Source organism: Symphodus melops (assembly GCF_947650265.1).
Source record: "Symphodus melops genome assembly, chromosome: 23".
Taxonomy (NCBI): domain Eukaryota; kingdom Metazoa; phylum Chordata; class Actinopteri; order Labriformes; family Labridae; genus Symphodus; species Symphodus melops.
In genome coordinates this window covers 7,063,319-7,132,893 of record NC_136713.1, presented here as the reverse complement: position 1 = coordinate 7,132,893, position 69,575 = coordinate 7,063,319, and the positions used below count along the sequence as shown (strand labels likewise).

At 44.0% G+C, this 69,575-nt stretch overlaps 1 protein-coding gene across 1 annotated transcript; it reads left to right on the top strand.

Annotated features, from left to right (window-relative positions):
• Positions 1-13,038: 13,038 nt before the first annotated feature.
• Positions 13,039-41,455, top strand: LOC306818549 (fidgetin-like; the record flags this gene model as incomplete). Its single annotated transcript, XM_079336200.1, is given in 6 exon segments — positions 13,039-13,317; positions 13,776-13,853; positions 13,855-13,989; positions 13,992-14,018; positions 14,904-14,934; positions 39,180-41,455. Coding segments are annotated over 5 exon segments (2,544 nt in total). The 5' UTR covers positions 13,039-13,317; positions 13,776-13,778.
• Positions 41,456-69,575: the final 28,120 nt, after the last annotated feature.

Here is a 69,575-nt window from a genome sequence, read left to right as displayed (position 1 = left end):
CAATGGTGCACTCCTCCCCTCCTTCGTGCGGCGTTGATTGGGCGGCAAATTGCTCCCATCACCTGGCATTAGTCCAAGTCTCACCAGTCAAAGCTTTTAATCTGATCATTATCCTGGTGCTAAGCGGCGGCACCACAGCTTCTGTTTGCTGGAGCAAGATATTGTGGCTGATTGAGCGAGGCAGACGACTATAGAATTTCAGTCCCGACGCCGTCGAAGCGTTTAAAAGTGTGGATTATCAGAACTGGAGCAGGATATTGTGACCTCAGGGAGCTCCTCTCTCTCTGTCTCTCTTGCCCTTTCCCTCTTCGACTCCTCTTTTAAATCAAGTTGTTTCCCCTCCCAAGGTTACCACTGCAGATAGCTGTGTCCACACACCCTTAGAGAACACAATGGAAGCAAATGGCAAAACTATTATTGCATGAAGGACAATTATTGTTCGTCCATTTCATCTTCAACTATCCTGAAGACACGTCCTTCAATGGGATAACATATTCCTTTTTTTCTTGCCTCTCTTCGTTCACAAATGGAACAAGGCCTTATTCTGCATGAAGCGTGCACATGAAGATTGGCGCAGCCGCTCCGACTTAACAAGGTGAGGGTACCATTTGTCCTGAAAGACGAAGACGGAGACAAAGAGAAGACAAAGCAACAATACTAAGGCGCATACTTTCTCTGAGTTGTCCACTTCAAACCCTTCAGGAGCGCACTCAGCGAATTTCAGTACACATGTCATGGTTCGTTCACCTTGCCAAGCACAAAAAAAAAAAGTTAAGTCCACTCGGCAAAAAGTGTTTTCCTTTTTTGTTTGGTGTAAAGTGCATTGAAACACCTATAAAATAGCATCCTCTGATAAGACTTTCCATTGCATGTTTAGCACAACAGAGTCTAGCACATGAATACCAGCCAACCGCTTCCAAGTGCTCCCTTTCAATTACCTTCTATTCGAAATTCCGGCATCTCCTGGCCCTCGCAGAGAACCCACTCCTGCTGCCCACCCACTCACCTACACGCACTCAAATCCAACGCCCGAACAGGCCCAGAAGAGCCCGCAAAACATGCCAGCAGGCGAAACAATGCGCGATGTGAGTTTGGAGAGCGTCGAGAGGCACTTCATGCGAGAGAATCAGGCCGCACCGTCTCTCGAGATGGAAGGGTGGGTGGGCGGGGAAGACGCGGAAACAAAAATGACTGTTTTTAGAAGATCCACTTCTTCCTGATAAAGCAAAACCATTCCCCCTCCATCCAGTGGGAAAAAAAGGCTCTTGTGGATATAGAGGATAACTAACACTAGAGAGGGGTAGTTATTGTTCGAGTGGCGTTCTCTAACTTGCAAATAGCCCCTCAAATCTGTGTGGAGGGCTTTTCCTTAATATGAACACCGGAGTGTTCCCGCAAAGCAAATGAAGTAAGGAAACGAGAAGCAGTATTAGATAAAAGAGGCGTTTGCTGGATGTGAGAAGTTAATCCAACACAAGCAGGGAGCACAAACAAAGAGTAACAACTATTTTTGTATTATTATAATTGAGGTATAGCTTGTGGGCTTTGGTGGAAAAACCTTCAAAAGAAGGAGAGGACGAACAGAAATCAGCTCATCCAGGAGGGAGATCCGAACACGCACGGAGCGCTGCACGCTTTCCACTTCCATTTCATTCGGTTGACTGGCTTCACTGCTCGAGCAAGATCTTTGGTGTCATCATTTGTCTTTCATTGTCTGTCTTATCTTACCGTGTCTTTATGGAAGCTGAAACGATTCACAGACACAAGTTCGGAATCTTTTAAATGAGCCGCTGCAACGTTGGGCATTTCAGGCCACAACAGTCACAGAAGAAGCCACAAAGAAAACGGACCCCCACCACCACCACCCCCCCACCACCACCTTGTAATGTGTGACATCGGTCTTCACTAACGCCTGACTGTCAGTCTATTTCACGTGACACGAGACAACCCTCCCTGTTCTTTCACCTGACAATTCCGAGGACGTGATGTCGGGCGTTGACGGTCGTTGTCGTTCCCATGGCAAACAGGAGGCAAGGGAACCAATTAGTTGCAACAGCTTTTAACATTATAACATTAACCCCGGTGAACCAGAAGGAGATGTCGAGTCTATTACTGGCTTTATATTCAAAAAGAATATGTTTTCTTTAGGCCAGCGCATGCAGATGTATGACTAATTCAATCTTCTCGCATTGATAGAGAACGAGACTCCACAGAGTTTTGTATGAACTGTGCTGCTCTGTTTCATATTCACGTTGACCGCCTTTTTAAAACGCGATGGAAGACGGACCCTGATGAGGACAATTAGCTGACGTTACAAAACCTGAACAACATTCACGTGAAAGTCTTCCCTGGCTGCATGAGTGTCCTGCCGTTTTGGAGACATCCAGCACTTAGATTCCCTCCCTTCATGATTCAGAATTTGAAAACATAATGAGATGACTTTACCTGGCATACAAATTGGCCAACATTGCTACTGGAAGTGCGGCGGCACTTGCTGACTTTCTAACACTGATGAAGTTTTTTCGTGGTGGATGTTTATTTCTTTCTTCTCCGAACAAATCATCTGCCGGGCTGCAGCTGACTTGTTGGACTTCACCGTGTAAATGGTTCAGCACATACGGCAGCTGCTATCTATCGGGCCAACTTGTTGAACTTGATGGAAAGTGAAAAGGCCTTCGGGCTGCATGTGTTGGCCGTCCAGACCCCCATGCTTTCTTTCCGTCTCCGCTGCTTCCTCTCTTCGCCTATTGATTATCAGAACTTCCTCTCAACACTCGGCTACATTACCTCCTCTCCTCAGCGTGTCTTCGGCGCTCTGTCTGTTGGAGGTTCTCCAGCACTCTCCAAACAGGTCTGATCCGTAGCAAAGGTGAGGGTGGGGGCGGGGATGGGGGGGGCTTCAGCTCGATGTGTTCCAGCACAGCAGAGGTGAACGGAGAGAGGTCTGTGTTCCTGGCACACGCTTCCCTCAGCACGCTGTCACGTCTCTTCAACTCTCCCCCTCTCTGATGTTACCTGACAGGTGAGGGTGTGTGGAGGTGTGTGTGTGTATGTTGTTTCATGCATTCTGCAGCACAGGGTGGGGGGGGGGTGAGGAGAAAGGTGAGAGAGGGGGACGACCAACAGGATAGGGATAGGGTTGGATTGGGAAGGATGCTGGGAAGAAAAAAAAGAGACGGTAGATAGGTAAGAATGAGACAAGGGGAGCAGGTTGGTTGTGTGCATTGTGGATTTATTGTGTGTCTGGAAGAATGTGGGTGTGTGTGTGTGTGTGTGCACCTATCGATTTGTGTATTTCTGTGTGTGTGTGCCATGGACAAGAAGGGTGTGTGATGGCAGTGCCTTCAGGCTCCTCCAGGCGTAAGAATCAGTGAGCAGGTGGAGCGCACCGGCATTGCTGTCTTCTGACGAGTCCCCGCCGTCTCCTGTTTTGTCAGGACCCCTGGAGCGAAGACTGGGGAGTGTGTGTGTGTGTGTGTGTGTGTGTGTGTGTGTGTGTGTGTGTTTTGACTGGTTGGGATGCACTGTGATCATTAGGATTCACAATGGCTTTGACAGCAGGGCTCTGGAGCAGTGGACAGAGCATATGCCCAGAGAGATAACTGGTTGGCTGACTGGTTATCTTACTGGCTGGCTGCTACGCTAACTGCGCCCACTCTGCTAATAAATTCACATCCATTAATTCAAACAGACTTTGCAGGCCCGCTCTGTGCAGCAGACTTGTCTGTATTGCATCAGGCAGTCTGAATTATTTGTTTGCTCTCAAAGTTGGGATGAATGTTGCAGCAGTCTTGCTTCTATTCATGTGAATTCAAAGCGTCAGAGAGAACATGTTGTTGATTTTGTAATGTACAAGACGAGGAATTTTTAACTGTAATGATACTGGGGAATAACGAGGCTGCTATTTCACAGAGGCTCTTTGGAGGAAGAGTTGAATGTGTGTGTGTGTGACTATCCTAAGTGTGTAAGTGGCTCAGGTGGTAAAGAAAGGACGTCCTAATAATAGCCCCCTGTCTCCACACTGGTCCACAGGCTGTAGCCGTATCGATTCTGCCTCTGCATCTCCGGCGTTGCCCGGCATCGTTATAGAGCACATAGCGAGGGGTTTTTCAGTTTGGAATCTTGTGCAGCGATTTTCTCCGACCTGAGCTGGATAAAGCCGAGCGCGCTGGGGGAAGGCAGCAGCGCTTTTTTAATTGTTTGTAGTGTTAGTTGGTCACGCTGGAGGCAAGCTCTCCAGAGACTGGCCTCCAGCCGGGGTCCTGACCTCGCTACATGCACACAAACACCAATGACAAAATGAACGAGGTGATGTACACAGGCTTGCAAGGGTAAACTCGAGCCACGGTGCCTGAATGCACACAACTATATGCATACTAATTGTAGTTTGCTTTACTTTATAGTAGAAACCAAATTTATAAACCACTTTATGCTGCATGCGGCCACTACCCGCAACACAAACCAGTTTGTGACCTTTTTAAACTTTAAAATGTGGCGCTTTATTTTCTGCATATAACCAAAATCTCACAACCTTGAAAAATGTTTAATGAGGTTTTTTTTATATTTGCATTTCATTTGGTATCCATTATACTGCATTCTGTTTTCACTTTTACAAAATGTATGAAGTAAGTTGGTCGTAAATGTGCTGCGAGTTTTGCTTAAGTGCCTTTTAATCGTTCGCGAGACGGTAATCATTCGTAACCGTGAGAACCCAAATGGACTCCACATAAAGGAAAAAAAAATTGAACATCTTCTTTGCTCTCTCTTCTTCTGCAGGAGAGGTTGTTTTATCCTTTGATCTACAGTACATTAATGTAATACTGTGGGTTTGAAAAACCATTAGATGGCCTTTTGTAGGGCAGCAGGTCTCCTTTTAAAAGCACAATGAACCTCTATACAGATCAGGTTAGAAACTTAGTTAAAGGCACAATAACACATAGTCTCAAATTAGTCTTAAATGGTGTTAGCCCTCAAATAAGACCGTTGACTTCTGACCTGCGCTGCTGCAGTCCAATTACACCTACAGATTTTTCCTGTTTTCAGCAGTTTGGAGCGAGACGGAGAGTTCTCAGATTCAGCCGAGAGTTAAAATATTCACATGCTGTGTCTTTTGTCTTTTCAGCCCGCCGGTCTTACTGTCCGTCATGCTCTGGGTCTGTCTTTCTGTCAGGGTGGCAGGTCTTGTTGAATAGAGAGTGGGTCATCTCCCTGACAGAGCTCAACTGGTAGTTATGGCAGCCTCGCCACGGCTGGTTGGCTCCACACAGTCACCGGGAGACAGGGGGATGATCAAGTCTGTCTTCCTGCTCCGGCACACACACACAAACAAATCCCCTCTGCACACGATAATATGCTCACTTTCACAGACACACAACATGCACCTCTAAGAATAATGGCCGGATACACTTGTAAGATCGTTACGACAGACAAAGACGTATTAGTCCATTTCCTCACCCTTGTTGTAGCTTACAAATGGTCAAACTGTCAATGTAGTTTGGAGGAAAAACTCAAGTAGACAAGCGTTTAAATCAAATTGTTTTGAATCAACAACTTACATGTTGGTGGTCAAAATGATTATAAGCAGAGAGGATCCTATTTAACACCCTATGCATTTGCATTTGTGGTCCTCGAGTTTTGTGACGTGGCTGAGTGTATTTTATTTTGACTGGTTTAATAAAGCGGTTCAGAATACATTATCAGTACAAAGGTTAAATACTAATGCTAGCAGAGGGCTGGTGTTGTAACATGTTTCCTGATTGATCTCCGTGGTGAATGCCCATTTTGTTGGATTAGCTTTGACAGCTTCATCAAAACCAAGAGGGATAGCCTAAAACAGCATCGATGCATGTCAACTTGGGGCTTCCGGCTGAATTTCCCAAATCACTTAGAAATACGTTACTCGGTGTGCAGTGATCTGCCAACAACTGCTGAGTTAAAGGTGTTTTAAAAGTCATGTTAGCAAGTTCGACCGATTTAGTTTTTCCCCAAGCAGTCCGACTGCTTCATCTGAAATATGGTCTTTAAAAGAACACGGAGAGCCATAAAATGTATTGTAGGCCAAACAGAATGATGTTTGCGCACTGCTGCAACTGGCTCGAAACATTTGTCCCAACACAGTTTCATCCTCCTTTTGAAAAATGCACAATATGCACCATAGCTCAAGTATTACAATCTGTGTTTACTTACACATACAGTGAAGTCAATTACAGTTTCGGTAATACTTTGATGCAAATCCGAACACTCTGGTTATCAGTGGGGGAAAAAAAAAAAAAAGGCATTATACCCCGTCGAGTGAATGTCCCAGTTATTCCACAGAGCCAACAGTGTTTTAATCTTCTACGCCACTTAATGTCCCATTTAAATGTTCTGCAGCCTTCAAATATAAATCATGAATATCTGCACCCAGGGGCTGGCCAGCACAGTCTATTAGAATACATCACTACTGTACCAGGGGACCACTTTGTGCATCCCGCTAAAATGTATCACATCTCCAGTGTAGAGAGGGAGACATGACTTCATGTGTCTTGTGATGTAAGTATTATTACAATTCATGAAATTCAAACACTTATGGCAGGGCCATTAATTTGAACTATAAGCCATTGGGGAGAGATTTACAGTGAAGTTAAGGGCGATCACACCATTAAGGACTTGGGGAGGAAGATAACTGGTGGGCGCTGCAGCTACAGCAGCCACCGTTTGAATGTCTTCAAGCAATTCATATTTCTGTTTCACCCTCTCAGGCCGAAGTCACGAACATTTCCGTTTGTATTAGAGAGGGAATAGTCGAGTTCTGAAGGTTCACCAGTTAAAACACAACCCCTGCCTCTTGGCGTGGCTCCGTCTCAGCCTAACATACAAAGTGCTGAATTTTGCATGAGCGCCTGAGCGTATAGCAACTGGAACCCCTATAGCGTTGTTTACTGATACTTCCTCGAGGCGTCTCGCTCTGCGCAGCCCATTCTGAGAGGAGCGCGAGCAGCTGAGACCTGTCTCCCGTCGGTGCTGTGTGATGGTCTTGTTATACAGCAGAGCGTGAGGAAACAACGGGCAAAGGGTCAGGACATGCAGACGTACTTCTCTGCTTCAAAATGACCAATCAGGAAGTCTGCTCCCAGACGATGTTCGTTTCTCACATAGAGCTGCTACAAATTGACATGTGACTCACAGCAGAAATAGTCTGGCTTGCCCCTCATGTTGTAAGTGCAACAAAAGTTATTACCCTATTTGGAGGAAAATCAATATCAAGATTTTACTGTTTGACCGATACTGTCTTCATAATGTATTTAGTAAAATGCTACATCGCTCATGACTTGTCATACTTACACTTACAGTAAATCTCTTCTAATCTTCTGCCTCATAAATATTAGCATAAAACCAGCAGACCATTAGCTTTAAAGGCAGAAGCAGGGCTGGCGTATTTCTGTTCAACCACTGATATTTTAAATGTAAGACAAACATGTCAACTCCATTTGTGAGCTTTTGACGTTTACCTCGATTTTTGAAAAATTCCAGATACGTTTCAGGCAGACTGCCTCTGAAATCCCTCTGAGTTGCTTGTTCTTACCTGAACCTTTAAAGACAAAACATATTGTATTCGGATGGGGGGGAGCCGGGGAGGGCTCTGGGGCAAGGCAGGACGTGAAAAGAAAATGTTAGAATGGGATTAGTGACTTCTGATTTACACTTCACATCACAGCCTAAATGTGTGTGAAGGTGTGTCATGCGTGTGTGAAAGAGCTTTGAGAAGTCAGTTTCAGAAGTTTTTGTGTGAAAGTGTAAAAGCACAATATAAGTCATTAGGCTAAATCAGGTACGGTTTCCAAACTTTACCTTCTACCTACCTTTAGATGAAACACGCCTTGAAACAAGCCACATGCAATTTATGAGCTTTGAAGGTGCTGGTGGAAGTATGTTTCTCTTTGTTGACAGCCAACCTAGCAAAATGCTGTTTTTGCAGAGATACAAATGTAGATACATGTCAACTGAACTGGGTTTGATAATGTCTGCAACAGTAAAGTGAACAGTACCTCAAACCAGGAGAAAATACACCTCTTTGGAGTTTTACTTTGAACTCAGCCAGCTATAATCTTCTCAGAGTGGCCCAGGCTCTGTGTTTGCTATCATTTGTCACATGGCCACCGTGTTATGGGTTCAAACAGAAATGTGCAATGGCTCAGTGCACTCCAACAGCACACTTTTCCATCTCCGCTCTCCCCTGGCCCAGTTTCATTATCCTCAAGGTATTCAAGGAGTAATGGCTTCTAGGGCCAGACACCCTGTTGGCCATTTCAAGTTCTTTCCTCAGACTTTCATAGTTATTTTTCAGGAGCTGCGTGTAAGTGTTTAGGGAGACGGGCGAATTTTCTTTTTGCACAGCTGTAACTGCCTCCATGCCTCCAAACCTTTTTCAGCATCTGTACATCTCTAAATCGGATTTTCAGATAAGAAACTGATGTGATCTCCTGCGCTACGCCTTTGATGATTTAAATACACGTTTGAATCATCTTGCTTTCCAATTGGTCTGACACTTGGAAAAGTAGAGGGAAAAAAAGCTGAGGAGGATTTATTTTAAGTGTGGCCCTGAATCCCACATGCTCCTACCAGGCAGTAAGCAAACTATGTAAAGTAGTATTCTGGACAGGAAGTATGTTTCCACGCCAGTGACAAAAAAAATAAAAATAACATAGTGTCAACAAGTCAAAATGGCTTTGTTTCCGAATTTAAAAATCCGTTCCACGTGGTTTCTACAGGGGTGAAGCGTCTATACGTGTAAACATTGTCTCAACCTGGTCGTCATTTCTCCGAGGAGCTGCTGTGGTGTAACTTCGGCTCCATTGAGCATCACCCTTCACTGGGTTTGAGGTATCTGATTGAGTCCATCCATGTGGAGTGCTATTGAATCAAAAGAGTAAACCTCAAGGACATGGTCCACCACACACACATCTACAGAGCGGGAGCTGAGGAAAATGCTTGCACGTACAGAATACATGGAATCAGGGCTTGATGTGGGTGGAACAAGTGTGCAGTATATGTGAAGATAAAGGATTGTAACCGCTTTGAAAGGACATTAAAAAATCTGCTCTTTTGAAATATATCCATTCCGAAAAGTTGAATCAAACAAAACGTGCTGGATTTGAGTCAGGCGCTGCAACGCAGCAGCGCGAGCGAGTGATTTATCGTTTACTTCCAGCGTGTGTAATCTGTTCCTCCACAACCCTGGTGTGATGTTTTTCCTCATAATTATATTGTTCCTGGTTGTCAGACGTCAGGTTTACATTAGTGGTAGAAAGGAAAACTCTAGCACAGAGGGAGATTTGTCTCATTTCAAAAAGCCAACAGAGAGAGCTGCTGCGAGATGGACTGGTCAGCAACAATAAGCCGGCTCTCTCCACTGCAGGAGACAACGCTGCGCTACTGTAGACTCGGCTACACCTCTCAAGTGGTTAATTAAATGAGTCCAAGCATAGAGCTGGAACACAACGCTTGGTTTACCATAAACAATATGATTAAAGCAACCATGGGCCAGCCAGAATGTAGAGTAGGAAAAAAGAGAAGCCCAGATCACCATGGAGATGTGTGAGAAAAGGAGGTCTGAATACAGACAGGGATGTCATTATTACTTTTTTATTCATTATTTTCATAATGACTGTCATTATGCACACTCTCTGATTGAATTCCATTTTGCTCGTCAGGTTTGTGACGGGCAGAATAATTATCACTTAAGTGATACTGTATTAAGATTCATACTAAACATTTTCATGGTCAGAGCCTCGACGTGTTTGGCAAAAAAAAAAAAAAAAGGACGTTGATTATATAAAAGGAAAGAAAAAGAATGAGTTGAATGTGTGTTCCCTTTAAAAAAAAACACAAAAAACTAGTTCACACTGATAAGAAAAGGGACTGTTATATAGCAGAGTACTTTGAATACTTTGAAACAGCCAACACATGGTCAATCTCTGCAAATCAGAGTGTTAATCCAACATGCAGGTTTCCATTTAACACACACATTTAAATACATTACATGGTGATGTTTTAGCAGATTTTACAGAACCGGTATTTATTCTGCATGGACAATGTGTGTATCAGCGCTCCTTTAAAAGTGATGAAGCTGGATTATCACATCCTGGGAAGTGTGATTTGCTCATATCGAGTAAAATATATGAATTAAAGAAATCCGCACAGTCATCATAAATCTTTTTAGTGAGTCTGCTGAACGGAGAGCACTCATGTTGAATCTAATCAAATTTCAATACCATTTTTAGCTTTAAAAAAAATAATAAAAAAAACCCTGATTAAGACTTTTGAAGACAACTTCTGTGTTGGGGTCTAAAGGTCGACCTTCCTTTGGTCTAAATAGTCCTAAATATAAGAAACCGAATAGTGGACTTGTTTGTTTTAAGAAGGTCTATTTAGCACACTAAAGTAAGATGCATTGATAAAATGTTCTCTCTATGGTGTAGTAACAGTGTTTTATTTTTACTCATTCATTTCATTATGCATGTTTGTATATATTAATAAGGTCAGAACAAAAAAAAAAGCAGTATTTAAAGGGAGAGATATTGATTTTTTTCCCATGTTGAGGTGAACTTTGCTATTTGAACTGTGGCTGACTTGATGTAGATACAAACATGCACTCACACAGAGCCACCATGTTTCTCATCCTGCTGTCTTTTCCTCGCTGTGTCTCTCTCTGCCTCACACAGCAGCGGCAGCAGCAGAAGCTGGCGGGCCTGCAGCCTACCAATGCGTTCAGCGAGGGGGGATTTGGCCGGCCTCTAATCAATCACTGACAGATTACCTCCAAAGCCACTTCCACAGCCATTAAAGCAGGACAAATGCAGAATTGCAACTGAACAAGTTGGAGTTTTTAAGCCAACACCAGGACTTCCTGGTTATTTGTCAAAGTCACTGCCGCTGAGCCGCATGAGTGGCTGCACGAGTATGCCGGGCTCAGAGGCAAGCCGGCCGGGTGTCGCAGTGTGTGTGTGTGTGTGTGTGTGTGTGTGTGTCAGGGAGAATGAGGGAGAGAGCAGGAGACAGTAACAGAGTGAGTGAGTTATTGTTAGTGTGTGTTTTCATGCTCTCAGGTGTGTGTGTGTGTGCATGGACGCGCGCCGGCGGCCGTGTTGCTCTCTGCCCAGTGGAGCTTACAGTAAATCACATTCCCTTTATTGCCAAATTTAGCAGCTTATGCTCAATAGGCTCTGCTCAAATCCACGCCGTGTCCCATCAGGGCGTTAGTCTGGGCTCATAAAAGTGGATTGGCCACACACACTCGCCTCTGAGCAAAGACGACTCATCCCCTCTTCTTTTTTTCCCCCCTGCTCTTCTTTATCTGAGCGACTGGAAACACTGTCTGGGCTGCTCTAATCTCTCCTCTTTTCTCCCTCTGGATTTCCTGCTTTGAGATTGTCCCCCATTCACTGGGGCTTTGTTTATATCACAGTATATTTGATAGAGGACTCTAAGAAATTGGATATCATCATTTTCATAGCCTGTATTACCAGGGGAACGTTCTACTCTAAATGTATTGTACACTTTATAAAGAGTGGACATTTTATCCTATAAGCTTTCTTCTTCATCCAAATTGATTTTGACGTGTTCACGCCGCCGCAGACACGGAGGGTTAAGTGCTGATAATTATTTGGTTGAGATGAAAAAAGTATGAAATGTGTCTGGAAGAGGTGGCATCAAAGCAGCCGCTTTTTGTTGCATGTTCTTCCTCTTATACTGCGAATATGGAACATTTGGAGTCTGGGTTTGATTAGTGTGACATTCAGTGGGTGCTTTGATTAGGCCCTCGTGTGAAAAAGCCTTTTGTACTTCATTTAGATAACATTGCATCTGTTTTGTATGTCCTCCTTTTTCTTATTTTTTAAAAAAAAAAAGCATTATGGGGAGAAAGGCACAAAAAGTGTAGCGGTGAAGTGATGAGGGCCGACACTGAAGTCCGCAGGCACTGGAGTTGAAATTTAGCTGGTCATGTGACTATGACTACTCCCCCCCCCCCCCCCCCCCCCATCCTCATGACCCTGGAGAGAGAAAGGAGGAAAAAAACACCCCATACCAACACAGGAGGCGGGATTGCATTTGTAGTTGTGTGTGGATGTGTCTTTGTGCGTACATCCTTTTGTGCATGTGGGCGTCCATGCTGTGTATACTTGCATGGTTGTGTGTGTCTGTGCTTGTGGGTGTGTGTGTGTGGGTGTGTGTGTTGCTCTACCCCCCTCCTATTCAATTAAGAGCTTAAGCTCATTAGTGGCAGACTTACATCATTACCTCTCCAATGGCTAATGAGTTAAAATCTATTTAGATTTATGTTGCCGTTAAATCTCTGCACACACACAAATGCGGTGAGTGTCCGTCACAAATCTAAAAAAAATGTTGTAAAATTAAAGCCTGTGTCGCCACATAACATTTTCCACATAAGCAGGGATCCTTTTATAGCAACACTGCATATTCAACGCACTTGAATTATACCTTTTGTCTTCAGTATGTAAATCAGATGGAGAAAGAGCATGTGTGCTAATGCATCTACATACACTGTGATGCTACTACAAAGCCCCTGGTTTCATCACTTAAACGTTAAAGGGGCCATTATACAGTAAGGCTATTTCTAACTACTATTAATTAACATTGTGTAACACAAAAGCAACAACCCCTCTTCACTTAGCTATTACAAAGTGAATCAGTTATGATTACAACACATACCTGCTTGCACTGCAGGATTAATCCAATGAAATAATTGCTTAAAGAAAGACGATGTAGAATGAAAGGTGTATAGCTCTGAACCTTCAAACAAACAAAACATTGCTGCAAGAGGAGGTGGGGAAATAAAACAGTCCACCGTTCTACGTGCTACTCAAGGGCATCATATCTGACTCTCCACGCGCGTGCACACCGGGTACAGGATGACCCTCTGGACGCGCGCGACCACCTGCATTCCAGCTTTTTTTTGTTTACATATCAATTAGCCGCACCTGTAATTTGATCTACGGGCACGCGCTTTATCAAGTCGTGTAGGGGTGATTAGGAACAATGAACTGACAGTTCCTCCATCTTTGATGTCTTGTTTAAATGTGCTCCCCCCGCTGATGCTTTGATAACTCGCTAACTGGGACATTTTCCCTTCTAATTAGAGCTTCAATTGCTAATTCCATATTGCTGCTATAATTATCACTGGGAGATACACGGACTCCGTCGGTGCGTTCGCTGTGAGGTTTCGGGCAAACTCAGATGGGCGGGGTGCAATTCCCGAACTGTGGCTTCTTCTGTGGGGCCTCCGGTGTGTTTTGAATAAAACTCCAAAGGCTACAAGTGAGAGCACATTCCTCATTCTGTTAAAAAAAAAAAGCCTATTTTATTTAGTCTGCTAAACTAGCTTACATTGTTTGCTAAAAAAATATTGTCAACTTTTAAGCCACTTCCTTTGGACATGACGCATTAACCACTTGTAAATAACTTTGTAAAAGAAACAATGAGTACATATATTTGTAAATAGGTCTGAATGAGTATCTTACTGCGAACATTAATGACTCTGGTGTTTCAGAAATGCTTAAATTGAAGTGTATCAAAGGAAAATAATATGTTAGTTTGAGCAACATTAGGCACAACTGACTCGTAAAAGTGAGTAAAAAGGTCTCTTCCCATTGTGTGTCAACATTTAGACTCACTGTGCTAACCTCACCACAAAAAACTATACGCCCATAATAACCTTATGGGCAATAATTGGAATTGAGGATTTTTTTTTCTCTCTCCTTCTTTCCCCTTTTGAGCGCATGCGCAGTGGAGAGCGTACTGGTCAGTGTGAGAAGCAGCTGTTCAGGGCTGGTGAAATTCCAACATGGCAGTGGCTTGTGGTCAGTGTTTCCTGCGCTAACTTGGGATGGTGTCAGCTCGCGCGCAACCCGGCTTAACCTCGGCACCCCGTTCATCAGCAGAACCCCTCCTCGGGATCGATGCGACCCTAACACCACCCCCTCTAACCGTGAGAGGTCGACCTGTCGCGAAAAAAGCAGGTAAGAAAGGGTAGTCCGCTGCGTCTGCAGTTAGGCGGAGTGGTCAGAGGAGACGGCGCGTCTGTGCAGGGCTCGAGAAGCTCGTGCGCGCTGTTTATCTCGGAATAATGCACGTGCACTTTGCGATTAAACAAGTTGCCTGAATTGTAAACGATACCTTTGCGTGAATTGTTGGAGCAATTATTATTTTATTAATTGGGATTTTCAAGTCGCGCACCTGCGCCACGGTTAAACCGCACAGGCTCGGCTGCACTAAGCTGTCTGTTTCATGTCTCGGCTGTGCGGCAATCGCTAAATAAAAAAGGCACAACTTGCATGCACGAGGACGCTTCTCCAGCCTGCATCGGGCTCCTGCGACTTCTGTTACAACAAGTTGCCGTATGCATGCGTGCAGAAAGCGGATACAATGTCACCGCAGCATGTTTTTTTTTTTTTTTTGAACAAGCTTGGACATTTTAGGGCGTTCGCACCAGATTTTAACTTGACTTCGTCTCCGGGCGTCATTTCCCAAACTATCCGAGCTGCACCAGTTGATTTCCCTCTCCCCCTCTCTCTCTCTCTCTCTCTCTCTCTCTCTCTCTCTCTCTCTTTCACTCCCTCTCTCTCGATCTGTCTCTCTCTCCCCGCCTGTCATCCACTTTCTAATGACATGCATGTAGGTTAGCTGCTTCTCCTGTTCAGTTGCTCCTCGCCCACCTTTCACACGGTTTGAAATCCGAGCTGCAACAAGCTTTTAAAAAAAGTGTGTAATCTAAAGCTTTTGCCCCTTTTTGCTTTTTTTGGAATCATTTTTTCCTTCTTTTTTTTTTTCTTCTCTCGTCTCTTCACACATTAATCCCAATGCTCTCATCTCCTCTTCCTCTCCCTCTTCCTCCTCTGTTCCAGCACGAGATGATCAGCAGCAGCAGCGTCTATGGTGAGTCAAATTTGACATCAACTCATGCACTTTTATTGTGTGACTATGGCAGAAGGTGTAAAAAAACCCAGACAGGATCAAATGCAGTATCAGGTGGAGGTGATGGGCTCCTTTATCAGGAAACAAGGATGCATTTGACTGAAACTGATCGCCTTGTGTGTGTATGTTTGTGTGGATGTGTGCATTCAAATCTTTAGCTTTGATTACAATTTAAATTATTTGTCAGTTTGTTATTATTATTAATTTGTTACTTTAAATTGTAGCTGTCATCTTTGACTGTATTTCTATCGTCCATTCTTGGAATATTAGGCTTCATTTGCAGCAGCTCTTTGAATTTTAACACATTAATATCAGCTACAAATTCTCACCAAACTAATAATTAATAATTGTCAAACCTGCAGAGAAATCCTACACATATGAGTTATGAGATATAGAGTGTTCTTTGGATTTATAATATAAATACACAAGGATACGTCACTGATAAACAAGTGGCACTCTTTTAAAAAGCCCAAGTCACTGCAATGTCAAATTGCATATATATTTTTGGGATTATTTGCTCTTTATTGTTATTTTTACACTGTATTACATCTGAGTGGAGCAAGCTTTCTAGAATTGACATGATCATAATACGGTGGGATTTAGCAGTGATTAATAATCAGCGTGAATGACAGCTTAGGAGCACAACTTCCTGTCAAAAAAAAACAGCTAAATGAAAACTTATGGAAATTCTAAATATAAACAAAAAAAGCTGATTTATGAGGTGTGAGTGTCCACCGCTGCAGGAAACAACATTCACGCAGAACAATGGTGGATTGTTAGAAGTGAAAACATCCATCCCACCCTGATGTGAGCCGGGCTAGGACAAGCAAGCGGATCCATTTGCAATGAGTTATCACATTTTAGAGAAAAATGCACTTTTCCTTTCATGTGCTCATTGCACATTCTTGTTTTTTCTTGCAGTTATTAGTGAGGACTTAACCTTTCACCTTTGAGCTCTCTCTCTCTCTCTCTCTCTCTCTCGCTCTCTCTCTCACACACTGTTTTCCTGTTGATATACTGTGTGTGTTTTACTCAGGCCGCCGCTGCATTTAATGCTCGTATTATCGCGAGTGTCCACGCTGTCATGACAGCGATGCTTCCTTTATACTGACATGGCACATTCCAGATGCACTCATTTAAAGAAAACAGCATTTTGGTTCATAAGTCAAATTTCTTCAACTTTTGTTACTCACTTTTAATCAACACATAGGAGGTCACTGCAGAAGCTCATTCACATTTTTGCAGATTCTTATTTTTTCATCTTATGGGATTGATGGGGTGCACGAGTATTTAAATGTGTGTTTGTGTGTGTTGGAGGAAACCCAGACGCAGCTGCTCAAAGCGTTGTCGTGTGTGTGTGTGTGTGTGCAATGTAAATAATGTCGACACGCAGCGGTTTGTGCGTTCCTCTAAGTGTGTTTGTTCGCGACAGTCCTCGGCTTAAGATCCGTCCCCGTGCATCGTCTGTGCGCGCGTGTGTTTGCACTGACAGTAGCAATAATCCCCCTCATTATACACATAACATATTGCCTCACATCTCCGGCGGCCCCCCGATACAGCTAATAGGGACAGAGAGAAGAGAGATAATAGGAATAGAAGAAAAAGTGCTTTACGAACAGGCTCCCCTTTTACTCTGCTTTTATTTATCCAAATACGGACTTCTCCCTCAAATGAATAGAGAGAGCTGGTGCGCGGCGAGGGTGGCTGAGCGACTCCCAGTGGGACCGTATAAATAAATTATCCTGACACTTTCTATCAGTCTGTAATGTTTACCATTAAAAAGCTGTTTTACCGTCCCAGAGTCACCGGCGTGCGATCCAGCCCGCCCCCCCCGTGGGACTTCTGCCAGATGTAAGACGATGTGGGGAAATATTGTGCTTTTCAGACACACACACACACACACGCACGCACACACACACACCAGAGACAGAGAGGAAGAGAGAGAGACATTTGTTCTTCTCGGCTGCATCCATATCAGTGGATTTCTCCTGTCTGCACGTCCTGACAAAGGGCCTCTTCAAACGAGATCCAGCCAGGGTTGTCATCTTTTAGCAAATATGTTAAGTGTTATCTTTTGTGCTCTCGGCTCGCCGAGCGGAGCTGGACCCCATGGGAGCCCAGCGCATGCAAATAGAACAAATCCCTCTCGGACCTGTCTGTCTGTTTCACTCTCTCCATCTCTCTCTGTCTTCTCATCTTTCTCTCCCCCTCCCTCGCTTTCTTTTCTCCACGTTTGCTCGACAGTGCGTCAGCCTGTCTTGTCTCCTTGCTCTCTCATCTATTTCACTCTTTGTCCACTTATTTCCCCTCCTCTCTTTCTCCCTCTCTCTCTCTCTCTCTTCATCATCCCAGAAGACAGAGCTGGGGCTGTGTGTCAGCTAGCGAGGCTGTGTAAGTCTTTGTGTGTTTCCCTGTGTGCTTGCTGACAGCCCCTCCTCGCTGATCTAAGGTCCTCTCCAAGAGACGGCGGGCAGCTGTCGGGAGTGCCGCTGCCTGAAACGCGTCTCTCTGGGTAGATGAGTGGACGCCATATCCCTAAAATCCTTTTGACACCATGATCCATTCAAACCATCTCTTCCTCTCCTCTCCTGTGGGTACGGTTTCCTGTTTCTGGAAAGGTAGGGGGGCAGTGTTGCTGTGACTGACAGTTGCTGGTTGATGGATTCCCCCCCCCCTTCCCGATACACAACGGCCTCACACACGCACACACACACTCACTCCCTCCACATCACAAATTATAATCATCGTGCCCTTACGCCTAACACTCGGTGCTGACTGCTTATTATCCAGTCAGAATCTGATGGCTGTACTTAAAGACGAGGGGTATCCACACAAAGCTGACTCTGGGGTGGAATAATACCTGCAGCTTACCACTTTTGACCTGCTGTAACCTGGGGTGCCTTAAAACCGAGATTATGCTTTAATGTGACGCTCTGAAGATGGGGGGGGGGGGGGGGGGGTTTCTCTCAGGATGTGATGTGACTGAACAGGAGACGTTTTCGTTCCTGGTAAGAAGACAACGTTAGTTAGCGGTTGAATAGAAAGTTTTCACAAATAAATAAAAAAGGCAGCTCCCAGGTCAGTTCAGGCACAATACCAGTTTAGAACCATTACAACCAGAACTGATCTAAGATCAGCGTCAAACTTCCAGACTTTCCCACCTCTTATTTCCCTTCCTGGAAGAGACGTTCCACTAAATTCATTTCCATGTTAATTCCAGCGTTAAAAGCATTATCTCCCTTTCTTTGAACTCTGAATCCCCCCCCCCCCCCAAAAAAAAAAAAAAATGTTTGAAGTTTCTTTGGTTTATGTAATGCGCCACTTTCATACATTTTAATCAAATCAAAGCTGTAGATTTTTCCCTCTCTCTCCCTCCTACCTTCTCTTGCAATCTGCTGCCCCCCTTTTTTTGGAATTTTAAGCAGACCCCCGCTCACCTCGCTTTACTCTTTACCAGCGATCTCTACCACCCATGGCCCGGATTCTCTCGCAGATATTAAAACGTTGAGCGTGTGAAAGTGTTAAATATGCTAAGGACTTATTTAAAAAAAAAAAAAAAAAAAAAAAAGACAATCTAACTTCCTCTTTGGAATATTTCAGCGCCATTAGACCTCGATAGACATGGCGGCATGAAGCTTATCCTTTACATTGTGCCTTCAAATGAGAAAAGGCAGCGTTTCTAATTAGGTTATTGCCATGGAAGTCTTAAGTTAAATTGAGCATTGATATGCGGGGAAGCTCGCCAGTCATTTGGCCCAGCGATTGAGGACGCAGATGAGTCTTTTTTTTTTTTTTTTTTTTTTCTCTCCCACAAGGGCCAAAGAGAATGACAGCAAGGAGAGAGGAAGGATCTGACTGTAATCTCTCGCTGCCGCTGCTCTTCTCTTTCGGGCTCTGGCTGGATGATCAGATTTTGTTCACAGCTAGCCTGGGATAGATACTGGCCGTCTGCTGACTCCATCACCACCACCACCACCATTTCCTCCTCCCCTCCAACCCAACCTTCCCCCCCACCCTGTCGCCGGCTCAGTTTGAACGTCTTGATTAGCGAGCGGCAAGTAAGGCGAACACTTGTCTGTGTGGCGGCAAAGGTGTGCGTGCGCGTTAATGAACAATGGCTCAATGGGTGTGAGGGAGAATCGCTGTGTGCCTCTGTGTGTGAGTGTGTGTGTGTGCATGTGTGAGCTTGGCCGGCTGCCAGGGGATGGACACAAAGGATGTTGAGTGGCTGGGCGTGTGGCACAGCATCACTGAGCTGCCTGTGGCCTCTGGGAGATGGGCACAAACTGGGAGCAGGAGCAAAAACAAGTGCTATCGCTACGTAGCCGCAAACGCTGCTGCGTTCATTGCAGAGCTGCATGCTAGGAATGATAGCCACCTCGATTTTAGATGGACACACCAAAACTTACAAATGTTCATTTTTTATCAAAAAGCAAGTCATCTCATTTATGAATGTTGCTTCTTTTTGCTTTTTTTTGTTGATGAATGCTTTAAATGTGTGCAGATTATTGTGCTTCAGATAAATGTATGGACTTTTCTTTCTGCAGTTTTGGTCTATCTGTCGAAGTTGCATCCGTGCGCAATTAAAACCAAGTCAGTAGCTGCTTCTTGTACGTTTGCTGCTTTGCCTATAAGCTAAACAAAAAAAAAGGGATAAATCGCTTTGTTGTGGAATCTTCATTTTTTTCGCCAGGGAGTCCAAAACCAAAAGATGTTTCTTTTACAATCACAGAAAGCCAAAACAAAAAGCATCAGTTTCTGTAGTAAGGCTCAAAGTGGGTGGACGGTGTTTGTTTGCGTGCCTGTGATTATGTTCATGCATTCTTCATAGTGTGTAATGCTGTGATGCTAATTATTCATTTTGCATAAATGCCAGTTATCCCGGGTCAAAGAAGGTGTTTTCAATTATCCCGCTTTGACCATTAAGGAATCCGAAATCTAAACATTTTCTTTTTTCTAATCCTAACGCCAATAAAAGCATCCCTTTCCAATGTTTTTAGTTATTTTTTTCTTAAAAATCGTTGCATGTTCCAAGTAACAAAGCCTGCTGGGGATGAAAAGTGTATTTTTGCGTACCTGTGATTATCTTCTTGCATTCTTTCACTGGATGTGTGTGTTTGTGTGTTTTAAGCCCCCCCCCCCCCCCCCCCCAGTGGAAGCAGGCGGGAGCATCAGGGTGCTGCCTGTAGAACTCTGTTGGCACGATGGACACATGTGGTAGATAGCTAATGATAGCATGCAGCGTATAATGAGATCCTACTCTCCGTCTGTCTCCCCTACCTGGCATCATGCATTAACCATACAAGAGGAAGAGGAGGCACGCATGGTATTGACTTTTGAGTGGGTGTCTGCTTGTCCGTTGTTGGTTTTGTTTAGCACTCAGAGGTCAGCATGGCTGCAAGCGCCGCACATTTATAACAAGTGTTGTTTTTTTTTGTGTTTTTTTTTTTTCCTGTGTGTGCATTTTATTTTCATTGCAGGAGTACACTTTTTTTTTTTTTTTTCCTATATTTGAGGCGAGATTTCTCCTCATCTGCACCTCGTGAGCTCTGATAAATGGTTGTAAATTGATTTTGGATGTGTTGCTATGTATACGCTTAACAAGCCAAATGGGTTCAGTTTGCGGGTTAGTTTGTGTGTTCAGAAGATTAATCTATTAATGTATTCCACACACTCATAATCCACAGTATGAGGCGCTGGCATGGCTCCATCTTCTTGCCCAGTAACATATATTTATCCTCTTCACTACACAATCCTCGAGGCTGCTCAAATCCCCCAGGGGGTCCCTATGACATGCTTACTAATGTGTGCTTTGGAAACGGAGTGCTATTGTATCCCCTAAATCTCACAAAGCACTGTATGATTTGCCCATTGTCGTTAAATCGCTTTGCTTGTGCCAAGTACTTGCATCTCACAGAGGCTTAATGCTTTGAGGGTTTCAGGGACGGCTTCGAGTTCCTCTTTTGTTGATTCCGGGGAAAAGTGCCAAGACTGCTGCGCTGAATATTGTTTTGAGTATGGAGGAGGGAGGCGAAGAAGGGCCATTGCCAAACGACTCCATTGAGCCCCCGTGAATGGGCCATTCATATTTAGGAGAATCACCCAGATGCCATATTGTTGGCTCAACAACGCTAAATATTCTCCAACAAGGATGGGATTGTAACAGGTTTTTGAGTTGTGCGAGAGCAGAAAAGGGCGTTGGGAAATTGAAGGGAATAGAAAGCAGTCAAGCTTTCAGTCCGTCTGAAAGGCATAAACAGTGCAGAGCAGGACGACTCTGACATGATTATGTTCTAACTTTACGGAAAATATTTCTCCATTTGCAAGAATTTACGTTTTTTTCTCTCTCTCTAAAAGCTGCGGAATTTCTCTCTTTTTATGCTGCACCGGGATGTCAGTCAAATACAACCGTTTGTAACACATATAAGAAAACGGTTAAAAATACTTCATGTTCATTTACAGTATTTAACACATTGCAGCAGTTTCCTAATATCTGCATACAACTACAGGGAAAGCTAGTTGAATACTGTTCATGAAGGTGGAACGGAGGCAATTTAGGTCATTTTATTTTCTGCATTTCAAACTCAAGTCGCCTCGTCTCTTTCAAATGTGTGCAAAAGTCTTCATCAGGAAGTCCTTTTGGAAGTTCATGATTTAACAAAATGCTAAAAGTGACATTTAGAAACATGCCATATTAGGTAGTGACAGAATAGTTCTAGAAGTAGCGAGTCGTTTGTGTGACGTTAAACGTAAAGACGAGTCCGGACTATTCTGAAGGCCTCAGCTCTGTCTTCTGGATTAGATCCCATGTCAGACAGAACGAGTCATAAGTAGCTGCTGGGGTCGACGAAATCCTGCCATGGAGCTCCCCAACCGCACAAAACAACCTTGAAAGCACCGCTGTAAGCAGCAGAGCTGGTGTCCCCACACCGTCAAAGACGGGACCAAGACAGGACTTAACAAAATGTCATTGTGGTCTTTTATGTCGTGCATGCACTGAGTATTAATCACGGCTGGATCTGCGCCTGAGAGGCTGATCAAATTTATTGTTTGGCTGCACGGGACAGTAATGGGTGTTTAATTACTCAATAAAAGCCCTTTTATAGATTCGCAGGCCTCCTGTGTGTTGAGCAAATGGTATTGATCTGTCTCCCGGCTGCAACATGATAGCCTGTGAAGGAGAATTAGAGCCGTTAGCCCGCTAGCGCTTTCTCATTCATTAGCCGCATTAGCCAGAGGGTGGTTAAGACGTAACATCATTGTTAATGCCAGAGTCTCAGAGGTTTTTATATGTCTGCCTTGTGTTGTGAAGCTCCGCGCGGCTCATTTACACAAATATGGATTAGATAAGCAATGAATAACATCGACGCCGTGGAAAGACTGTCAATAAGAATCTCCAGGAGAGTTTTATTCCTCGTGAACATTTCCCCGGGCGTCACAAACGGCAGTGTAATCCACAGGACTAACTCTGACAACGCCCTGAGCCCAAGCTGTGAGCCGTTTTAGTCGGGCTCCCATCTCGACTGCGTGTTTAATCCCACAACTTCCCCACCTTCTAATCTGTAATCTGACAGCTCCTCCTCCTCCTCCTCCTCGTTCTCACCCCCGCTCCTCCTCTTCCTCCTCAGAGGCCTAATTCTGGACATACATCCTCCCGCTCTCTACGCTGTCAACTCGTGAGCGGGAGAGAAAAGCTGAACGATAATGACAGCGAGCCTCGCCGCGCCTCCATATGGTGTTGCGTCCGTGCATTCACGGCGGCAGATATGCGTGGCGTTCGTGTCCAGCTCTGCACGCCCGTCCACTGTATATTTTACCCTCCGTCCCGCTGCATCTGCCTAACATCTATTGTCCTTTTATGTTGAGAGCATCTCCCTGCTTCTGTGACCAGCTCCACGTCTCTTGATGCACCACTGCAACACCTCCCCTTGATGTGCCTATATCAAATGAGCGTGGCCTATTACAGACGTGGCGGAGTCAGTTGGGTGGCTTTGTGGGCTGAAAAGAGAAAAAAAAAAAAAAGGGCCTGCGAGGGACCATGAAAGAGACATTGTCCAATATGGACGATACAGTCCCTTTGTAGATAAATGGATTTTCATGCTTATCAAGTCGGACACTGACATGAGTGAAAACTGTGGAGAATGTGGAATTATTCTGTCTGCTCGGCCGTACACACAAGACAAGTGTAGTTTCAAGTGTGTGTGGTCTTTCATTGTCCTGCAGCAAGGTTTTTTTTTTATTTGGTGTAACATTCAATTTGGAACAATATGCACTTTTAATGCTCCGAACGGGCACTGTGCATGCAGCCAATATATTCTCTGGGAAAAGATTACTAACCAACTTCCCCACGTACACGGCTTAACTCCAGGCTTATTCCATTGTTGGTTTTGTGGGACATAATACCTCCTGAAATCTACACTATCTACACGGAGTGAACACACATTAGACCAGCGGACATTTTTCTTACCTAACCAAGTTTGATTTTTGAAATGGATCCTTTGAGCTCGGCTTGAAATTATAACCATTTAGAAGTTGAAGTGGCCGGTAACATGTAGCTCATGCAATGACCTCTGTGCTCATATAACAACTTCAAAAAGTGTCTTCATTGCAATGACGGCGGCAAACAGGGAGTCATACATCCATGAAGGGCTTTATTATTTATCCTAACACTGTGATAAATGAGACAAACGTTTTCCCCTGACAGCACAGACAGACACGATCTGCCTTGTTTTACGTTGTGATCTCCACGACGTGTATCCATTTATGCCGACATGCCCACACAGAGCGATGGACACATTAAAGCCTGTTCGCATTCCCCCCCTGCCTGTGGGGCGCGAACGAGAAGCGATGTCTACTCGATGCAGAGCCAGTGATCTAGGTAATCTGCCTGTGCTGTGGGACAGGTCTATTGGTCCACAAATCAATTGGCTTCATGTCCGTGCCATTAGGCTAACATGGCGCTGCTGAGGCGCTGAGAGCGGTAAACAGACTGTTTAATTCCCCTGGATACCAGCCAGGTGGACACTCCTCCTCCTCCTCCTGCTTCCTCCTGATCCCTCCGTTTTATTTATTTTTTTCCACCTCCCCTCATTCTCTCGTCCTCTTACATTGACTCCACTTCAGTCAATGCGGTTATCCTCAGCGGACGAGTGCTTACAGGAATATTGCTTGGAGGGGTTGTGTGTGTGTGTGTGTGTGTGTGTGTGTGTGTGTGTATGTGTGTGTATATAAAGAGGAGAGATTTTGGCCAATGAACCCTTGCTGTGCTCTGTCCTCCAGTACTGTGTCTATACTGAGTAAGTGATCCCTTGGGATGCAGTACACACATCCCTCCCTATCTCTCCCTCCATTTCTCTGCGTCTCTCTCTCTCTCCCTCTTCCTCTGTATGTTTGTCTCTCTTTGTTTCTCTCACAGTCTGTCTCTCCCCTATTCTGTGTCAGCCTCTTTCTCTCTCTCTCTCTCTCTCTCTCTCTCTCTCTCTCTCTTCATACATGTCCTCACCCCTCCCTTCTTCCTTCTTTCTACCTCCAGACAGAGGCAGCAAACAAGTACAGTAATAAGAGGAGGCCGCGTCAGAAACTCACAAACTCATGATGAGAAAAATGCAGATTTAAGGACTTTACCGTTTCCCCTTTTTTCACAGATATATATACACCAAATAAAAACACGTCCATCCCTGGCGCTTTCTTTTTCCCCCACGCGGATGCTTCTAATGACTTCGCTTGTATAACGTCAGCAATTCAATTTATCCGCTTCAGCGCCACAAATCCCTGTTTAGTACGAGTCTGTGCGCTACAGTATGGTAATTGAGGCGGCGTGTCTTGACAGATGAGTGTTGCTGGCGGTATCGCTGTTGTGCGTCTCATTTCCTGCCGCTGTTGACTGATAAGATAAGAAGCCTGCAGCCACGTCTGAGAACTTGCGGCGCGACTAACAACCTGATGAACGGCAGCGCTAAAGCCATGATCCGTGATTAAGACGTGTGTGTGTGTGTGGGGGGGGGGGGGGGCTCAAGCTTTCACAGGGGAGTCTTTACATGAAGACCGCAGATCTCATGGTTTTAAGAACGTTGGCAAAGTTTACACTGGAGCATCGTCTGACAGAAAACCTTAAAATATGACACAGTAAAGATTGTGTGTGTTGTGGATTCTGATCCACCCGTAGGGCCAGAACATTTCTCTGTTGCTAGGAGACGCTGCAACCCCTCGGACACATCTGGTCAGATGTTAGTACAAGTTGTTGACAGGGGCTGGAGCATCTGCAACAGCGTGATACTGTTTGCAGAAATGTCTCGCGAAAACGTTGTTTTAAGTCGCGGAAAACGTGCAGGCACTGCCGCCTTTCAAGTGTGTGTTTTCAAGAGCAGGGACACATGAAGTGTAGAAAAACTAGACGGATAGAGACGTCAGTATTTAAAAAGAGCAGACGAGTATAGCAACATCAGCCACAATTCACTGTGACAGACTTATGTGATCCCAAACATGTCTTAAAGTAAAAGGAGGCGGAAAAAAAAGTAGCTTCAAAAAAACTCAAACATCACCAATAAATATCATGGTCTGAATTTCAGGCCGTCCGTCCGGCCCTTCGTTCTTCAGCCTTGACTCATCTTCCTCCTGGGACCTCGGTGGTGGAGTGACATTCATCTTCCTACAGCACAGTCGAGTCACTCTTTATCTTATGCCACTGCTTATCTCTTCAAGAAACACTTCCTTTTCTCCTCTTCTGTTCTCTCCTCGTTCACCTGTCTACCTGATTATATCCCGACACCGACGAGAATATGTTTATCTTTATGGTTCCTATACTTTAGTGAAGTACAATTGTCATATTGATTTATGGGAAGAAAACTCTATGTACAGAAATGTTCCCACAGTATAGTTTGGATCCCATCTGTCTGAGTAGGAGATATTTGGATGCAGCACAATCATTTTTCTGTCAGAGATGTACTTCTTTTTGGTTTTGGTCCAGATGACAAACAAGTACAGCTTCTGTTTTCCTCGGGGCTGCAGCGGCGCCCCACAGTAATAAAGCTGTAATTATTTATTTAGTAAGAGTGAAAACAAGACTTTCTAACTGCTGCTTCTCTGAAAAATATTGCACCAACAATATGTGAGCGTGCATTAAGTTGCCAGCGTGCACACGCACACGCTCATCCGCACTGCTATCAAGGTCCTGGTCTTTCTCACTCCAGATCAGGCAGGACTGGAGGGAAAATGCAGAGAGGTATTAAATATCTCATTTTCTGTTTGCTTCACAGCTTTAATGGGATTGAACAGAGATGTTACACAATCTCCTCCTGGAAAGGATGTGTTATGGGCCCTGCTGATGACTTCAATTATTGTCGCTGTGGTGCAACAATTTAAGCTAACAAACGCACACAAGTGTTTTTACTCAGCAGATCATGTTTTTATTGGGAGAGGTTTGGTGGAAGGAGATGCACAAATATCCAAATGTACATTTAATGATAACAGCTATACTCACTGGTTTCATGTGACTAAGTAGAAAGATTCTCAGCTCAGTAAATGACATGTGTTGGTCCAATTGTAGGGTAAGCAGTTGTACTTTCTTGTCATTGGAGCCAATACTAAGACAAAGACTTGAATTTGGTGAAATGACGTCTCCCATTGTCTTCTGAAAATTAAAAATGTGAGAGATAAACAAAAGATAGTTAACAATGCTGGTAGATTTACTCATTGGTCAAAAGACAAAAAATAATTGGTAACGTTTTGTTTATTTTTATTTTGGGCACTTTATGTCTTTATTTAGAGATAGGACAGTAGAGTGAACAATCAGAGAGACAGAGAGAGTGGGGAATGACATGCAGGAACGGAGCCACAGCTCGGATTTGAACCTGTGACCGCCCGAGGACCAGAGCCTTCGTACACGGGGCGCGTGCACTAAACACTCGGCCAACGTCGCCCCATCGGTCTTATTTAAATGACGGCTGACCCTTTGCCTGCCTATTTATATAAGAGGAGGGTTCCACCCCCTCCACACACAGACATCACCCTCGCCAGCCAATGAGAGCTGGCGTAGTGTTATTAAACTACTGACGAGGTCATGTGGGAGGCGTTCACTCACGCTACTCGGAGAACCTGGGTTATGTAACGAACCTAAACTTATACAGTGTTAAATTGAGTGTTGGGTTTGGTAGCACCTGTTGCCTTATATACAGGGGATACTTTCCCCCTTATTCTAATTATAATGTGCACTTTGAATAAAAGGGAACATAGGACATTGATCTTTCCTGTTTCTAATTATAGGGCATGTTTTAAATGAAAAGTAACCACCTTAGTTATCTTCTAACTATGCTACTAATCATCTTTCTCTAAAAGGCTTGTGTTGGTCCTTTGTGTTCGGTGGCTTATGGTGGCAGATCTTCCTTTCACCGTATTGTTGTCAGTAATTGGAATTGGACAAATTGTAAGTCACTTTAGTCACCCTTACTCTGGATAACAGCTGAGTCTACGTGGCCTGGACAGCATCAGGCAGAGTACACCGCTTTATTTACTTCATAAGTAAATACTGCATGCTTCTTTTTTTTTTTTTTTTATTACCCTGCGAGCACGGCTGATAGAATCTGTCAGCAGCGCTTGTCATTTCAGCGCCGTGAAATCAGCAGCGCTCGGATAAACCGAGGAGCCCGTGTTCACGGCACAGAGCCTGCTCGCGTGTTCATCGCCTGTGAATGTGATTACAGCTATTGATCGGTAGACAATGACACAACGCCGCTGCATGTCACCTGAGGAGAGAGAGTGTGTGTGTTGTGAGAAAAACAGGGCGTGCAGAGGAAAGGAAGTGTGTGTGTATCCATATGGTTGTGCGCGTTGGTCCATATGCCCGTTTGTGTATGTGTGTGTGTGTTCACATACATGTGCGCTACTGTTAAACCCAGATCCAGTGTGGTAATGTGAGATCAGACGTAGCCTGTTAGCCGGAGCCTTACATCTGCTGTCAGCCGCTCGCTCTAACTCTGTTAAGGACGTTATTGATTGCTCATTATTACCCCGTTCCCTGAAAGATGAGCGTCCCCTATGATCACATTAAATCTCTCCTCTGTCCAATTCTCCTGAGATGCCTTCTGCTCATCGGTGCCCATCAAATTTCTCCCTCCGAGATCTGATATCAAGCAGCCTGACGTTTTTTATTGCCTCTGGTTGTCTTTTGCGTCTTGTTTGATTTACTCCGAATAACTGCCTGTTTTCTTTCTTGTTTTTTTTTGTTTTTTTTTCCTCCCTCTTTTCCGCCGCACTCTAGCTAATTGATGTCTTTAGTCTGTGTAATGGAAATCAGCCAACACGGATGAGCAGCATTTGAAATTATGATTTGTTTTCTTTTTATTAGCGCAAAGGGACGCGTCAGGTTTTCATGTTAACTTTGTGATCCGTGTTTATTGACTTGAGAGCAAACAAGACGAGCTGACAAGGGAGTCATAATAATATGTACTTTATTTTTCACTCGGGGGCTATTTTAGCTCTGTAAAAAAATATTTAAAAGACACAGGTGCTTGTTTGCGAATAAGTGTTTGTCTTCAAGCTATCATGTCAAACTTAAAGTCTTGCCTTTGAATTTGCTTACGAATTCATCCCAAAGCCCCCCCCCCCATCTTTCAAGTGCCCTTTCTCGTTCCGCATGTTGTCATTTTCGCTGACGATAAGCAGTTGTTGGAGGTGTCACGCGTCCGCCAGCCTCTGTAAAGTTTGGGCCCTGTTGAAATCCAGCCCTCAGTGAGAGGCCATCTCATCGGCCCCCGCCGTCCCCATGAATAATGCAGAGCTATCGACTGTGTCAGTTGAGCGCTGGGGAGACGCGGCGGCGGCGGCGGCGGCAGCAGCCAGCTTGATATTCAGCTGCTGGAGCTGACTGGATGCCCTCACTTTGAGACAAACTGCTGGCAGACTGCTCTGACTGGAACAGACAGGACCTGAATCTGCTCATACGAGATGTTGTGTTTGTGTGGAGGTTGTTCTTGTCCCAAGGAGGCCTGCGGTTTCTGTCTGAGTGGGCAGAAAAAGACGAGCGTTCGCACATCTATGTACATGCTTTCACAAATATTTGCAGTATATTCTGCACCAGATTCCTTCTGTGCAGTCTGTACGAACACACACACACACACACAGACACACACGTGTGTGTTAGTCGGTGCATCCTCCAGCCCCGCAGCCTGCTGAGAGCTGAGATTCTTCTGCCCCCTCGACACGACCAGTTCAGTCTCAATGCCACCGATCGATGGGCGTATTGATCCGCTGTTTGACTGTTTAGACAACCTGTGTGAATTCCAGCATAATGCGAGCCGCGGTGGATTTAAGGGCGTGCACGCTCCTCCCTTCAGCGACTCGCACACCTGCGGGAGACCAGCACACGCCTCTGTCATGTTGTCCCTTTTTTTTCTTTTTTTTAAACGCCTCAAAGTACGAGAGGACAACAGGAACAGCTAGGTGTGTCGTATCTCTCGCTAAAGTTTGGATCCAACTCTGTGACCTTAAGCGACCTGTCCTCACTTTCCCCCTTTCACCTATCCTGTCAGCCACCGCTGCATCCTGTATACGCCGCTGTCACACAGAGCCAATATGATAAATGACTCCAAAGTTTGTGCCCAACTCATTGCAAGCAGAGAAAAGGGCAAATTATTGTGCAATTAAATGACTTTTAATAGCATAGAAACATCACCATTAACCTTTAACACTCTGACTTTGCTCTTTAAAGTTTTAAAAGCAAAAAAAAAAAAGAAAGATGTAAAAAAAAAACAGTCTGACAGGCTGCATGTTTTTTTTTATTTTTTATTGGGACACAGCGAGAGAAGGCGTGAGTTGGCAGATCGAGCCAGGATCCATATGAAGTGTGCAGGATTTCGCACTTCAAACATGCACGGTGAAGAATTCCTGCAAGTTCACAGGCTGGGGGTAGAGGTTATCCCAGCCAGGGCCTCTTCAGTAATCCACACACACCCCACAGGCGCACACACACACACACACACACACGTGAACACACACCCTCGCACACACCCTCGCACGTGCGCTACTCACGGCCGGCGTTAATCTCCACCAACTGCTGTTGAACTCTAATCTGGCTCGCTTGCCAAATGTTTGGTGCACTGCAAAAACCCTCCGTAACGAGTCATTTAACAGAGTGGACGCCTTCAAATCCTGCTCTTATTTATGAGCCGCGGTATCGCGATGACAGCTTAAAATATTTAATTAGGATAAGTGGAAAGATTTGTCTTGCTCTTGAAAGAGTTTTAAAATAAATTATGCTTTTTTTTTTTTCCCCTCTGCAGTTGGCACAGATTTTTACTTGAGTTTTTTTTTTCTTTATAAGAAGAAGTAAAAGATTTAAAGGTCATAATTTTATTTTGAAAAACTTCTGCTGTCGTTTAAATTGACAGGTTTTTGCAGTGTAGTTAGTATTTGGCACCGAATGTGCCTGCTGTTGTCAGAAGAAGCAAACTATGGAGCTGTGGTCCAGTTTACTGTCTGACTGAGTGCTCCCCCCTCCCACCCCCCCCGCCCCCTTTCACTTCCACACCACCCACACACACACACACACACACACACACACACTCTTAGATACATACATACACACAGCCCAGTGCAGACAGACATAATGCATCCACAGATGGTGACACTCCGGCAGTCACTCCTGGGCTGTCTGTCTACGTGCCAGCGTTGATAACACACTCGCACATAAACACACACAGACATATGCGCACACACACACACACACACACACACACACACACACACACAGCCTGGCGGCAACAAACACGGTGATGCATCATTGAGCATCGGCTGGTTTTTCTCTAACTGCCGAGGGGAAATCAGTGCGGTGTTAAGTAACCATTCATGTGTAGCCGGACCACACACAAACAAACATCGCACCCACACTTCTAAAAATATATTTCGTACCTCCGCAGAATAATATAATACAATTGAAGAATATAAAAGTCTTGTATGTGGGTATTATTGACTACCAAGTGGGATCATTGATGTGTTAATACGCTCCAGTATCACTATTTAATTCCCATGACAAACAACTCTTTCCAACTCTTACTTGAATTGTGATATATTCATTTGTTGATGCATTGTTAATGCTTCCACTCTGGACCGGAGTGTGCTGTGTAGGTAATCGCCCACTCCGGGGCTGCGGCGCCGCTGTTTGTGATGTGGCTCTTTCCCGAGGATTGTATTTGAATAATGAGGGAGGATGGAGCGTTTCTCTTGTGCAGAGTGTCTCCACGCCGCGGCGGGTAAATGACCTCTGAATAGTTGTTTTGGATTAGCCATCAAAGTCTTCCCTCCAAGTGGCCGATAGATAGGTACTTCCAGAAATGAGTCACTTGAAAATGATCATCGCCGCCGTTGCCGTATAAGATAATGGATAACCATTACACTCCATTTTCCCCAGCTCCTCACCCACACAACGCCTGCTCTTGAAATATGATGCATCCACTGTGCTTAGTGAGCACTTAATGTCCAAAAGCACCGTGTTTGTTGAGATTTACAACTGCGCCGGTAGAAGAAGGAGAGTGTCGTCGGCGTATAATGTTGTTCACTCAATAATTATCTCATTTTATTTACGAAGACAGACAGCTTTAGTCGAGGTTAGAGGCTTCCTCTCTATTATCTCCACCTGCCAACCCCACTGCTGCACCCCCCCCCCCCCCCCCCCACCTCCCACCCCACACCCACTCCCCTTCCTGCTTGGCCCTAAATGACGTCCTTCATGTCGAGGACTTTCCAAAGTTTCCATCAAAGAGGAGGAGGAGGAGGAAGGAGGAAGGAGGGGGGGGGGGGAGCATCCTCACGCCGCTTCTGTGTGTAAAGGGGAGAGGGGAGAGAAGAAAACAAAAAAGTTACAGCGCGGCTCTCTTGCACTGGTAGCAGGGATCGATGTCATTTCTAAAAGGATTAGGCCTCCTCTCAGAAATCTATTTTAATTACTGAACACACAGGTAAACAAAGTGCTGCTGGTTCACAGGTATGGATCCGGGCGTCAGAGGAGTATTGATAGCGTGTGGCCCCATGTTAACCCCGGGGCCGCTCTGAAAGATCCTGTGGATGCCCCGTCAGGCGGAGGCAGAGCAGCAGGCTGAGAGGCGTTCGCAGGGAACGCCGATGGAGACGCGCGACCGCTCCTGCCGTCGCCTGGCAAACGCCGCGGCTGTGCACGGCGTCGGCTTAATCGACATCGGCGGAGGAGGGTGTTTGTCTCCCGAAGTTAGTCCATTAAGAACAAACTGGAGTGTCTTCAGCCTGTGTCGGAGCCGTCTCTCGCGTCCCCTGAAGTGATTACACTCGGTAAAGAATTCAATCAATGAAGCTTTTGACGAGTCTTAAAAACATCAACATCTGGGTAGGGATATGAAAGTCCAAGTTAGGAGCGATTTCCCCTCCAATTTAATGTCACGTCCAAACACCTTTTCTCTCAAACACGTCCCTGCAACAACGCTTGTTTAGCTGATTTGTCATTTAATTGACCTGTAATGGTGATCTCTTTTCACTCGCCACAGGACAGATGTGCCCCTCTGTTCTGCCGCCGTCCCAGCTGTGGATGTCATCGCCTATTCTCTTTTCCTGTCCCAGTGGCGCTGAGAGTCTTTACAGATGTTTAATTCACCAGATAAGAATAATCGCTTTGCCTCAGCGGGCCTGATGTTTTCGACGCGTGCTCTATTTGGTCCTGCATGTGTCTGCCTCCATTCCCGCCGGTGCCACCGCACATTTGTGTGTGTGTGTGTGTGTGTGTGTGTGTGTGTGTGTGTGTGTGTGTGTGCGTGTGCGTGCGCGCGCGTCTTTGAGGAAAGGAGCCCCGCGTCGAGCAGGGTGATTAGGCACGCTGCGCTAGTCACAGGAAATGGAGTCGCTGACGGACAGGCCGAGTGCATTATAGATGAATGCCACGCGTAAGCGGCTCCGACCCCCGCCGAATATCTCTCAATTTCCTCTCTGAATGACAAAAGAAGCCACGCACAATTTCCTTGATCCGGAGCATTTGTTTAACTGCGCCCTACCCATTTAACCCACCCATTCAGTAGTCTGTCTCGTAAAGGGAAATGTAGACTGTGTCAATTTATCCAGCTGTAAGGAAGACGTGATACAGACAGGCAGGCAGGGGCGGCGATGATACGCCTCTGGAATTCACGAAGAGACTTACATTCTTGATTTATTCAGCCATCTAAATTTAGATTTATCATTAAATAAAAACCCGAATATTTTGAAAGCTTTGACTTTTCTATACCGCAGTGAAGCCTAGTTCTGATCTCGCTCTCAAACGTGCTCCACAAAGACTCACTGATTTCAAAGTTTGATGGTCGGAGCTGCGGGAAAAGTTATCGCGAGGTCAAAAGTCGCCGATTACAATGAATATTTGATTTTTTTAAAGACTCCGTCATTTGTCACATATCCTTATATTGCAGCTCCCGAGCTGTCATCCGTACAGCAATCTCCCCCTCCCCTCCGTTCTGTCTTTGAGTTAGTGACAGCTCATCTCTCCCGGTCACTGCTCAGCGTCTCGACTTTGAACTCGCTCTGTTTACTCCCTTTTTTTTTTCCTTTTTCTTTCCCTGTCGTCGTTGTTGTTGTTTTTGTCGCCGCCGTGCCACAGACTAGTCGTCGCCTTCGCGAGTGGAAGCTGCAGCCGCGCTTCAAAGACGCGGATCGGCGCTGGTTGCGCTCGTTCAGAGGGAAAAGTCTGGCTTCGGGGACAGTTTTATCGCCTTTCAGAAAGGATGGAAGAGAAATTTAGTTTATCTGTGAGCACAAATTGTCTTTTTTAATCACTTGATGTAGTTTGAGCTAAAAAAAAAAAAAAAAAAAAAAAAGGTCGATGACGGGGGGCCACTTTCTTTTTGTTACTTTCGTGTTTTTTTTTTATTCCGACAACGATTCTCACACAAACACACAGAAGATCTTTGATTAGCACGTGTGTGTGTGTGTGTGTGTGTGTGTGTGCGCGCGTGTGTGTGTGCGCGTGTGTGTGTGTGTGACACAAGCTCATGACTAATTTCATAATTAATTGCCTTTTGGAGGACCTAATCACATTATTTGACTCTAATGTAGCTCGTGTGCCAATACAGCGTAGCCCGTGGCTTAGTCACAGTGTGCTGGACTCATTAACAAGGTGGTCCGGAGGTTGTCAAACACACACAAGGGCTTGTGTGCTTGAGGATACACGCACACACACACACATGCACGCACGCACTCTTTTAAAACAATAGCTACATTTGGCGCATATTCAGGTCTTTGGTGCAGCGATTTGGAGGTTAAAAGATGCCCTCTGGTGTATTTGATAAGGATTTGAATAACTGGCTGGTTAGATTTCCCCCGTGGCGTGTGAAAACAGGTCTCTCCTGATGAAGTTATCGCCTGTCACGCCGCTCCTTCTCCTCCGCCTGCACCCAATCGCAGACACGAGGACAGGTTTCATAAAAATATGACACAATTATTTGATAGTTTGTTGGGTTTTAACGTCTTTGTTGTCTGTTTGTGTGTGAAAGACGGAAGGAAAAAAAAAAAGAAAGGGCCTCACATTTGTATGTCTTGTCACAGATTTTGTGGGTGCTGGCATGTGTTTTCCACACACACACACACACACACAAATGCAGCTTAATTATGACGTTACCAAAATGGGCAGTTTGCTCTGACACCCTGCTTGCAGAATCACACGGCGGACAGACTTAAAAGAGCTCATTAGCTCTCTCTAAAGAGCTGTTTACTGCACATATACACACACCGCACAGTAATAGGCAGCTCTGTTGATGCAGATGGACGCCGAGTGTAATGAGAATGATTAGGCGTCTCTATGTGGAGGCTAGAGGAGGAAGAGGAGGTGGGGGGGAGGGTGCTGGCAGACTTGACGCTTCAGAAGGTGGAGAAGATTTCTGTTGGATGTTGTTTCAGCTGAGTGCACGATCCCTCTCCCTCCCTCTTTCTCCAACTCTGCAACACAAACATCTCTTCTTGTTTATTTGATTTTTTTTTTTTTTTTTTTTAAATCTCTTGCTGCATGTGTCCATCCAAAAGGCTTTTGCACGTTTCCCTCAACCCTTAAAACTCTGCAGATTAAAAAAAAAAAAAAAAAAGGTTGAATTTTGTCGTCTCACTCGGTTGCTGAAATGAAAAAAATTAAAAACGAGTGAAAAGACATTTCCCATGCAGTGTCATGGAGGCTGTTAAAGAAAAAAAACACACTTTTCAAAGCGAATGCTCGGGAAAAATAGTGTCCTGAAAAAGGGCCTTGAAAGTTTTTGAAAGGCACTATTGGTAACTTTTTTATATTAAAGTGCTGCCCTATGTGATTTTGTGGTCATTTGAATGCATGTGAATATTGAGTTCTTCACCACTCAGAATTCAATGACGTTTCAGCGACTTTCAAGGTCTTCCAAAGTGAGTTGCAAGTCAGCCTACCTTGATTTTTATTTTTTTTTTCCTTCTTCTCCTGGTTGACCCCGCCCATCCTGCACCCCCACATTAAGTGACTTTGCTTCACTCGTTGCCCTTGGTTTACATCACATTGAATTAGAAGGATACTCAGTGAATGAGTCCAAAGTCAATCCTCCTCCATCCCTTTCATATGTTTTGGAGAAGGAGCAGCGGGTTCAAAGCGCTCAGTTCAAAGCCTCCGTCCTCATTTAAATAACGTGGAGTAATCGCTATTACCTTATTTAAATAGTGCAAGTTATCATTTGGCCTTCATTTGCATTGCTGGGGTAATCACTGCGTCTCTGCATTAACCTCATTATAGAAGAGATGAAAGCCCTGATGGAGGCTGACACACTCTTTTATATATGTTATCTTTATTAATGACGGTATTAGAAAGATCCATGTTTCTTTAAATGGAGGACACATCCCAGTTTGATGGAGTGTCACACTGTGGAGAGACGAATGCGTGCGATTCGCGAGGCTTGTTTTATTTTACTTTATCCCCCCCTTCTTCCTCCCCCCCCCCTCCCCCCGCCAAGTCTCCCTCCAGAGCTCGCGTCCTCTCCTCCTGCTCCTCCACTTCTTCTCCATCCTCGCCTTTTTTTTTCTTATCTGCATCTCCATCCATTTCACTGTGCCCATCCCTGCTCAAGAGAAGCAAAACACATGCATCTGAGCACGTCATGACATTTTCACTTGCTTGCAATTTGCAGCATTTTGGTGGTGAGGGAACTTTTTGTCTATCATCTTGAAATAACCTCCTTGTACAATGTAGTCACCAGTCTTTTTTTTTTTTTTTTTTTTACCTGACTGCATGAAACTGAGCCGACAAGAACCAGCTCCCTGCAACGTCAGCTTTTTAACGTCAGAAATTCTCCGTCACATCAAACTGTATTAACTGCATTTTAACATTGGTATTAATAATTCTTCCGGTGCGTTTGGTTCAGTGGGACACTTAGGGAACTGCCCCTTTTATGCACTTCTTTCAACAGCATGTTGGGGCTAGCTCAAAGTGGATGACCATCTTGCTCTCACTGTCATTTGTAACGTACTTCTGTTGCAACAAAAATGGAGGCTAGCTACAGCTACAGAAATACGACCGCTAATGTATTTCACACATTGATGACTTCTTCGCTTGTTTTTTGAGATAAATGAAAACTGGCCCAACAAATACTCACCGTTTTAGATCCTTATGTCATATTTTATACATGTTGTACTAGAAAGTCACTATTGTACTTCATTCTATGTGTTTATAATAGGCAAAGGTCGAGCATTTGTTGCCTTTCATTGATCCGTGATAAAGTCACTGAATGAAAAGTTGCCGACTGCTCCATTAAAACGACGTGTGCTGTAATGTCTGACACCGACGTCAGGATGGACTGTTGATTAGCTGAAGAGACTGTGGATGAGCCGGAGATTGCCGAAGACCAGGTTCCATCAGGGGGTTTCTCTGTGTGAAGTCTTCAGGCCGCAGATCAAACCTGCACCTTGAGACTTGGAGCAGGAATAGTTTTCTCAATGATGACGCTCATTCATGATCACATTTGGTCACGCTGCATTTAAGATGTATAAGGGATAACCGATTGATTTATTGTGAAGTTCAGCATCGTCAACCTCCTCTGGATCCTCACAATTGAATACCTCGCTATGTATATTTTAAAATAGGTATTTGACAGCAACGTTGTGTTGTTGACAGGCCGGGATCCTGTTGAAAGATGGTTGTTTTGTGCCCACATTTTCTCATGTTTTGTCCAGTTTTTCCAGCCTTGTAATCTTCTCCTTGAAATCCCGCCCTTCTATCACGCTGCTCCCACTTAATGTATTCTCAATATTAAAGGAGCCTCCTAGCTAATACAAAACTTTCCTCTGCTCAGCTCTTTGTCTCAGACGTTCCCTGCTCAGTACACCGGGAGGGTGACAGGCTTGCCAGCCCCTGCTCGACTCCCCTCGGCTAAAATGTTGTAAATTAACACAATTAGCAGATCGCCATTCTGCTAATTAGCCACTGGCGTCTGCCGAGAGATGGCTAGAGAGTAGAATCAGAGAGGAAATATAGGAGTCTGGGGATTCCCCCCCTCCTTCCCCTGTGTTGTTACCAAACAAACACAGGGCCTCAGAAAAGAGAGCAAGAGAGTGCGAACGTGTATGTGTTCGTGCCTGGGCTTTTCTTTTTTTGCGCGTATGTCTGTTTGTGCTCGCATAAATGGAAGGGAGGGATGGAAGATTTGCTCCACCATGAATGGATTTCATTGTGCTTGCACTGCTTTACCCACACAAACACAAAAACACACACATAAACCAATTCCAAAGGAGGGATTGCTCACAAGACCCCCAACTGTGGATCTCTACATGCAGCCGCTGCCAGTCAATAAGTCGGAGGAAGCAGCCTAAATGACACCGATATTATCCTTTATTTGTGTGCACTAAGTCAAATCAAACGGGGTTCAATCTGCCGTGCGGCTGCTGTGATTACGCCCCGTCCAGCCTTTGATAGTGCCACGGCTTTGATAGTGAGACAACGATGGAGTCGCTGTGTGACTGTCAGTGTTTGCAGATGGCATTGGCTGGGATTAAAGGAAACAGTGGCTCTCCAGCCTCCTGAGGCAATAAAGGGGAGAGCCAGGTGAGTGTGTCTGAGATGAGATGGAGCAAGGAAGGCGGGAGGGGGGGGGAAGCAAGCACAGAGGGAGTAAATAAGAGGAGGGGTGGCTGCAGAGAAAAGGCAGAAAGGGAATGAAAAGAAGAGATATATATCAAAATAGATGGAGCCAGAATAAAGGGAGGTGAAGAGAAATAAAGAAGGATCTAGCAGGAGGGTTGGTGGAAAATGGTCGACCAACAAAAAAGCAAAGAGGAGCGACTGAGGGGAAAGACAAGGCGGCAGGGAGGCATAAAGAAGAGAGGCAGACAGAAAGGTAAAGAGAACGGTGGAGAGAGAGGTCAAGGTGGAGCTGTGCAGACAGGAACTAAGCTTGAGACACAATGTGTTGTAATTCATTGCTCGCTACAGCTCCTGTGTGCGTGCCAGTGTTTGTGCGTCTGGGTCAGTGGATGTGAGCTTTGTGTGAGTGTGTGCACATCAGCACGCTTGAGTGCAGGCAAAGATAGTTTTTTTTTTTTTTTTTTTTTAAATGCGAGTGTCTGAGCAAGGGTGTGTGTGTGTGTATTGGATAAAAGCTCCACGAGGAGAAGGGGGGGGGGGTGTATGGGTGTGTGTATTTTGCTTTGTGGCACTCGGCGAGGCGCATTTTCAAACCCATCTTCAGCCACCTCAGATGAGCTGGGGATTATAGAGTGACCCTCAATGCCTCCGTCTTATTGGTCTGGCCAGGGTGCATTAGGCTGCAGTAACCAGCCATCCCTCTGTACCACACTATACCTGCTGTCAATCTGCAGTCCCCATATCAATCAATCAGTCATTTTTTTTATCATGAGGCACCTAATCATAATAAAAGTAACAAAGCAAGTCCAGACCAACAAACAGCCTTTAAGCAGGTAAAAACGGAGGCAGATCCTGGTTTATTGGTGGACAGCCACCTACCTCCTCCAATGGAGAGAAATAGATCTAATTAAGTCATGCATAGTTGAACAGAATACCTTCTTTTTATGAGTCACGTAGATCAAAACAAAAAGCCACACCAAACAAGCCTCTAGATGAATGTCACCTTTTTAATTGATCACCTTCAATCCCCAGCAATTCGGAGGTGTTGTTATTTTAATTATTCCTGAAATAATTTGAGCGTGTCCGTGGCTCAACCTACCATTTTCTGTGTCGCCATTTCTTTCAGGCTTAAAGATGCAGTGGACCCCCGAGCACAGCCAGTGGGCCGAACAGCATTTCGACATCTCCTCCACCACACGCTCGCCAGCCCACAAGGCCGAGGCCTACAGGGCGGTGCCTGGCCACCTGCAGCGATCTGCCGCCTACCAGTACGCCTGGGCCAATGATGACATCTCAGCCCTCACCGCCTCCAACCTGCTCAAGAAGTATGCCGAGAAGTACTCCGGTATTCTCGAGATGCCGGGGGCTTACTCTGAGGGGCCTGGTGTACCCGGAGTGATGAATGGACGGAAAGGTGAATCAGAACCTTGGCAGGATGGCGTCTATCCCATGAGCTGCATCCCTGAGGGGGTTTCGGTCAGAAAAGGGGGTGTGGCAGCGGCTTCGGACGTGGTGTCCGGCATGTGCAGCTCTCCGGGCCTGGCCTCCAGCACCCTGAGTGAACCGAGCTACTCCAGCAGCAGCTGCGGGAGCCACACCGCCACCGCACTTCACTCCTCCTCCATGCCCTCTCAGGAATACGGCCCTGCATACAGCGGCTCCTACCTTCACAGTAGTTACAGCTCCCAGTCCGCCCCCGCCCCAGCGCTTCCCTCCCCACTGCACAGCTCTGGGCTCCTGCAGCCACCCCCTCCGCCGCCCTCCCACCCCACTTTAGTCCCAGCTTACAATGGAGGCTCCCCTAACTTGTCTAGTTATAATTACCCCCCAGCCGGCTACTCGGCTCAGAGCTCAGTAGGGCCAGGATACAGCCCTGGGGGAGCACCCCCTCCTTCCTCATACCTCCCATCAGGCATTGCTGCTCCTACACCTCTTCCCCCTCCCTCTACTTTACCTGGATACCCATACCAGAGCCACAACCTGACCCCAATTGCCCCCACTCCTCTGAACAGTAGCTCCTCTAATTCACTGAAGAGGAAAGCCTTCTACATGACAGGCCAGGGAGAGATTGACTCTTACGGTAACTTTGGCTATGGTCAAGCTCGGAGCTCGTCTGAGAGCCCCATGTACAGGGTAGCAGACAGCAGCAGTGCAAACGGAGGCTCCAACAGCGCCAGCGGTGGTGGATTTGACAGGAGTGTTGAAAAGACATCTTTGCCTTTTAATCCTCAGAAGCAGTCCACGATGTCTTCAGAGCAGCAGAGGAAGTACGGCAGTCAGGCAACAGGGGGCCCGATGACTCCACCAGCATACGTTTCCTCCACCCTGGGGGGTTCTCGGTCAGCAGATTCCCTCGTCAACTTCACCTCCCCCTCTCTTAGTGAGCAAGGTGCTGATGACCACCGCCTTCACCTCTCCCACTCAGCGCCCGGGCCTACCTCCTCCTCGTCCAACTCCTCCTCCAGACCTGCTGAAGAGCAGCTGAAAACCAGTGACCCTCACCTTCTTGACATGGTTACCTCTGAAATCGTTCAGCAAGGCCCCCCAGTGGATTGGAGCGACATCGCAGGACTAGAACTTGCCAAGGCAACCCTTAAAGAGGAGGTCCTGTGGCCTATTCTCCGCCCAGACATGTTCAGCAGTTTAGGACCGGCCCCGCGTTGCGTGTTGCTGTTTGGGCCGAGGGGCAGCGGCAGGACGTTGCTTGGACGCTGCCTGGCAAGCCAGCTGGGAGCACCATTCCTCCAGCTTAGCGGGTCCACGTTGGCCACCAAGTGGCTGGCAGATGGAGAAAAAATTATCAGAGCGTCCTTCCTGGTGGCGCGATGCAGGCAGCCCTCAGTACTGTTCATCAGTGAGGTGGACATGCTGCTCTCAGCCCACCTCAGTGAAGAGAGTCCCATCAACCACCTTAAAGGGGAGCTACTTTCCCAGTTGGACTCACTTCTCATGGGCTCAGGCGAAGATTTAAGCAACCAAGTGTTGGTGGTTTGTTCCACGAGCAGACCTCAAGACATGGATGAAGGGCTGCGCAGGTACTTTGCTCGTAGGGTCCTCGTGCCCCTGCCAGACAGCACAGCCCGGCACCATATCGTGAACCAGCTGCTGGCTCAATCTCAGCACAAATACTGCTTAAGCGAGGAGGAGCTGGCACTGCTGGTCCAGCGTACTGAGGGTTTCTCTGGACTGGACCTGGCCAGATTCTGCCAGGAGGCCCTTGTTGGTCTGTTACACGCCTCTGCACAGGGCATGGACATGACGGGTATGATGCCCCGGGGACAGGTCAGGCCACTTACCTACCAGGACTTTGAGAGTGTCTTTTGTAAATTCCAAGCCAGTATATCGCAGAAAGAGATTGACACGTACACTGAGTGGAACAAAATGTTCGGCTGCAGCCAGTGAAAAGATAGATTCCGCCCTTGAGAAAAAGAGGCATCCACATTTTCTCCCCTCAGGGCAGAAGCATTGTGCTGGAGGGAAAGGCACACAGAAGGCCAACACAAGCCCACAGAGTTCTCACAAGCAGGGTTTAGATGCACCCAGAGACCAGGTTTTGAAGAGACAACAGGCGGTTTTGCAGTTAATGAGCAAGAGTTTTAATTTGAATGCTTGACACTCCAGAAAAGCCAGGCGTTGTTTACACTTTGCAAGTTGGCTTCAGAAGAGACGCCCCAGTGTCTGTGTATATATCTTTATGTCCTTGTTTTTGAGATTTAGTTGGCTATCCAAGTGCCTGAAGTGGTGCTTTCTGAGTTTCTTTCGTTGTTTATTTGCCTCACAAACTACATTCTTGGCATGAGCTGACAATTATAAAGAGCTTTAAAACTTCAACAGTGAGTTTGAAAAACAGAGACTGACAGAAGCCATTGGCGATGGTCAATCAGTCTTTATTGTCTTGCTAAGAGCAGTAATCCAACAGGGTGGCAGTAGTCTGGGCCCTGACTCACTCTCATCTCTTCTGATCCTGTCAAACGTAACGAACAAAACTCAGGAAAGCGTTTGTGAATTGTATAGTACCTCAAGATACCTTGACGAAAAGCACTAAGATCTGAGGGGAGAATCTGAGGGGTTTTGGAAGTTTAGTAAAGCAGTGTTAAGTGTACCTCAACTGGCTAGGATAAATAGCAAAGAGGTGACAATGAATGTAACAGATATGTTCTAAAATGGTGGAACATAATCCATAGTGAGAATAAGATACGTTATTTCTTTTCTTTTTCCTCATGGCAGGTGCTTTAGTTAGCTGCATCTACCTGACCAATCCTAAAACTTAAGTCCATAACTCTTGCCCAGCTTTGTTGTTTGAGGCGTTTTCAGAGATGGACAGGTGTCGGTTTGGTGGGAATTGTATATTTATCAAAACCACATTAATCCACACTGTTTATATTATGTGACCAAGGCATAACGTCCAGGCTGCACGGAGGCGCCACCAGTTTGTCAGATAACTTCTGCGCAAAATATCGACCCATTTGTTGACCACCCTGTTTAGTGGGGGAAATGTATCCTCTGAAATAGACGCGCTAAAATCCCCTCCCAAAAAATCGAAGGATTCCTTTTCAGTTTTTTGGAAATGAGCAATGAGTTAAATATGAACTTCACTGGCTAATAGCTATTGCTAGTGCCAAGTAAGGTTGTGGGACATATGCTCATATTCTGTCTGTTCAAGAGTTAAATGTGGAGCTTTCTTGCTACTAGCTAACGCTCGTGCTTGGAAATTTAGTGTTGTGGGAAATTTGCCAGTTATCTGTCATGACAAGAGTTAAATGTAAAGCTTCTGGCTTACATAAAACAGACATGTTTGACTGATGTCTCATCCGATTGTTCGAATTTGTACAAAACACTTTAAGCTGGCTCTCAAAAATAGAAAAGGCTTTGACAGTAGCCTGAGTTAAACTTGGCATAACTGAAAACAGGAAACAAGCTGACATAACTTTGTATTGAGAAGGGGTAGATGGTGTGCTGCTAAGCTAACATGCATATTCAACAGGAATATGAGGGGATATCAATCATCTTATTTTACTCTGTAATGACAGTAAACAAAGCATATTACCCAAAGTAACTGGACATTTCCTTAAAGTCACAGAGAGCTACACAGACGTTTACTTTATGTGTCCATCTTAGATTTACAAGTCTTGTTTACTGCAATTGATTTCAGTCAAAAATAGCTATAATGGGTTCAACACTTCAATGCGGAAGTGTGGATTGTGCAGAGTTGCCCATTTGATAATAGTGATTCTAATTGATTGACACCTTAGTCTTGTAATTTCTGCTGTCCAATCAGTGCTAAACAAAAGTGTAAAGTTGTCATCTAGACATGGATTGTGTATGTGATCATACAAGGCGGCCTCAAATGAACTAATCCAATTCAAACCCATGTCAGTATTTTTGTGTCTGTAACTGTTTTTTGTTTTTTTGTTTTTTTTCCAGTTTATTTTTCAATCTATTTACACAGATGGCACAAAAAAAAATGCATTCAAAATGCATCCGGGCACATCATTGATGAAAAGCTTTGTAACACTGAGTAAGGAATTTTGGCATTAGTCTTAAATGTCCTTCATCCCTGACGGTTACCCTTCGCCCATTGTATTGCTTTGGAATGTATTTTTGTCTCTTCCTTACCGTCCTTTAGCACTGCTGTCGTGACATGGAATACTTAAGATAGTTTATTGTTCGTGCACTAAAAGCATTTTGTGTGTAACATTTGTTTTCTTGCCATTGGCAGCGCTTGATTTGTTTGGTCTGGTAGTTCTCCTCAAAGAGATTTCATTTGCCAGTTTAAGATTTTCATTGCACATCTTGTTGTATTTAATTTTTGATCAATGTAGAATAAGGAGCCACATATTGTGCTTTCAGGCCCACTCTGTGTTGCTATCTCTGGTCTGAGCACCATCAGTGCAGCACCTGATGGGTGTGGGGGGGGGGGGTGGTGGGGGGGGTTCTGCTGAGCGTCAGCAAAATTGACGGAAAGGAAAGACAGCCAGGCAGCGTGGCGGCAGCACAAGGGGAAAGCAGAGTGGTCCGTCAGAAAAGCACCCTCAAAACAATCTTTACCAGAATTCCTTCTGTCAGCAAATCCTCTGGAGAGAGAGTCCCTTTAGACTGAAAAACCTACTAATGCACTTCAGAGCACACATCAACAGCACAGGCGTCTCTCTCTCTCTCTCTCTTTCTCGCTCCACAGCCGACGAACAAACGACTTGAAACACATCGTTCAATGCTAAGCTTGTTTGTTACGTGTTTCGTGGTCCTTCTTTTGTCTTGACCTTCTTTTTTTTTCTACACGGTGTTCAAATCTAGCTTTTTCTTTCTCTGGAAACCTTTCCTCTTCAATGGACGCTTGAGCTCCTCTTTAAAGCATTTCTACCTCATGGCTACAACACACACGTGGTATTTGATTTACGTCTTTCCAAATGTCAGACATTTGTGAAAAATGCATTGCAAATTTAAAAGAAAAGAGAAAAAAAAAAAAAAAAGAGAGAAGAAAAAGAGAGAATAACACCATGAAGTTTTGCGCAGTTTACCTCAGATGACTGTACTTAAAACATTTAGCTGATGGTGCAACCGCAGGCTGCAGCATTGCCTATAGCGCGTGTGTGTCTCTGTCACTGTGTGTCAGATCCAAGCTATAGGCGAAACACACACACACACACACACACACACACACACACACACCTGATAACTCTGACGTCAAACACACACTCACAAGCGATTTGTGAGGAAGGAACTGTTGGGGTCGACCTAAAGGGGACCCGAAAATGTATAATCCAATACATTTGCTTTAATCTTTTGTGAACTACTGTGGTTGTGCGCGTGTGAATGTGTATATACGTGGGCACACTCTTCTTTTTTTTATTTAGTGTGTTGAATTTTATAAATTGTTAGTATATATAACACACTTGCACAACTTTAAACCAGAGTGTAACGTGTTTCTGTTGTACATACCTATACATACAATACAAAATGCACCACTTGTTTATATGTGTGAATATGTTGCCATACTTGCAGTCAATGTATTTTCATGTAATCTTAGGTACAAGCAGCAACAAACGATTCATTAAAGACATTTTCTTGGGAGATTATATCTTGTATATCTTGTTTTTTTCATGTCCCTTTAAGACACTGAGAAACGCAAAAAAAAAAAAAAAGAAAAAGGAATTTATTTACAAGTAGATTGAAAAAATAAATATATTGTCCTGCCAAAAAGTAGCCCATCTGAAAAATCGTCTTAATGAGCCTTGAGTTAGTCACCCTTGTGTGCAATTATAAAATCATCCGTGTTGCGGCAGGAAGCCGGCGCCGTCGCTTCTCTCATTAAAATGTAACAATTCATTTCTCTTGCTGTGGTAAGAGTGGCAAGACCGGAAAAACATTAAGGCATTAATTATCATCCTCCATCACAAAGAATTCGGATTATTTGAGTGCTCTTAATGAAAATGATGTGCATTTGCCCACTACACCGCCAAGGTATCATTATATATAGCTGGTATCGAGGTGTGGGAAGCTGCTGTATAGCCTCTATAATTATCTGTGGAAACTCGAACGCTTCACAAGAGGTCAGAGTTCATCGAGGGCCTCTGTTTTCTTGATTTTCTCACTTTGAAACATGCTATAGCCATGATCAGAAATAATTTGTGACACATGCTATTCCAGATTTAAATGTGGTTTTATCCTGCACACTTGAAATATATGAAACGGGCAAAGACAGAGACTTGATTGCTTCACTCTCCTTGGTTTGCTCCAAGCTTCATAAATACTACAGCAGCAGGCTGGTCAGTAAATAACCTCTCTATCCTCAGCCCTGCAGAGAGTCTCAGTGGGGGGAATTAATGCAGAAAGCAGTACCCACAAACTGACCTGCAAATCTTTACTCTAGATATAATTAAACAGCTGCACTGTCACAGTCACTACAGTTTCGTTGCATGCAAATACTATACTGCTGTTTGAAAATGTAAAGTGTGACACATGCTATTTTTCTGAATGTACATTTTTTGCCCCCCAGATTTAAACCTACATGACTTCCAAGAGAAATGTTTTTGATTATTTTACACTATTATATGTAGTGTTGCAGATCGTCTCAGAGGTATTTCAAGATTAAATGCAGACAAACTGGCCGGCAAGTTGGATCCAAAATCCGGTATAGGAGCTGAGTTTCCAAGGGAAGTCTCGTGCCATTTGACTGTGAAGTGTTTCTTTAAAGAACCGAGTGTGTGTGATGAATTCAATCTGTGTGTGTCCACCCCGAGGTTATCTGCCACGCCACCACTGTGTCCCCTTCACTTTAAAGGCTCCTCCTTCCACAAGCTTTCGCCTCACACCTCTGCTCACTCTTTTGCGCGACAATTAAAATATGCTAAGTGATCATTTTCCTTAAGTAGTCTTAAATGTGCAATCCATTCAAATATGAGAGGAAATTGCCCACAGCTCGCAAAAAAAAAAAAAAACAGAGGTGGATAAAGAAGTAAGGGGGGTAAAGAAGGAATAAATTATGCAAATAACACAAAGGACTTTAGCACTTGAAAGCCTAATTTTCCTATAATCAGCACACTGTCGCCTAATATTCTTCCCCCCTCCTCTTATTAAAAGTGACTGTTCTTTTGCCGATCATCAGATGGCTCTATCTGTCACTGCTCTGTGAAATGACTGCAGCCTGCCAGACTAAATGCTAAAGCATTTTGCCGGAGCTTTTAGATGATGGTTACATTCCCACACAAGTAATTATGCGTCGCAGAGTCCAGAAATAAGGTTTAATTATACAGTAATCGTCTGTGATGGACACTAGGAAGTGGTGAGTAGCGGCAGACTGCAATCCATCAATGACAAACCTCTGGCCAGTTTTAATTCCTCCTCATTTGCATCCTAACCTCCACACCAAGTTGCGCAAAACGCTGTTAAATGTTAATAGGAGCTGTCTCGCCACTCAAAATGAACGCTTAAGCCATTCTTTTTTTTTTTTAGTCACTTTCATCCTTCTCTTCCCTTTATCTACGTCTAAAACCCACTCCTTTACTTTTATTCCTCGTCTTTATGCTCCTCTCCTTTCCTGTCATCCCTCCTACAATCTTTCACTCCCTGCAGCCGCCTCCTCTCTCCCCCCCCCCCCCCCCCCCCCCCCCCCCCCCCCAGTCCTCCCTTCCTTACAGGCCGCGCCGTGGAGGAGGCACAGAGCGGTCACTGATGCACTAATTGGGAGCAACACTTACAGTTTTATCTCCCCCCGCCACTAATAGCGGTCTGCACTGAAGCAACTCACCTTAGGATGAGGAATGAGTGGATGAGTTGGGGGTAGGAGGTGGTATTTGGGGGGAGGGGAGGGGAGGGATTCAAGGCCTTGAATGTGAAATTCCTCCATGCAGACTGCAGCGCAGACTCAGTGTGAAATTGGGCCCTGAAGCCATCACGGTTAATCCATATCCCGCTGGACCTCGGACTCAATTCCCTGCTTCATTAATTGAAAATGATGGCCTTTTTTTTTATTTGGTGTGAGTGAATAAAACTAGAATCCATTTATGTGGGGGGAAAAAAACATTTTGTCTGGTTTTGTTCCTGAAGTAGCTGCAATCTCATTATGCCTCTGTGCTGCATTTCAAAACGTGCTATCATCTTTGTCTTGATTGTCTCCCAGCGTTGAGAGAGATAAATACACACGCCGCTTTGCTGCGCCGACGCCAGGACTGTTTTTCAGTGAATCATTTGAAGTCTTATCAGCCTTTATGGAAATAAAGCCTTTGCCTAATAAAACCGTTCCCACGCAGTCTTTGGAAGAGCAGCACATAAACACCTTTTTTTCTCCCGACAACGCCATCATTAGCGCATCTTGTTCAATGCTTTACACATAATTGGAATCAACATCTATTGTTCGTGTTCTTGACCTTCCACTTGTTTTCCGGCAGACACTCAGAAACATTGTATTACTGCTGAGAGGAATCTAACTAGGAGAACACATGCTAAGTGTCTTTGCTTTGTTTTATCGGGGGCATATTGCTTCACTTTGAATACAACTTGAAAACCCAAACCTACTTGATTTTAATGATAACAACCCCATTGTGTATTCCTAAACACAATTGAAATGAATCACATTGTCTTATTTTCTGTCACGTGTTGATGACATCTGTCCTTATGAGATAACAGTAGACCCTCACAGCGCAGTAAAGCAGCCTATAACTCATATTTAAATCTCATTAACTGCATCACAGTGTCACAGAAAGGGAACACATTTACAGTTTTACTGTGAGAATACTCAACAGTAAGTCATAGGTTCAGTTACAGGCTTCCTAGCTGTTAAGGGAAGGAAAGCACTCATGAGGAACTTTGGTTGGATGCTCATTTTGGCGATCTCTATGGACGAAGCCATACACATCTCTCTTTGCTGAATTGTACAATGAATGAAGTGTTTTTAAAAACAAACTCGTCCTACTTCCCTACGCGGTACTTTTTTTTGATGGCTGGCCTGACACCTACCCCGCAGCAGCAGTCTCGGGCATCAAAAATGACTCGATAGAAATGCTCAATCTCATGCAGATGATCTTATTTGTTTTTTGTATCTTATAAAGAGCATCAATATCCATTGCTTTTGCTTTCATAACCAACTAAAGACTCCTCACAGGAGCTTTAAGTTAAAGTTAAAGCTACAATAATATATATATTTTTTTACATGATTAACGACCTGGTGATAGGTTTGCTACAAGTAATGATTCTTTATAGACTTGTGGCCAGCCCAAGCCAAAATCTAAATCTGAAAAATAACAGCAACATCTGTCAAATAGAACCACTATGAAACGAAAAGGCTCATGTCAAGTGTAGTTAAAAGCTGCTGTAGTGTTGCTGTCGGAGCGTATCCTTTCAGGCGGCCTTTCCATCCCTCTGCGCAGTAACTTAAGAAATCTTTTTTTCTCCCCAGACAAGACGTCAAGCAACAATGGCGCGAGGAGTACAAATTCAGAAGAGCAGACTCTCTGAGCTCGGAGTCGGCGCCCGGATCCATTGAAATGGGATAATGAAAGCAGGAAACTAAGCTGGGCTGAGATTTTACAAAGCTGTGGACCTGCTGCAGATGAAGATGTCACAGAGACTGAATCGACTTCACCTTTTTGCTGATGCATGGAGATCCTGTGTGGTTTACAAGCACACTTCCCATGCAAATTCTGCAGCTTGATTATGCTAATATATTATTATGCAAATAGCTCCCATCTTTAATAATGCATGATGTTGGCATATTGATAAAGCATTGCATTTTTGTCATGCAAATTAGATGTAAGAAGGCAATTAATTGACACTTATGAGAGATTCAGCTTTGATTTGGTCGGAAGTGATCATCAATAATGTGATTTTCAAATGAAACGCACGTCTATCCATTCCTGATCACAATAAAGTCTCCCATCATGCTGGATTCATTCATTTATTGCCGTCTTAATTCAAAAGGTATCACTCATGATTCCAGATTGTTGGAGATTCAAAGGCGCCAAAAACACTGATCCATCTGATCGCTCGGCCCCCACGCTAACAGGGAGTCAGACGTGACTCATCCTCTCTCCCGTCGCCCACCTCCCCTCGGCTGGAAAAACTTAAAATGAGCTTTTTTTCCCCCCCCCAGCGTCACAGGAGGGTACCTTCAGAAACACTCTTGCTGTGTTTTTTTTTTTTTTTTTTTTTTTTTTGGGTGGTGTGTGTGTGTGTGTTGTCAGATTCACAGGCACTCAGGGACGGGCTGTCGTGTTAGCGGTGAGTGGCAGACCGACCGACTGACAGGCGGCAAGGTTGTCTCGGGAGGATTCCTGCTGAGGAGGTGTCGCTGAGTGAACTATCAGGGACTGTGATGTGCATTAAGAGACCTCCACAAAGATTTTATTAATGTTTTTTTTTTTTGTGTGTGTGATAAATTCGTTAGCTGTCTAGCTTTTCCTTCAGATCATTACTCATCAAAGCATTTCCTCTTTCTTGACAGTGATTGACAGGTTGCAATAACCCAAATCTTACCTTTATTTGATTGATTTTAGAACCATTCCAACACCTTCACCGAATCATCATCAACTATACAGGGAGGAAAATCCCTCTTTTTTTTCTCCGCAGTGTCTCATATTTCCGTGCTGTTTCTTCTGTGATTTTCTCGCTACATCTAGTGTAACTGAGGAAAAATGGAGACATCCAATTAGTAGCCAGTCAGGCTGTGTTAGCTTAGTTAAGAACCAACACCTACGCACACACACACACACGTGTAGCAGATGTATAAACACACACACACATGCAGGAAAAGGATGGATGCACACAGGGAAAATGTACACAACCGCTTGTGTTTCCACATGAGTACACTCAGTAAAGATGGGGGGGGGATGGGAGAGCGGGAATCGCAGCAGCAGTGGCGGAGGCACTGAAGGCAAGGATGGTGGAGGTGTATGGTGGCAATCTCACCCAATCATGTGCACGGGGAATGACTTCATTAGGAGGCCCCCGAAGAAAGTCTGGTGCCCGGGAATTGCGTTTTGCAGCGGGGGGATTGGAGGCAGGAACGAAGCCGGAATGAGTCCTGAATCTCCTCGTTTTTATCTGCCGTGTGATGGAGAGATCCAAATCAACAGCTGTCAGTCAGGTGGGCCCCAGGGTGAAGGCCTCCGGCGGTGGAAGAAGTTGAACCGTGGGGGTAGGATGGGTCTGACGGGGAGATCTGGTGCGAGTCTAAAGGAAGGGTTGGGGTAGGAGGGGACAGGGCCGTGACTGATGGTGTGAGCGTCAACCCCGGTTTCTTCCGCTGGTTTATCACATCATCACCTGCTCACACAGGTCGGTGATGCTAATCTGCACGTCCAAAAAAATCAGGGTTTATGTTCATGAAATTAAAGTAGGTATTGCATTCACTTCGGAATACAAGACTCTACTCGTTACGTCTTTATGTACATCAGATATTTCTCTTAAATAAGTTCTTGTGAATCCAAACGTTCCCTTCCTTTGCTCGGAGTCAACAGGGAGTCGAGATGCAAAAAGAGAGAGAGGTGAGTGTGTGAGGCAGAACGAAGGTCACTCCAGATTGAGAAGTTTGTCAAAATGTGATGACATCAGCAGTCTGCAAACTGTTATTGGCCCCTGCGTCCAAACTGTCTGAAATTACGAAACAAAACACACACACACACACACACACACACACACACACTCGAACTGACTGCCACCGCTCTGCCAGAAATGATTGCCTCGGAGGTTTCTTTTTTTCTTTTTTCTTCCTCTTGTTCACCATCCCTCTCCTCCTTCTCCTCCTCCCCTACAAAAACACAACTCCCCATCCCCCTGCTGTCTTCCCTACTCGTTCACACACACCAGTACTGTAGGAGCTCAGATATTTGTAAGCTTCCAGGAAAGACGGGAAGTAAAGAGAGCGCGATCCGGATTTAATGACATTAAACATGGTTTTTATGCTCAATAAGAGGCCCCCTATTATGATTGATCCGAGATGGTCAACACTTTATCTCGACACAAATGGAATCGTCTGTCACTGACTCTATTGAGTCATCAATATCCGCTGTAGTTATTCCTCTCTCCCCCCCCCCCCCCCCTCTCCTCCTCCTGGATCGTTTACAGTGAGTAATCATCTGTCTGGTCGCCTGCGTCTCGGGGGTTTGATCGCTTTTGAACAGCGGCGGAAAAAACCTGCCTGACAATCCAACAAGCCACTCGCTGAAGATTGAGAGGGCCCCATTATGTCGGCTGCCTGTGGCCATATCACAAGGCTTTTTCTTCTCCCCTTGCCTCCGCTCTCTACATAACACACAGCGGTAAATAAATCACAGCTCCGACTCTGTTTATCGACCGGCTCTGCTCCGAGCTTCTTCTGTTTTTTCTTTTTTCTTCTCCCGTTCTTCTCCGCAGGATGAATTGTTGTTTTGTGTATTGAGGAAGGCAAGATTGTCAAAGCAGAGAGGTGTACTGTCCAAAAAGAAGACAGACAGAACATGGATACACTCCAACTCCATGACCTGATGTGAGGCGGCATATTTAGCCTCGATTAGCTTTGTATTCATCAAAATAATTTCAATTAGGGCAGGGTGTGAGTTTGGTTTCCTGGAGGGGAAGGCCTGAGTCCTGCTGGGACTACTCCACTGCTGCCATTGTTTCAGGCTAGATCAATTAGTTACAGAGAAGTAATTGAACCCATTGTGGAGACTTATTTAAACGAGACATGTCTACAACTCAATTAAGTACGTCTACTATACAGCCAAAAGTGACCAAATCACAAAAAGTGAGAACAATGTTTGCTGTTTGAATGACCTGCTTCAGTTAAAACTACATGAGTCCATCTATCACCATTGAAGCCAAATATATGATTATTTTCAGAGCTCCATATACTTTTTTTTTTTCAAATCCTGTGACCAATATTCATTCCCCTTTAACCATTTTTTTCCCTCCTTGCCATCTCTTGAAGGCAAACGTATTAAAGTCGGTCAGAGTCTTTCCCTGCATCAAAGGGCTTCGATTTAAAAGGCAAGTTGTTTTAAGTTGCCTTGTACGTGCCCATCACCTGGGAAATTCAGGTGAGCATGCAGTAAGTCTTTTATGTTCCCCAAGCTTTTTTTTTGGCATCTTAAGCCTGATAAAATATTGCAGTCAGCCACCTTAAAGACATTAAACTTGAGCGTACCATGAGAAACAGGGTTAACTAGCTCATTAGCCAAATTAGCTACAGGCATTGACCCTCACTCCTATAGCACCAGCCTCTAAAATGTGGTCACTTCTGTCTCCAGAAAACCAACATGGCAGCCATAAAATGCAGACCCTTCACTCATGCAGCTATGATACTACATTTTGTATTGGCTTTGTCCTTTATTTATTACATTCATGGTTAAAACAAGATGCACAAAACTGGAACTTGAATTTGGTAAGTGAAGTTAAAACAGGATTCATATTAAATAAAATGTTATCACCCCCCCCCCCCCCCCCCCCCCCCCCCTATCTTTCTCAACAGCTATACTCCCTGTTCATCTGTGAAAGGGTTAAGTAAGGTGGCTACCCGAGGAAGAAAACGTCCTGTGACTAGCAATCAGCGCTAATAAGATCCATCTCCTCTTAAAAGACTCAGTGAAAAGCCCTAAATCCATTCTGAACACATTCAAAGGGGAGATAGCAGAAGGAGCCATGTGCTGTGATGTTTTTCATGTCCTTTTTCTCTCTCTCCCTCTATCTCTTCCTTTCCCTCCTTCCACTTCATTATCATTCCCAGGTTATCCCGGCAGCCTGAGTGAATCTGGAGCACAAATGAATTAAGGGGAGAATTAAAGATGCCTGTGCAAAGTGAAGCCTTTCCAAATCTCTGTACGGATGAAAGGTAGACCAGGACACACACTCAAACACCTGCTCTCACGCTCACACTGCCAATGTGTAGAATGTAGCAGATACGCGCCTCAGATTTGTGGATGTACGTACGTGTTTGTTGCGAGTGTTTGTCCTCACCTTGCTTCTGGGCCTCGTGCCAAACGCAACTTCCTGCAGTCCTCCGCCAAGGCAACACAATGGCGCTTAACTTAGCCCAGCACCCTCCCAACATACTGTATTGTATCAGCTGAGGGAGAAGTTATTCAAAGTGTGGACAAAGACGTTCACATTTAATTCTAAAGAAATGAGCACAGGCACAGCATAGAGTTATAGAAACAGGAATGTCAGTGCGACGCGTTAAAATGCACGTGATGTACACCACAGTGGAAAGTGATGAATATAGTGTATATCCTTTCCTTCATACAAGATGTAGAGGACACAGCAGAGACGTCTGACATTGAAATTGCTCAGTGGAATGTGAAAATGTGCTTTTCCCACCAATGACTTACAGTTTCATTCACAGATGATACAAGTTTTTGACTACAAAGGTTTGCCAAACATATGCTTCATTTTCCTGAACTAAAGCTGTTTAAAGCTACGAGATAGATCATCTTGTCATTTTGTATTTGTTTTTTTGTTTTCTTCCAGGAGTGTAGCTTTAAGGACGCGTTCACAAACTTTATGAGAATCCTCTCAGAGAGCTCTTAACTGAGCCTCAAAACACTTTTTCATCTCAGTGAGGAGGCGTGGTTGAACAGGTTGTTGCCAGGTACGACACATCATTTCAGAAGCTGCGATTGGTTAATCTAATCCAGTGTAACTTCTGCAGGACTCCCTTGAAAAGAGGTTTTTAACCTCAATGGGACGTTTCCTGGATAAATAACGCTTAAATAAAATAAAACAAATGAGAAAAAAAGTCAAACATAGATTATTTAAGACTGTGTGATCATTTGTAATACTGTGAAAGCATATAGCCTACAAGATGTTTGAAATAACGTGGAGTAACAAGTAGTGATTGGATGCACCTTTGGAGCTGACCGCATGAAGAAAAACACAACATGCATGTCTCACTTTGTGCTGAAACAAGTCAGAGAGGATTGAGAAGTCGGCACAAATCCTTTGCGTCTGTTCTGCCCGACTATGAGACAAAAATACTCTTCATGTCGTGTTTGAAGAACATTTCTCCATTTTCTCCTCCGCTTGAGAAACTCTTGGCTTTGTTAGAAGTCCTCCTCACTTACAGTCTTACACCTTAGCGCGTCTCTTAAGGGCTCAGACACTCTGTGAATAAGGTTCATCTTTGCATGAATGTAGTCTGAACTTTGAGGGGAAATTCTTAGAAAATGTCCTGAGTCTAAGAACTTGCCATTGCGAAGATAAATCCACTGTACAGTACCAGCTGACCGTTAAAACAAAGTTAGCAATTAGCTTGTGCATGTTAGTGATCCTTATGTGCCCAAAACCTCGATACTACTTTCAGTAAACGGCTGCAGAACAAAACTAGAGCACAGAGAATAAACTCTTCATAAATGTAAACCTCCACGTTTTGATTACAAAATCATCTGCTCGGATCCTGTGTTATTTTTACAGCCATGATTGTCTCATGTCTTAATGATACAAACGTCTCTGAAAGGTCTGGAGGGGGGAAAAAAGGCGCTTTCATTGATCCTGCAGCAATGCAAATTGATCCGGTTGAATTTGCATGGGAATCCATTCTGTTTGAGCCGAGAGATCATAATCGATCAGTTGGGATAAAGTCCGCTGTATCTGGCCCGCTTGCCTTTCAAAGGTTAAGGTGAAAATTAATTTGCTTGTTCGTTAGTTACGTTTCAATCCTGTAATTAAGTCTAGCAAATGATTAAAATGTAAAACAATGGAGCAATGAATGTGACTTTGATTGCTTGTTGTTGTTTTTTTTTTTTATTCGATTACTTGATCTGTTTGCGTGATGCTTACAGAATCCTAATGAAGGCTCGTGAGCTGCTGGTGGCTTATAGAAATCCTCTTTGTTCGGGTTGTTTTGTTGTTACTTTTCTCAAAGGCAACTTTCTCTCGGTGTCTCCTTGAAAGCAATAGTTGCAGGCAGCACGGCTCCAAAGTTTATCTCAGAGAAAAGGATATAGGAGATGCAGCCGGGGAGAAAAAAAAGATTTAAATAAAGTGTTCGCTGTCAAAAACACTGAAATAAATCAAGGTTTTAGAGTGATTGGCATGACTTTTAAATCCCTAAAACAAATGTTTGCATAAATGAAAACACCTTCCTGCTCTAAGTTATTTGGTTTTGCAGAAGCATGAAAAGACAAGTTCCAATTGCTTTCCTGCTATTAAATGATAATTTCCTCCACAAATGGTCAGACTGAAGTTAAGGGGCATTAATCAGATTTACTTCATCCATGTGAGACACACGCAAAGGCTGCATCCATAACATCTCTGACACAGCTGCAGGAGGTCGTTGTTAAAATGTGGGATGACCTGATTTGACCGAGACTCTCCTGTTGTCAAGTTTTGTGTAATTGAAAGAGAACTGCACAGTAGGTGAACAAGTCATGCAAGCTGTCCCACCATAGCAACAGCAAGCATACAGATAGGTTCACTATTTCCTCATTCACTGGGATGCTAACACAAAGCAAAGGTTTCCGGACTTTTCTTGTGTGTATGTTGACTGTTATTTTTGTTCGTGGCACTTGTAAAGTTTTCCGATGGCAGATTAGCGGATGTTCCAAATTGTCTTTGGGCTTTTTAAAGTAAAACGTGACTGGAAGAGTTCAAGCTGCATGATGCAGTTTCACAAGACGGCAGGAATGTTTCATCAGCTAACTTTTGAATATGGGAGTGAAACCAAAAGGCCGAAGAGGTGTTTGTGTTATCGACTGTTGGACAAACGCCACGTGCATGCGAGGAAGTTCTCTTACTTTGTGGGTGTGCATCTGTGCATCAGTCCGTGCGTGTGTGTGTGTGTGTGTGTGTGTGTGTGTGGGCGTGTGTGTTTGTGCACAAGCTCGAAGCCTTCTGGACAGGGCCGAGGGTGAAGGGGAGTGCTAACACACTCTCCTTGTCAGCGGCAAGGGTAATTACTCCTGGCTGAAATTACTCAACATTTGTTTATAAGCTCCCCTGAGCACACTGTAAATAGATTGTCTGCTCAAGTCCAATGCCATTGAAGCCCTGCTGTCCCCAGCAAACACGCACGCACACACACGAATGAACATGCACACACACACACACACAGTCTTTATGTTCACTTCAATGCCATCTTTGCCCAATCACTCACAATGACACAGAAGCTTTTTATGCCTTTTCCCTTTCTTTAATGAATTAGTTATGTTAAAGACCTTGGCGCTGCTAAATGTTGCAGCTCTCCTGCGGTGTCGAGTCTCTTTCTTTATCCCCTCATTGGAACATTTCAGAGCTCGGCCTAAGCTCTTGATATTTTCACTCATATAACTTTGCATGTGGCGGAGTTGAATCTATTAATCCCGTATTGATCTCGGTTTTTTTTTTCCTGCTCTTTTCAGGATTACGCTCTTCACCTTCTCTCTCCCATCTCCCCCATCCCTCACCCGGTATGTGAGTACCAACAATAGGCGAAAATCTTTTTAGCATGTATATGAGGAAGGAGAGAAAAGAGAAAGAAAAAAAAAAAAAAAAGAAAGTGCTCCAAGTCAAGGTCCATCCATGTAGTTATTGTATGAGATGGTTCCTGTCAAAGATGACAGTTTGAAACACTTGACCCACAAAAATGAATTCTTGGCCAGGGCCAAGTGACAGCCTGAAGTAATTCATTCTTTTGAAATGTTTAGGGAGACGGAGAGAGAAGTGAGGAGTGACATGGACTGCGATAGAGCAAGACAGGGAGGAGGAGGAGGAGAAGACGACAGAAACAAAGACAGAGATAATCAAAGAAAGTAGAAACACTGATGGCAATGCTGGACAAGATAAATAATGAAAGCAAGGAATCTTATTCATTTAGTTCAAGGTGGAAATAGCTTTAGCCGTAGTCTCTGAGTATTACATCAGTTTAAGGGTCAATGTGCATACTTAGGATTCTTTCATTATGTGTCGGAGGTAAACATTGAAAGGACTGCCGATGTTAACACAGAGCAAACTTTAGATAATTATCCAACACTGTCACGAACTGGTCCATGATTACCTGAGCAAATGAACGATTGGTGAGAAAAATCTACCTTTTCTTTCAACATCTTCAAACAGCTCAACAAGTTTTTAAAGTTAGCGTTGGCGGAAAAAAAAAAACGCTTCAACTTGCGTCGACTAACTGCCATTTAATCGTGGCACTCTTAACTTCAGCAAAAAAAACATTCCCGCCTACGGATGATGAAGCTGCTGTGCATAAACAGGGCTTGTTTTGACACTGTCGAACATTTCAAAATCAGAACGTCCAATCTTAATTCTTTTTTTTTTTTTTCTTTTTGTTTACATGAGAAAAGAAAGAAATAATCAAGTTGTGCAATCCTCGTTGAAATCCAACATCCGTCCATCCCTGGCTGAACACTAAACCATATAAAATTGTGTACTTCTGTCTGATGTAATTTGTCAAACATTACGACAACAAACTCAAGAAAAAACAAAGAGAAGAAGACAAGAGAAACAAAGAGAGCGAGGAGGAGGGAATGGTAATAGATTCAAAGAAATCAACCAATTTATTAATCTACAAGGGCTTCGAGCTGGAAAATGGGCTTCTGTTTACTATAAGTGATTTGCTAATGATGATTTTGATTGTATTCTTCTGTACACAAACCGCCCAACATATGTTGTTGTTATTGCAAGCTGCCATCCAGGCTAATTTGTCTTAATTACACTGAGTGTGTTTGCTGCCTACCACCGCCGTCCACCGAGAGAGACAGACACGTTAGATAGAGTGGAGGGCGGGGAGCGCAACATCTGTCTGCTGAAGAGTCCAGGCACACACACACACACACACACACACACACACACAAACACGTTCATAATATCAGAAACACATGCACTCACAGTAAAATACAAACACACACACACACACCTCTCTCATAAAAACCTTGGTCTAGGCACCTCGCTCCCATCCCTTAGCCCTTACCTCCCATGTCCTGCTAATGGTGGCCACCACAGAGGTGACTGTGTGCAAATAGGGCCGTAGCGCCGATGGCCATCCATCACAAGGCCCCGGAGCAACATTACACCACTCTAATGGCCCACTCTGGCCTTCCTTATGATATTAATCCACCGCCTCACAGCACTGATTTCATTTGTAAAGTGGTGGGGGAGACAAACTGTTCCTTTTTTTTTTTTTTTTTTTTTTCCACGGGGTGCTAACAGACGTCGCTGCTGTGGTGGCAAACACCTGCGCTCTCAGACAACAACACAAACACGCAAGCTCACACACATGCCCTGTTGTCACCTTGCTCTCCAGCATGCACAGTTACACACTAATACACAGAGGTATAAAAAATAGACCCTAATCCCACCATTAGAAGGCGCCTAATTATATAAAGTACAACAACAGGCTGTGCACATCGCAAACTATCTCAGCAAGGCTGCGAAAGAGAATTATTGGTGTGTAAGAGTTTTTCTTTGCACTCTGAAAGAAGACAACAAAAATTAAATTGCATGGTGTTCCTTCGAGACTCCAGGATGCATCACACGAACGTTTTCTTTGAACATGGTAGAGATGTTGGCTGCTCGATTTCAGACTCACGCCGGCGGTTGCACGGAGGACGCTGTATCCTGCACTTAAGACTTTACGTTTCAGCTCTTTCTGTTTCGCTGGGAAAAAAATGCTGCAAAGCGTAAGAGCATTCGTCTGCTATCTTTTCTGTCTGCACTTTCATCAGCCGCGTGACAAGTAAGGACTCCGCATAGCCTGACATATTGACTTCTCTTTCAGTCGTTATGATACTTGAAATGTGACTTCATTGACTGAGTGCTGTTTGTCTTTTCTTTAAGAAATGATGTCTGGTGAAAACTGTGGCGCTGCGTTCGTCTGTTATCATCTGAAAATAACGGACCGGTTGTGTAAAGAATTATACGTGACAGATCTGCGGTTTAGTGGTCACTGTGACGTAGATCCATGGCGATGCTTTACGTGGTTTGTCTCTGGTATCAAGGTTACCCCAAGGTGCTGCTTTTTACACTGAGACAGTACAATCTCCAGCACTAAAGAGACCTGTTTAAAAACGGCTGTTTGTGGGGAGAGGTGAAGTAGACAGAAAATCAGAGCTCAGTCTCTAAGTGCTTCACACATCAGTGCATATTGAAACCAGTTACTAAGCTTGCAGGCAGAAAGGGGGGGGGGGGGGGGGGGGGGGGGGGGGTTGGGTGTGGGTCTGGTGACCTGGGGAGCAGATGGTGGGCTGAGAGGAAGGTCTGCTGGCTGGACGTCAGAGCTTGAGACGTTTTTTTTTTGTTGTTTTTTTTTCCCCTACCAGACCACCGCTGGCACCGGCAAGACATACACAGATACGGACACCTCGTTTACACTGCGACACACACACACACGCACACACACACACAGAGACACAGACATGAATGTCAAAAGCTAAAAGTGTCATCCTAAAAGGACACAGAAACGCAAGCCTTCACGTCCTCTTTAAATACCACCGTGCATTTTGCACAGGGGCCATTTTATGATACAACCCTGACACACATGAATCCAGATTTCGTCCTTCCTCGTGCGCACACATTAAAGCCGAGCCTTTACAACAACAACCACAACCCGGGTAGCATGCATGTCTTTGTTTGAATCAAACATGAAACGTCACACCAGACCATAGTCTTAGCCATCCTTTCCTTCTCTCGCCTATACTGTGTTAAATTATGAAGCAGCCGGTCTGTCCTATGTAAAAATTTCATCGCTCGCTGCGGATGAACAGAGCGGCTGCAGACAAGCGGAGGAGTGGAAATGAGGAGAGCAGAGGAGCGGTGATGTCTGGCGCTGAACGTGTAGAGCCAGAGGTCAGCCCAACTCCGGCGGAAAAAAACCCCCCCAAAAAAACCCCCCAGAAACAATAACACACAAAGATGCGCACACACTCACAGACACTCGTATTGTGTGCTTGTAAATTCTTCTATTCACTTACTGAAAAACACAGGAATTTGAATAACCCCTGGTCATGAAAACAAACTTTGTGAATACTGAAAGATTTTGATGCCTTTATTAAGAATTGACTATGCTTTGAGTTCATCTTGTATGATGTCCATGAAACTTCTAATATGTTGTGAATTCTAATGGCTCTGTGGGCAGTGTGTGATAAGCGATGAAACATCTTTGAATGCAGCGCCGTCCTTGGCTGACTGTTGGGTGCTGTTTCATTATGGTTTATTCACTGTACTTTGAAAATTAGCAAAACCTGGCAGGTATCAACAGCCTTAAAAGCTGTGTCTTTAAGCGCTCCTCTGTGTTCTTCTCAGCCCTTGAACTTAAAAAAAAAAAATGGAGTGGATTGAAGGCTCATAAGAGTCTGAAGTGATATTGGTGAGCAAAGAAAATTAATATAAAAGTGAAACACTTAAAATACAAAACTCTGTTGCCAGAGGTAAAATAGCTGTCAGGAATGGCCTTCTCGCCTCACTGACAGGCTGGGCTCATGATGAGAGAGAGACAAAGACAAACACAGGTGGGGACAACACATTTCTATAGACATACTAATGAATAGATGAGAGAAAAGAGGGAACAAGGGAAAGAGCTGGCACTTTACTGTAGCGTGCAACATGCGAGACATGCTACAAGCGCACAAAAGAAAGCGGTGACAACTCGAGTGAGGATGAAAAAGAAAGAGATTAGTTGGAAAATATGAAGGAAATTAAAAGTTGGACTGTACTGTTGAAATCAGAGAAACCCTCAGCAAAGAGGCCAGGAGGCCAAACCAAATATTCCTTGACTTAACGTCTAATTCTGAATCTGAATATCAGCCAGCGAGGTTTAGAATGTAAATATGCCATTATGCTGTCATTACAGTGTTCACATCCGCAGGCCCACGGGTCAGCACAGCCACTGTTAATTTTGCAGGCAAAAGCTTTTTTTTTTTTTTTCCTCCCTCTCCTCCCCGCGCTCTTGAAATGTTAATAACTTTCTATTAGTTAATGTAGCGTGACTAAAATTCCGATTAGATATAATTCATTTTAATATCTGTGACTGGCCGGGCCTGATCATTTTCCGCCGCGTTCCGCCGGCCCGCATTACACGATTCTAAATTGGACTCATTTACATTGGCTGCTTGAATCAAGGCCTTTCTCTTGCAATTTAGCTGTCATCAAATCAATTTTGTAATTTTCTTTGCTCTTTGAGGTACGACTGTTTCCGAATTGAATAATACCAGCCATCACATTTAATTAGCCGTTATAGCATGTGTCAGAACAGGAGGGGATGCAGCAACGCCTCAAATGCAACGAGACAGCATCGGCAGCCTCAACTTAGACCGATTAGATACGATATTGCGTCGGACAGGTGTTATTTACCCTTCATTTAGGTTTAACCAGCAACTTCTGCCCAATTGTGTAGAACATGTTCCTTTTTCAGGATCAGAAAGCTAGTTTTTGAAAAGAAATTCAATAGGTAGGCTTTAGCTGAAAACGTCTGGTTCAGTCTGACTTAGGCCCTTGTCCGTCTCATAGTTGACACTTCTTCTACTCGAGCTCCTCAAAAGAACAACACACCGCACAGCTGGCGTTCAGGGAGTTTCAGCAGGATCCACTGTGGGTTTCGGGGGACGCCGGAGTGGAGCTCCCATGTGGCTTTGCTCAATGGTGACTGAACCATAAGAACAGAGGGACAGAGGGCTTGCACACCGCAGGGACTCAGGGATAGCTCAACCTTCTCTGGGAGGAGCGCTGCCGTGGGTAAGTGGTCGGTGTCGCTCCAGATCAGAGGACAGCGAGGCTCCGGGGGAGGGTGGAGCCTGGGGCCAGGGGGGGAGATGAGGGTTGGCCCCGGCAGTGAGAACTGGGGATCGCAGGGTAAACCACAGAGGGAATAGTAGTGAATAGGTTGGATTTTCTCCGACTGGAGCCGGTCTTGTATCTGTGGCTGATAATAGAGTATGAGAGCATTACCATGAATGCTCAAGAGACACAATAATAAATGACTTATTCAGCCTGTTGTTGGACACAGTTTCCAAATGTCACGTCCAACATTTCCTTTTGTTACTACAACACATTGATTTGTAAAGTTACCAGGATTGCACAAAATAAAGTGAACACCTTTTCGAGAGATTAATTTTTTGCTGTTCTTCAACTTCCTCTTGAGCGATTCAGAAACGCCTGTTGATAAAGGGAACATAGCAGTCATTTAAACTGATGACACCAGGGTCGTATCCATTGCGGCTCTAACAAAGACTTAAAGACTTGTTAAACAAACTTTGTGTTGTGACTTAAAGATTGAGGAATGTAGTCATTTATCATTCAAGGAGAGGCCAGTGAAGCTGTGTTTTGGAGACCTTGACCCATCAAAAGATCTACAAGGGAAGTAAGTCTGTCCTCTGCAACTTCAAATCTGAGGAATACTAAAGAGCAGACCATTTCATAAATCTTTGGATTTATTAAGACTACAGTGTTGAGTTGCTGGAGCACCTTTATACCTGTGTGTGTGGCTAGCTGACTTAAATGAGCATTTAGTAAAAAGCTTAATAAGAAGGCATTCAGTCCTAAACAAATAGGCATTATAGGCTGACTCCACATTATGTTGGTCAACCTTTTATTCCTCAAGTCACTACCTGCATTTATAAAATGTAACCCCATATGATTATAAACGCTACTAGGGACTGAACCAGGGGTTTTACATCTTTACAGACCCTTTAAAGTACCTTTAAGAGAACTTTATTCTTCATGTTAATCATTGTTTGACTTCCCTTTATAATTATGAGTTGAGTTGCTTCAAAGATGCGTTCCCATTTTAACTGGTTCAGTCGATGTTTCCGTCTTGAACAGTATGCACCTGGGCTCATTGAAGCACTTGAGGGATTTGCTATCTAAATCTCCCTTCACTGAGATACATATCAAAGCCACAAATGTCAAAGGAGATAGCAACATAGCAGCGCTGGTAATCCACTGGCTGTTCTCGACTCGCGCAAGACAGTTTGGGCTTCGTGAATATTCGAATGTGACTACTGAAAATGAACCAATTCCCTCGTGTGTGTACAGTTGGTGTGTTGGCAATATAATGTACAATGAAAGATAAATGAGCCCCTCTTCTGACGCCTTTTTTCCAGCTCATGATATGATGTACAAACCCCTCTTTTAATCAAGAACATAGGCAGCTGATAGAACTAAACTCTCCATCCCTTCATCTTTTTTTTTTTGTGATCTCGCCGCCCTCCCTTCTTTTTTCTCTCTTTTCCGTCAGCGTTGCATAGAGAGCGGCTGATGTTTTAATCATGGCCGCGGGGCTCATTGTGATGTGCAGCCACCTCTGGGGTCTCTAATTGTCTCAGGCCAGGCTGGCTCTGCTGATCACCCTGCGTCTGGAATGGCTAATGACTCACAGCAGCGAGGTAGAGACACATATAGAGATCTATCTTTTTAGTATATGTGTGTGTGTGTGTGTGAGGGAAATCATTTACCATGTGCCTATGCATGTAAGCACATAATGGAACAAAGAATTAACTGCTCACAGGGCTTGATTACCGCCACTCTCAAATCAAGGCCGACACAGCAGAAGCAGCAGCAGCAGCAGCCCGGGATTTCACGACAAATCTCTGCAGACTGACACTGACATGCTGACACTTCAGGTGGATCTGCTTATGACATCTACTTCATGCACAGACATTTTCTTATTTCACTTTGTTTCTCTAACCTGCTTAGACAAAGCCCTCCCATGGTCTTTCAAAGAAAAATATTAAATGCACTAATTAAGGACGACATGATTTAATTAAGTCAGCAAAGACAGTCAATTCTGCCATAAACACGATAAATGTTTAAGGATATGAAATAATTACATTTCTGGCATGTTTTCAGTCAGAGACATCAACATTAGCTCTAATATAGAGATGTGGTTACCAACCTGGGGTTCAAGAACCCCAAATGGGTCACAAGTTGAATCCAAGGGGTCGTACAGCAATAAAAAAGGCTTATTCAGTTAATTAAGTGAACCAACTTTAAGGTCATTGTTTCCCATTCAGGGCAAAAGAAACTATAAAACAGCTATTTAACACTTACCTGTCCTGTCATTTCAATAAAAACTCAAGAAGGTTCTGGGTCAGCTTGGAGTTGCTTTCTTGTGAAAAGAGGAAGTGGTACATTTGAGGTGAACTTTAAGATGCGGATGAATCTACATTTGATGTTCTGGTGAGTATTTGTGTGATCTTAAAGATGTATGTATTAATAACTTGCTTTAATATTAAATCAAGGAACAAGCCATTTCGCTGAGAAGTGTGGTAATCTTTGTGTTTTGATGTAAAAAAAAAGATATAAACAGGTTGGATTAAAACACAAACTCTCAGATTTTATTTGAATTTTATTCGAAAAAAAAAGAATTCTACACATACTGCGACAGCCAGACGAGAAGTCAAATGAATTTAAGCCAGGGGTTAAATGGTTAAGACATTGCTGCAGACATCATACACCATTAGGAAATGATGCTTTATGAATGATACATTTCCTCCCACACAAGATCAGGACCTTAATCCCCATCTAAGCTCCGAGTGGCACTCCGGGTCTGCACGACAGGCCCCGCGGATGATGTGGTCTTACGTTAGAGGGCCTGTTGCTTATGTTGCTGATTGTACACCTGTGGATAAGGCTTTCAGGTGTTGCATGCAGAGAGCCCTAAGCCCCAAAGCTGTCAATCACAGAATACAGAACTTCATCCTTGCAGCTTATTTCAATTGACTATATGATCATGGTATTTAGTACAGTACTGCTCTTTTCCAGGTTGTTAGTTTCAAATATAAAATACTTCTATTAGGTTTTATGAATTCAAAACTCCATATTGAATGGAAAAGCCAAGGAGCATACTGAACATACTGGAGGGAAATCTGTTTATAGATTTGAACCCGTTGTCTCTGCGATGAGGACTTTTGTCTCTGTACATGGGGCGCACAACATATCCGCTAGGCTCCGAGGCAGCATTTTTGAAAATAGTGACTGCAGTCGATGGGCTTGAAAACATCGGTCACATCACTGAGACTACGTCCATGTTTTATACTTTGTATGTTGTATATGTATATGTGTATATGTAACAGTTAGCTCACTGTAGAAGTTGGCTTCAAGTCAATATCACAGTTTGGTATCACACAACAGGAAAGGCTTTACTAGAAAAGGAAAAGAGTAAATGAGTAATAGCACATTGTGGTTTATGTAATTATAGCTAACACTGTTATATAGGGCTGGCTTGAATACTGCTTTTATCAGTTATTCAAAGGTTATGGTAATATTTGTTTTACCTTGACCCTAGGCCACATTTCCCTCTACATTTGTGTTATACTATCCTTTCTTTGAAGTGATGTCAACATATGCCATGTAACCTTCATTCACAGCATGAAACAACAAAGAATACAGAAGCACGACATGAGAGAATTTGCCACCCTGAGGTTGAGGTTAAGAGGAAATGTCCACCAAGTGAATACGGTGAATTGTGCAAAATCCTTATCTTTTTTTTTTTTTTTGCATTGTTTGAAATGTCTCTTTTGCTGTGATTCTTCTTCCACATCACGTCTTCTGTCTCTCTTTTTCTTGTTCATACAGAAATCAAAGCAGAGCTCAACCAAAGAAAGGGCTCAACAATAAATCTCTCAATACTAATGCTGATTTTCCTGCAAATGTAAATGCAGGGAGTGAAATGAATTTGGTGTGAATATGTCTCATTGCAGTGAAAATAATTTATAGGATTTTCCAAAAGTTTTTTTTTTTCCAAAGATTGCATGTCAATTCAAACCTTTTTCAAACTCGTATAGTTTCTGGACAATACTTACATACCACCTCGCTCTGAAAAACCAACAGATTTCAAAACCATTCAAGTGTTAGACCCTGAACATTAATAAGCAGCAGCAACTCAAGTGTTGCGCACACTTAATAACAAAGCATGTCTCCAGCTCCCCCTTCCCTCCATCGCTGCCCTTATTAGCATACAATCTGAATGCTGAGAGCGCCGACAATGGTGAGGTCAGTGCCGCTGGATGGGGTCAACTCTGAGGACGGCTTGGCAACACGCTCTGTATGTGTCTTTGCATACTGTAGGAAATCTATTGCGGTGGAAAGTTAAGTGGCGTTGAATGCCAATAGTAGACCTTCCAGACTGGCGTCTTGAAAACACAAAGCATGGACCCCACCAATGGTGTTCTGCTTCATTTTACCTTTTGAAGAGGCAATCCAAGAGTTTAACCCCCAGAATATTATCTCTCTCCTTTTTCCTATGAGCAGAATGGCCAGCACTCATCACTTTAAAAAAAAAAAAAAAAAAAAGGAAAAACACAATTTTGTTCTGTCCAGCCTGGCGATAATCCGAATCCACTTTTCCAGCACTGATAAGACAACCTATTAAATGTAATTATAAAGCGGGTGGTACAAATTGTTAGCGCTGTAGCTATCTTCAAAATGTCTTAATGTCTTCAAATAGCCCTGGTGATTTAAATCATTTTAGCATTTCCTTGCAATTAGCTTCCACATAATAATACTGAAGCTAATTTCAGCACCACGTCTGACATTATAAATGTAATTGGCTCCCATTCACATCCCCACTGTGACACATCTATCAAGCCTCATGGGCGACATTTATGTGTGTGAATGTGTGTGTGCAGGGGAAAAAACAAGCGCTAACTCTTGCCTCTTTGCTCCGCTTCCATAAACAGTCATCTTTTCTTTTTTTTTTTTTACCCAAATCCATCACTCTGCATCATTATAATGACTCACCATTGATTGCAAGCTCTCCCCCTTTCAATTTAAAGCTCCCAATAAAAATAAGAATCCACAATGCATTCTAATTACACTTCTTAGGTGACCTATGTAACGACTGTTTCCCAATGAAGGCTCATTAATTGGCCTGTCACAGTTCAGTTGGAGGCTATTGTGGCACTGTCCTTTTCATAGGCGTGCCGGCATGACCAGCATCACTGAATGCTCATATATAAGAGCTCCAATAACAGTTAAAATGCTATTAAAGAGGATGAGGCACGGCTATGCTGCTGCTCTCTCTAATTTGAGACACTGACTAGAGGGCTGTGTGGAATACCCTCTAGGGAAAAATATCCCCCACTGACTCCAGCATATGTTGTGATTGCACACACACACACACACACACACACACACACATGCACAGTATGCACACACAAGCAGGCTTTAAATTGGCACTGGAGTGTAAACTGCAGCTGATAGTGCTATGGGCATAACATCTCTCTCTTAAACAAATATTCTTATACATTTGCACACATGCATGCTTGTAAACCAAGCGACAAAAGGCTACTTTTATGGTGTAGAAGGAGGGTTTTTTTTTTTTTTTTTCAATTGCTAAACAGCCATCAGCAGATTAATATATTAATAAAGGACAAATAAAACGAGTTGAATAGATAAGAGTGCGTTGAGTAGCTGCTGACGGTTCAGGGACAGCATAAATTAAAGGCTTCTCACGAGTAAACAAGTAATTTTTCTCCACTATAATACATCTTTCAGATATTTTATAACTTCCAGAGGGGTTTTTTTTCTGAAGAAATGAATGGTCAAATAATGTGGGGAAATTTGAATACAAGGCAAGGTAAGCCTTTGATAGAAGGTGGAGCTCTTTGAAAAGCACAGGCTCTTGATGGATTATTTGGTAATTTCAGACCGCTGTTCATAGAAGCTAGCCTTGCAAGGGATAACAAAGCAAAACTCTCGGTGTATGAAAATTATTATGTTTAAGGGCGATCTAGGACTACGTTTTTAAATGAAATGAATAAAAGAAAGGAAGGTTGTTACTCTTAGAGAGATGCCACTTTTAAAGAAGCACTCTTTGCTAACCAAAGCTCCATTTCCAAAGGACTGTCTTTTATTTGTGATTTGAATGGAGCTCAAATGAGTTGATGTTGACCAATTGATTTCAACTAAAGGACGTGAACTACTTCCATATACTGAGAAAAAGAAAATGTAAAAAAAAAAAAAGTTTAAATACAGACAATTAGCCATAATAAAGATTCAGATCTAACCTTAGTTTCCCTCTCGTCTTCTCTCAAGAAAACACACAGAACAAACTAATTATTTTTAATGTGTATATGCTTGGTCTCATTTCAGTATCATCCTTTAATAACACAGATTTAATGGGCTGGTATTTAGGAAAAGGCAACCACATACATACTTAATGCCATTCCTGACCAAATTAACCCTGAGTAGCTCTTAATTACGTTTAGTTCCATTCGGTTGGTCATGCATTTCACACAGCTCGGGAAATTTCAGATGGACAGGGGGATGATTCCTCTTTTCCATAAAGTTTGCTTTGCGCTCATTATATAAGTTATAAGTAATAAAGATAAGTCTGGTTAATATTTTAACAGTTGGCAGCAAGTGATATGCAGATCCAAAAGTTTGAAATGCACAAATAAATACAAGAGTGTTGATATCAAGGTACCCCCCCCCCCCCCCCCCCCCCCCCCCCCCAACCCACCCACTCTTCAAGCAGAGCAGCTCAGTTATATGGTTTTAAATGTCCACATTCAGACTCTAGGTGTCACTGTTGTCTTACTTTTGCACCTGCAGGGCAGTATGGTCAGGTAACTTAAAAATAGTGAAACTTAAGTGCAAAGCATCTGAGTTAACTATAATAAATTTCAGCATCTACTTTCAAACAAAAGCTTTCTGTGTACATGTTTTAATTTGACGCAACAATCATTTGAACCAGTAATTGTAGCCTACTTTTAAGTTCCCCTCTTATACGGCCAGCTACTAAACTTTTTTTTTTGCAATTTCTTTTACAACGCATTGTTTATATGTAAAAACATACATACACAAGGGGAAAATGTTGAATTCTGAAAACCATTTGATTGCAAGTCGATTCATCCTTTGCTAGAGGGGGAGCTTAAAGCGTCTAAGCTCCGCCCCTAAGTTAAATCTCCAGTGCTTTTTTGGGGAAAAAATATTTATATCAAGAACTGTAATTTATGCTTATCTAGAACCGATCTGGCTTGTTTTTGTTTGTTTTTATACAAACAAAAATACTTCACGTGTTTTACGTACTAAAAAATCTGACGTCAGTGAGACTGACGTTGACCTCTCGTGCTTCCTGTCCTGTGCTCTTTGCTTGTTTAGCATCCGGCTAGTCAACATATAGTTATACTACGATTGC